General features: G+C 30.2%; 2 protein-coding genes across 2 annotated transcripts; both read right to left on the bottom strand.

The window, feature by feature from the left end:
* Positions 1–41,322: 41,322 nt before the first annotated feature.
* LOC132941510 (glucose dehydrogenase [FAD, quinone]) lies at positions 41,323–51,514 on the bottom strand. The gene is made up of 2 exons (XM_061009598.1): positions 50,703–51,514; positions 41,323–44,102 (listed from the first exon to the last, which is right to left on the bottom strand). Exons 1-2 carry the CDS (start codon positions 50,838–50,840, stop codon positions 42,381–42,383), a joined length of 1,860 nt encoding a protein of 619 aa, XP_060865581.1. The 5' UTR covers positions 50,841–51,514; the 3' UTR covers positions 41,323–42,380.
* Positions 51,515–55,632: 4,118 nt separating this feature from the next.
* On the bottom strand, positions 55,633–67,332 carry LOC132941474 (glucose dehydrogenase [FAD, quinone]). The gene is made up of 6 exons (XM_061009549.1): positions 66,898–67,332; positions 62,255–62,946; positions 60,145–60,477; positions 59,170–59,341; positions 57,381–57,907; positions 55,633–56,734 (listed from the first exon to the last, which is right to left on the bottom strand). The coding sequence occupies exons 2-6, from the start codon at positions 62,895–62,897 to the stop codon at positions 56,493–56,495; spliced, it is 1,917 nt and encodes a 638-aa protein (XP_060865532.1). The 5' UTR covers positions 62,898–62,946; positions 66,898–67,332; the 3' UTR covers positions 55,633–56,492.
* Between the last annotated feature and the right edge of the window lie 4,757 nt (positions 67,333–72,089).

The raw sequence follows: 72,089 nt of genomic DNA, 5'->3' as shown, positions 1-72,089 counted from the left end.
ATAAGCAAATGTTTGTTTGGTTAAAAAATTTGACCATTTAACACAAGGTTATTGACACCAAATGTTTATTTTATCATTTTAAGTTCAAATTTTGACAAAATATATTAAATTGAAAAAGGACAAATTATAAAAATTCATAAAATATACAATTTTTATGCCTAGTTAAGGATTGAAAATTTAAAACAAGGTACACATTTTGACGAAATTAGATATTTAAACGAAGAATAACGATTTTTGATAACTTGTTGTAATTTAAAAATAGTATTCGTTTATACTTGAAACCTTTAAAATAATATATTATTATATTTTATACATAATAGGACATTTTCAAATACAATTTTTTTCGGCAAAAATTAATTTAACCTACTGTAGTACAAATGAGTAATGCTTAATAGTAAAATATATTACTTTAATCACAATAAATAAAATATACTTTGTAATTTATAGATGATCGATATATTATAGGCTGGCATACCGTCTTCGCTCATGATCGTTTTTCCTATAAAATGATTTTATATTATTGAATTAAAATATTTAACACGTCCATTACAGTGCTATTTCCACACACTCAATATACATCAGAGCGTTAACCACTTGCCCGCTTTTAAACATTGTATTGCCGATAGTTATCGTGTTCGAGCTTTAATAAAATATTTTGTCAACAAAATGTTCGTGAATATAACCAAATGACTTATGAACGCGAAATCCACAATCCAAATCGGTAGGTACTGCAGTTATGTAGTAGACATCAGCTGCAGGTCATAATACTCGTACAGACTCATCTGAGCACGTGGCGTCCAGAAATTAAAAAAAAACCTACCTGCATGCATTACACGCTGTTACGCGAACAGTTTCCGTTTCCTACACTATAATATTATAATATACTTAACTCGTTGTTGTTGTTGTTGTTGTTGTTGTCGTCGTAGTCACAGTCGCAGTCGCCCCTGCACATATAATATTATTATCGCACAAGTTCGCCAGACCACATACCCCCGGGCTCGTCGTCGGGGCGCCGTCGTATTATACGTCTTTGCGATAGTCGCGTGTCAAACCCGACTGCGAACCCCGCGGCGCACGTGACGATAGTAATGATAATATATATTATAATAATACACACGTCATATTATTATGCGTATGATATAATGTAATCGCGTTGCGGTCGCAGAAACCGCTCGAATCATTCGTGTTTTTATTCGGACGTCTACGCCGCTGTGACGTCATAATAATATAACGAAACAGTCGTGATAAAGTGACCCCCCCCTTCCTTCCCCTCCTACCTCACGATGTCCCGGAAATCGGGTTCTCCGACCACGCCGCACCCACCTACCGAAATGAGAGCCCATTTCTGTATGTAATATACGCGCTACAAGTATATACGCCTCAATGTTATGTATATGATACGAACATGTACATCTTATGCGCACATTGAAACAGTTTAAGCTATCCATAGATCCCTGAAAACTACGTATTGCTTTCTTGTCCGGTCTTTATTAGAATTTTATGCGTCTGTGCTCTGGGACTCATTTGCGATGGTTGATTTTCATATCGTTTAGATCAAGTCCAAAGACGCTTTTTGGCGTCTGCAGCTTGTATGCTGAAAATAGACCATCCTCCGCATGGCTATCTACTGTCCAGTCTTGTGCATGCTCGGTCTTACCTCCTTAGCTGATAGGCGGGTCAGAGGTAATCTAGTATTTTTACAAAGGTTAATTGGCGGTTTAATTCATGCTCCTGCTCAAGTGCTCTGCTCTCACAAGTGCACTTTAAAATTCCTTATCGTTCTATAAGATCTCGAGTTCCCTTTGTTGTTCCTATATATGCATGCCATTAGGAATAGATTATTTTATTAATATTTGGTGAACCAAAAAATGTGTTACTGTCTCTTTCCTACAAACGTACCTATACAATATAGCAAACTTGCATTCAGTAGGACCAATTTTGTTTTGTTAGCTTTAATAAAACAGTGAATTTACCTATAATATCAAATATTTATGTGAAAATTGTGTTTAGATGTTGGTTTTTTACGATATTTTTAAATTTATTGTAAGTTATGAATGTGTAAAATATTACTGTTTATAAATTTGTATATTATTATTTCTCAAAAAACTAATTGTACAAACATAATTATATAGGTAGAGCTCTTCCTTTTAAATTGTATAGTAGATCAATTTACTCTAATATTAAAACTAACAACATATAATTTATTCTGGTGAACTCAAATTTGCTATTTTGTACCTACTTTATAAGACGAATCAACACAATATGTGGTTTCCAGGTGTAACGTCCTATCAATAACACATATGTGGATAGGTTGTATTTGTTTTTTTTTTGATATAGATATGTTTTTGGATAACTTTTTTTCCAATCGATTTTCGCGTAGCCGATTTTTGGATTTTCGTAACGCTTTGATTATTCCCATAGAAACGCAAATCTACTTATATATTATACAACATAATATAAGTTATAACTTGTCCTCAACAATAGAAAAAAATGTACTTAATTAAATTCCTAACAATATGTAGCATGCACATAATTTTCCTCTGCACTATACCCAAAAACATATATATGATTCATCAATTTTCCATGCAGGAAAACAATATCTAGTAGGTAATACTAGTACAATATTATATTTTAACGACATTTTTTAAACATAAACATAGTAGGTACTGTAATGGGTTATGGCAACGGATTAAGAGTAACATTTTTAAAATACTGCAAATAAGATTCTTATACGATTCTAAAATTACTAAAATAACCCAAATCAAATTTACTCAAAATCTTTATAGGTAATCGTTTGATCATGACTAACAAATATTACCAAATGTAATCACAAAATGAAAAGTTTAAATATTAATCTTCGATAGGACACAATTTCTATTCAATTAGAGAATAAATAAAAAATTGTTCTCCATAGAATATTTACTGTGATCGTATACTGTCTTAAAAATTCCTACCAAATAGGTACCAACAAGTTTTTAATAGAGCTTATATCAAATGCATATTTCAAACCTAAATATTAAACTATTTCATATTTTGATAGGATATTATTTGTATAAGTAAAAGTATATATTAAAATATTATTGAAAATTACTAAAATGTACACATTGTATAATATTATACTCAGATACTATACACCTAAGTAATTAAACTAATTTTTAAACATGTATTTTTGTGAGGTGGGTATAATAGAAAAGATTGTTTGTGCAGTAGTAAATTACATACATTTTAATCACTGACCTAATTTATACGCCAACGCTATTTACACGTTATATGATTATTTCTATACCATAACTATGTTATATATCTACGTACCAGCCGTGCGAATTTTGAGCATACGAATCGCACGTAAATAAATTGTTATACATTATAATATCATTACGATTTTTTGAAAATAAGGTTTCCTTTTTTTTCGCACGAAGTTGTAATATTGTTTGCATAGAGTTTTTAAAATGTTTAGTGTATACTGTATATAGCAATAGTCGGTACACTCAGAAGTTATAGTATATTATTAATAAACTCTCTTTGTGAACGTATATTCCGAAATCGAGGCGTAATTTTAATGTGGGTAGGTAGATTACTATGTAGGCAATTTTGTTGAACATCAACTACATAGTTATTAGCTTACATTAAATTATTTACATATTTTGATGAATTACATTGGAAATCTATACATTTAACTAAAAAATTTAAATTATTTACATTTGTAAAGGGTCCAATTATTTTAAACAGAATTTCTGCAGGTACCTACATAGAATGTCTTTCCGGCCCCTATGTTAAAAGTTGTATGCAACTTTTAACATAACTGCGTTGAAAAAAAAATAGGTTAACTGTTAACTTTAAACTTTTTAAAATGTTTTCCATCAACTTAACTTAACTCAGTTAAAAATTATCATTAACTTGCCCAGGCTTGCTTTTCAGTAATAATGTGGTAATCATGAGAGAACCGTATGTGACCAATATTCTGAGCCTGTATAATCGCATATTGTATACGCCGCGAATGAATAATTATATTATTACGTTTAAAGTTTTTTTAATAATATATTACTACTGTATTACCTATAATAGTTTTGATTTTTGAACTCGCAGTCGTTTTCACCATACTCCTTGAACCTACCTACAACCTGCACAATCAGTGTAAGAGTGCTAATCTGCACACAATTTCGTTAATTGGTTGCAGGCTTCAAAAACAAATTTCTGAAGCAGTGAAGCCTGCACTATTACATGCGTATACTTATTATTACACGACAGTATTGGGTTCTATCGTGCATCACGGATGGAAAAAAACATCATAATAATACAGAATTGTAATTATTCAAAAGTATCCTGCAGACAATGTAGTATTTCCGTACACAGTTTAGAAGGTACCTACAGTTTGTAAAAATCAATTACTCTTTAATGCCGTGTCTCGTTTCTTCAAATTATCTAAACATAATATCTTACATCGTCTCTATAATAATAGGTTTTCGTCAAACAACTGTTTGCAGGAATTTCAGGAAATTTCAGGAAATTCAACATACATAATACTATGATATTACATAACTTATATTTTTTACTGTCTTAGAACATTTATGAGAGTATCTTGTATCATGTGCTATTTTTGTTTTAATAATATCTCTTATCAACCAAAGTGTATAAATATTCAAAATCGAGTCATTCTTTGTGTATTTTTTATTTCATAAACACACATTAATTGAATACCAAATACCAATATATCACATTAAAAGTACAAGAGTCAACAGTAACTAGTAAGTAAAAATAAAATTAATTTTAATTTGTCTTATGAAGTGACAAAATTTACGTTTTTTTTTCAATTATAAACATCTAATATCGACAATAAAAAAATAACAAAACACACATGTGGTTATTTCTGAATCACACAGAAGTTTTAAAAACTATTACGGTATTAATCGAAATTATCGAATGTGCAACATTCAATTCTACGTGTAAATGAAAAAAATTAAATCATTCTTTTGTACACTAGGTATAACCCATTTCAATAAAAGAGTGAAAACTGAAAGTGTGTATTAAAATTGTAGTCAGTCGTATCATTGTTATATTATGAAATAAATACAAAATAATACTGCATTGATCATTATGGTTTTAAACTCTTCCTACTTCCTATATTCGCCGTGGGATATTATTGTACAATAGATGAACACTGATATAATTAGGTATCTATACTATCTATATATTATTGAATGGAAGTAGGACAGTTTTACAGGTTCTAAAAATGTACTATATTTGAGTGTTGGCATAATATTTCAATCTGTATCACTGTATCACATTACATAATAAATAGTGGAAACTCGTCAATAAAAGTGATTTTGCTTAACATTTTTAGAACCTTAATTTCAAACTACAAATATAAGTACTCAAAACCTAATGCATATGAATATTGAATAGGGTAGTATAGCCATTGATAGGTACTTTAAAACAAAACAACAAATGGTGTATCATTAATTTTTACAATAATAGTGCAATAATTCATATTACGTATACCTAGTCAAAAATCATAGTATTATCTTATACGAGAACATCAATTAATGGTATTATTATTTTCAATATTTTAAATTAAACAATTTTTCAACATCTGTATACCTATAATATGTATATTATAATATATAATTATCTGCATTGGTTTATTATCGAGAAAAATTTGCATTTAAGATGAATAATCATATTTGGACTATTTTTATTATGTAGGTTCCTACTTATTATACCGTCATTATATATGTAGTAATTTCTATTAAGCAAACTAGATTTGGGATTTTAAGTATAGAAAATTGTTATTAATTCAAGTAAATTTTAATTAAGATCCCACAATTAAAAGAAATCTTTAAACAATGTTACTCTGTAGATTAGCTTCGTTATCACAATAATTTCATATCATTCCTTCAGGAATGTGCGTCAAAAAAATCAATATAATTTATTAACAATACTTCTATATGACGTATACCTATGTGAATTTTGGATATAACGATATAATATGATGTAGAAGTTATATAATTTTCATACTACATTATGATTTTTTTCTTTTTTTTTAATCTGAAATATATATATTGGATGGTTAATTCTCGGAAACAAAATAATAATTAGTTTTTGTCTCTTCTGAACAATTTGCCATTTTGTAGTTACGTGGTATGCAGTGAATGTCAGTGACAGTCACGGTTATATGGTCCATGTACCTACATCATCGGCCATCACCGTTGTCTGTTTTATCTTTAGGTTTGTGTCGTCGCAACCGAACCATTCAAATTTACTGAATTTTCTCGTTTACAATTGGCAATCAACACGTATCGTCAAGATCGACAGATTACAGTGCACATTTGAAGCTAAGATTTTATATTTATTGATGCTGTTATTAAAACCTTATCATTTGTATTGTGCCTTAGACGGCAATAATTAGGTATAGTATATAATATGATTTCCATATGGGCTATGGCACCTTTATTCAGAAGAATTATGAATCTGTAGAACGTGTTTTAAGATTTTTTAATTTTATATATAATAATCAAGAATATTGAATACGTATATATATTATGTCTACCTATAAACGCATATTATATAATTAAAAAGTCTAAAACATCCTGGAAAACTATATGGAGTCTTACAAAACAATGTTCTCTTATTTCCCTGGTATTTAGAAAACATCAATACATTTTTAAATCTTAACCTAAAGTTACAGCTGTGAACTGAAACACCTTGTAAATAACCAGCTGAACCAGTTAAAAGTAAAGGCACAATGCAACAAACTTGTTTCATAATAATTTTGAAATAATTTATTATTTAGTAATTTAACAGTTGTCCGTAAAATCAGAAATTAATTTAATTATTTTATTAGGTAAGATATTATTAATTTAAGAGGTATATTCAATTTTCAAAACTGATTTTAACTCAGATATTATTTGTAATAATCATTAACGAGACTTCGCCAAAATGGCTCTCAACATTTGACACGTGACGACTGACAAATAATTGTTTTGATTTTGTAAAGTATTTGCATAAAAGTATTTTAATTTCAAATACAAAATATTACGTCCAATACAGTATTTAAAATACTTTCCAAATACTTTCCAAATACTTTATACAAAAATTATTTAAAAAGTATTTAAATACATATTTTACTCAAATGCTTTACAAGACTGATAGATCGTAACACGCCGCTGACCGCTGACAAGTCTTGGTTATAATTTGGAGGTTGGTCGTAACACGCCAGTCACCACTTAATATTCATTATATAATTAATAATATAAATTATAATTCATTTAATATTTTAATGTCTCTTGTTTTATTCCAGCAAGAGTAATTTTTCTGTTAGTTTTTTTTATGGGTTTTTCTTTAGTTTTTAATAATACTAAAGGAATTTTTTGATGTTAATTATGGCTTTTGATTGTTTTGACTTGTTACTTTTATAGTTACCTATATCTAACAATTTTTATTTTTTTTTTCCAATAATATTGTATATATATATTTTATAGCAACTAGTTAAAATCGATATCATCTAAACTACAGCCATTTTTATTCGGAGAAAAACCGGAACCAACGGTTTTGTTTATCGGGGAACCGAACTGTATCCGAAAAAATCACGAAGGTTCCAGATCCTGGCTCAAACATAATAATATAATAGTATTAGAACAATGTCTGGAAATGAAATTATTTAGAATAGATAGGTACTGTAAATATTTAATATACGTAATTACTAACTTAATGTAATATAATTGTTAAATAGATTTTTTAAACAATTCAATGTACCTACCTACCAAAACGAATATTTAAAATTGTAATTCAATTTTCTTCTCTGAAATTACACTTAATTATCATTTCAAACAAATGCATCGTGTACCTACATTTTTAATAAAGCAGTTGATCACTTAGTTCCTCTCGTTTATCATCGTTATAATATTTTCTATTGGATTTTCAATACCGCGAACGAATGATATCGACAGGTTAGGCGCAATCGTAGCATATTTCTAAGAAGTATAGGTATTTTACCTACGTGTTTCAAAAAAAAAAAATTGTCTTCACGTTATGCGTATAAACGATTTCTAACGGTATTTTAGGTGTGCAATGGGCATTCACTACCACTACTCATCAGTCATCATATTATTATAATATGAGTATATAACTCTGTGCATATAAATGTAAGTAGGTAGGTAGGTAATAAGTATACAACATAAATGCGTGTAGAGCCCATGTGAAGTATACATATTATATATTACGTAGTCACACTCGTCGCGTGTGTCTATATTACGTTTTTTTTTTTTTTTTTATAACAACAGTATCAATTATTATATTAATTCTCGTTATCAGCACGCCAAGGCATAGTCAGTGCGAGCACCTAAACCCACAAAATCACACACGTGACGCAAACCCATTTAACAATAACAATATGTATTTGCCGGCGTGGAAGTTATGGCTTATGAGAGAGCACACGCGGATGAGGAAGAACCTACATAATATTGTTGTGTATATATTGCACAGCTAGTGTACAATAACATTGTCTTGTTCACGCGCAAATATTTGACTATATAATGATATTATATGTATACATAATATTGCTACCGATCGTAAATGACCCAGTCGAGCTTGCATAACTCGAGTTTGGCCCGCTTGGGACCGGTTTATCGCGCGCTTGCAATAATAACATTATACGCACTCATATAATAATATAACATACATTATACATAGATATTATTATTATATTATTATGCACACTCGCACGCGTGTCTGCCGGCACGTTTAGGGTCACAATTATTATTATTATTATCATTTCCTCCCCGTCCCCTGCCCTGCCGCCTGCAGTTTTGCCGTAATTGTCGATGCCCCGAGAGCACGCCGCGGTAAAACGCGCGTCGTCGTAATAACCGATTCTCGCGCGTATAATGTTAATAACAATAATGCGTATGTACGATCCACCAGCTATCATAGTATAGTGTATTACACGGGTATCATAATATTATACATATACCGTGGTTACATCACACACTCACATGGTTAGGACACACACTCGTCATCGCGGAAGAACGGACGGTCTCGGTACATACACACTGCAGTTGTCTCCGTTTACCTATATTATGTTGTTATTACTTGTTTCGCTTCTATATGCGATAGCGATCGTGCCGAAAACCGAAATGCAAATCGTCGGTGATGCAACGACCGCAACATCGTCGTCGGTCGGGGAACTCCCGGAAAAAATATACGTATCGACCTCTTCGGCCCGGAAACGGTTGCAGATGAGCGAATCGTCGGTGTCCGCGCACCGGTACCCATGTACCTATATATATATATTATAGGATATCATATAATATGAATGCGCAGTACTTTAATAGCAGTGTAGCACATCGTACAATATATTATGCATATATAGGTATTATTACGCTTATATTATATGATATTATGTATATATATTATTGTACAGGCATATCGCATAATATTATAAGCACTATTGGCAGTAGGCGCGTACGACGATTGCGTCTGCAGTCGACGATTTTCGGAGTGTTTCGGTGGTATATTATTTATGTATATAATATAATATATATATAAGTATAATGTATATACCTATTATATATATTATATAAATTATACCTACGCACGCGCGACACCAGAATTATACCTGCTAGAAAGCGGAACACGAACGGACGACGAAGACAACCACAAGTGCATAATGAGAAAGAGTGAGTGAGAAGGCAGGGGTGAGAGGTAGGAAAACAAAACTTTGTATGGAAAAATAAATAAACACTTTGACGTCTTCCGCGTGGAACGCGTGCTGCAGATCCACCACCGTGCGGATAGTGCGGGGAAATTTGTATGCATAATAATTTGAATTAAATCTTTTTACTCAGTCCCTGCGTGAACTCCAGAGAAAGGTTAGGTTTTCGTTAATAAACTGCAGCGGAACTCACATCAGTTGTTTAGCAGTTTTCCACGTGTTGTCCAACTATATGGGGAACTTGATAAAAATTAATATAAATATCCCTTTTAAGTACATAAAAATAAACAATTGATAACAGAACGATAAATAGCGTATAAATAGCTTTAACTGTTAAAATGAGTTTTTGGTATTTCTAAAAAATAAAGAGTAAGTAGGTAAGTAATAAAGTAAAAATCAAAATTTAAAAAAGGTCTTATTTAAAAAATCAGTTTAAGTGTATCCACTGTATCTCTTAAATGTATATTATATTATATTATAAGATTCTCATGAGGTATTTTAATTTTTTTTTAATAATCAACATTGAATTTGTAAGAATAATAAGTGTTAGTACATAATATTGATAGATGTACAAAATGGTACAACAGAACTACGATTTTTTTTAACTAAAAATATAGTTTAAGGATTCATTTTATAGTATTACGATTTGCGGAAACAAAATTCCCAGTATAAAAATTAATCATATTGTATGCTTAGAATATAGCAGTGTCAAAAATAATAATCAAGCCTTTTGTAAATGTTTAATAATTCAATTTTAAAATAATATAATTTATAACAAATTCACAAAATTTAATAAAACAAATACAACAAACAGGTAAAAACTACCAACACAATATTATGTATATTGTCGATAAGACAGCCACCTGCCAGACAGGTATTAATGCGGCGGGCACGTTAAATTTAATTAAATACAAGAAATTTATCATAATATTATATAATACACTTATACAAGTTACAAGTAGTAATGGTACCTTGTACTTATTACATAGTTATGGTACCATTATACTTATTATGTATTTTACCTTAATATTTTATTGTATTATTACATTTATTAATTGTCATTCGGAAAGAATTAAAACTCATTTACTATTTACTGTTTTAATTATTTTATTATATTGGTGATTTTTTTTTCCTAAGACCCCTTAACGCAAATACGCAAGATTTCCATTAAATAACATTTCTTCATATCTTCAGTTGGAAATGTTATAAACATTTTAATTGAAACCTGCAACTGAAAAATTTGATTTTTGCACAATTTTATAAATTCACCTAGGTATTGAAAAATGTAGGTTTAATACTATATAATACGCCCTTTTAACAAAACGCCGAGCACAGTAATAATTATATACATTATAAAATGAATCACGCCAAGGCGTGTGGCCGCATCTGTGTATGTGGTTTAGTGCACATAGAATAAACATAATAATATACGCATACCTACATAGACGAAGATGGCTCGAAGTGAAAATACCACACGCAAATACACTCATCGTCTCCTGCGCAATCGTGACCTCAAGCTCGGAACGGTTGCAAGGTGGTTTTGTCCGCGGTTTACGCCGTCCATTGTGCGTATAATACACGCGGCCAGGTTTTATTATGGTTGTACGCCGTGGACCATTGTCCGAATATTAATAGTACAAACAATGATGACACGACGAAAACAATAATAATATCGTCACGCACAATGCGAAAATAGTTTTTATCCGGTCAAACGTATACCTAAATTAATGATGTACCTACGTATTGTAATAATTGATCTGTTTACAAAAAAAAAATCATTACCGGAGGTTGTGTCGCGCGTCGGTACCACGACTTCGTATAAGAGGTGCTAATTATTGCAGAGGATTACTTATCTATTGTTTTCTCTTTATCGGGTTTAAACGTCTTGAGTGAAATCCATTATCAGTCGTCGATGCATCTGCAATTGATTGAACTTTTTCCAACAGTAAATTATTTCTACCTAAGCCGCAGTAGCTTAGCTTAGTTACTATTAATACTTTCTCGCATTAAAAAAAAAAAAAACGCAATAAGTAATATCGAAATTGACATATTTTATTAGTGCCGATTTGAAGAAAAAAAGATTTCACTTTACTCACATTATTAGCCACACATACTGCATACTATATAGGTACCTAGGTATACCTAATATTATGTGTAATACATTTGATTGCTAACTATAATATAATATATTGTGCTCGACTTCAGTAATAATTCACGTTATGTGAGTGTATATATATATATAACATAATACATGAAATGTGGTTCTGAATTTCTGAATAATTATTTCGATTTCGCTTTGTTTCGTGAACTTCATGAGCGTGTAGCCGTGTAGGGCATAAACCGACATAAACCGCTGCCAACCCGCCGACTTCACACGCCTATATAGTAATACTCTGTGACTGCTGATGATGATAATTTGTATGTTTTATAATTATGTAATATGAATTGTACATTTTAGTGTCGTTGAATGAAAAAGCTGCGTACCACTATTCAACATTTTACCAAAGAATATTAAAATTTTTTTCATTAACAGTTACATAGATAAAACTAGTTTTTTCTTCAATTCCAATTCTTGACAAATATACAGTGTATTTTAAGACTTTAAGAATTAATATCTTAATATAATATATCTACTAATATATTATAATTAAAATATAACGGTAATAGTATCTGATATCATAATATATTTTTTTTTTTAACATATTATGTCATCTGAAACGCGAGAATTTATAATAATTGAAGACACAATGTTTTAATTTAAATTAACAATGGAATTGCATCATCATAATAATATGTCTATGAATGATAGAAGGTATTATAATAATAAAATTTAAAATGCAATTGGTCTTTCTCTAACAGATACACGGTCGAGCAAACTTTAACCTCACGTTTTAATAGATCATAATAATATATTATGTATATCGTTTGTATTGAAGAACATATCCATACATACCAACAGTAAATTAAGTTTTTTTTTACATATGGTTAAAGCTTGTCCGTCAATGTGTTAAATACTTAAATAACAATTATGGGAGATGAGATCGGGGATAAGTTGTGCTTTTTTAGACATATTATTATCTATTGTAACAAAATTTATTCCAGAGAAAACTGTGTGCGCTCGCTCGGTTTATACTTTATATAAATGCATTTTTTATACGTTTCAATTTTAGATTCACCATCGGATATCTGAATACCTATTTAAAACAATAACATCCTATAGCATGGAATTCGAATAATATTGTATTTTATTAAATACAGTTTGTTTAGCAGTAGATAACACTTTATGAAATAGATACTTAATACTTATATCTCATACAGAAATGTTAAAAAATATATTAAACTATAATAATATAATTATAAATTTATAAATTATAATCAAATTAATATTATTATTATCACGAACTGAATTGTACATCACACGTTTGTGGTATATGCGAATTGTAGCCCAAAAAGTTTATATCTGTCTATACAGTTTATATGTTTTGGTTAGAAATATGTTTGTTATCCAAGAGTTATAAAAAATATGTTAACGAAAATGTGTTTTGGATTATATATTTACCGATATTAACGAATCGTTTATAACAATATAACCTATCAATTTTAAATAATACAAATTTTTTACATTTTATTACAATCTCTCAGATAATACTAAAAATTAATTTTGTACGTACAAATTCACTTATTGCTAAGTTAAATGACTAATTTTTTTTTATAGATTACCTAGAAATGTGAAGACAAGACAAACTATTAAAATATTCATACACAATGTAAGTACAAAAGTTAGTCAGTAGCCAGGTGTAGGTAATATGTAACTGTATATAGACGAAAACAATATATTTGTGTTAATGTTTTTAGGAAATCATAATTCTACAGGATGAGTAAAATATTTTATTTTTCCCATGGTTTAAAAAGTAATAATTTCTTATGCTTATGTTTAAAACCCAGAAATTGAGAAATGTGATTATAGTACTTGATATACATTGGTGAACAATACACTTGACTTTTAGTGAAAACTATCTGAGAATCTCACAGAATAAAATATTACCCTCCTGTTAATATATATACCTACCTAATAATATGTTTTCGCTTTTGTTTTCTCATTGTTCATTAGATTTAATGCAATTTGTATGTAAATGATAGCTTACCTTGTAATGGGTACTGTTCAAGTACTAAATAGACCTTTGTTATTTTTATAATAAACAAAAATTGATTAAGAAATTAATGTTGAAGAAAATTGTAACTGTAAAAATATATAATATAATATATATTATATATATTTTTTTATTTTTAAAGAGTATTTACAATCTGTGTTAGAATAACACAATATAAGCAAAATGTATAATTTATGTGCAATATTTTTACTTTGAATAATATGAGGAGGGAGGCCCTAACCAGTGATGGACTCAACGTGATACATTATTTTAGGTTAGTAAATCTCTGCAATATTTTCTCTTCAGCCGATAGGTGGGATTTATGGGTTGAGTATTGGACTAGATTTGTGACACTAATGGGTTAGAATGGGAATAAAAAGATCTGTAATGTTTGGTGGCTAATTGGTCAACTGATTCGATTTTTAGGTCAGAGTGTAGTGTGGAGTTGGATACAAACCAAGGTGCGGAGGTTATCATACAGAGAGTAATCAACTGAAATACTTGGGTATAGTGCGAATTTGGGACAGCTTAGCACAACCCCAAATTTGGATTGAATATGCCCATATTGGTCACAAAAGAGATTTATACATAATAAGTTTGGTGCGCATTGGGAGTTTTGATTTTAAAATCGGACGAAGTAGATGTAGTCGATTGTTGAGGGTTTTTCTTTAAAGGGGGGAGGGGCTCAATTTAATCTTTTATCAAGCGTAATGCCGAGATATTTGACATTAAAAGATGATGGAATTTGAGTACCCTGAAAGTAAACAGATGGCGGTTCTGTTCTTTTTAAAGTAAATGGTACATAAGCAAATATTATATTTAGTTATTGAATAATAACATAATAAGGCTGACAGTGAAACACATAATAACCGAATGCCTCAAGTATGAACAAGACAGACAAAGGATTGGAATCGACGCGTCACTCGACTCCGCATTAGGACCAGAAACCGAAGACAATTTCAAGATGATAGACTTCCTAAAATCAACCAACTTATGCAACACAATTTAAAAATTATATATATATTTCCTTTATTTTTATTTTTTTTCTTTATTTCAGAAAATGATAACATAATCCATACCCATTGTAATTAACTTTTATGCCACCTTAACTGTAACTAATGGCCTTAGATGCCGGGTTGTAAGTAATTACTTAATCAATGAAAAAAAAAATAATAATAAATATCTGGCTAATAAAACCATTTTTATCTAAATCAGATTTCAAAATAAAATATAGTAAATATTTAAATATTTTGACACGAATTATTTAAGTATAAAATGTAGAACTTTTAAGATTTTTCAAATTTTAAATGATATACATTAATGGTTTATAAAACAACTATGATATTATATGAATGGTAATTCTATTTCCGTATTGTTATGTTTGGTAAAAAAAAAAACAATAGATTGGTTAACAGTTTATGAATATATATAGACACAAAATATATTTATTGAACCATAAACCGTATAAATTACATTATTAATTAACACAAGACTAATTTATTACCAATTGTATATCCTAGTTAAAATTATTTCCCATTTTGCATAAAACAATATGATTGATTATGGTGCCAAATAATGTTCAAAATTATACAAAATCAAATCGACATTATAAGAAAAAAATCGGCAATTAAACTGCACTGAAATCGCCGAAAAAATAGCCGTAATGATTATGGAATCCACTAGACATAAAAAACGTTTTTTTTCAACATGAGGGCATTGTCGAATAGATTTTTGAGTGAGAGCTCAATTATTCACAAGTCATATATAGGTGCCTATGGACCAAGCGGAAACCAATCCAACACTGCAGCGCAGCAATTTTGTTCATTATGCAGACATACGTGAACCAAGAGAAAATGACAAAATATATTATTATACACGGATATAGAAAATATATAAATCGCGACGATTTTCACCAGTGTCGTGTCAATCCGGTGTGACATTTTTTTATTCTGTTTATTTTTATAAATGACACAATAAATGTCATATTCCTTACAACAGTATGAATGTATAAATGTATGATCGTTTACTAACATTGCATACCTATTATATGCACTTATATACATGTCGACCGTAGTTACATTTATAATCAAATATTATTTATGGTAAAAATATGCTTCGGATAAGAATTCTCAAACAGCTAAATCATATAGTATTTATGAAATAATGCATATATTTTTTATTATGTTTTGTCGTTTTGATGAACCTATGTATTTTTTTTTATCTGGAGAAGAAGACGAAAGTTCTAGAAGTCGAGTGTGTTATTGATTAAACTTATTATACCCACTCAAGTCGATGTAAATCAAAGTTTGTTCACCAGGATATAAATAATGAACACTTTATTAAAACCATATTTTTTCAATAATACTGATACAAACTATAATATCAACACCATTTTAAAGTAAAATCAAATTGTGTTCAATTTTAGCCGTTCTTTTTTGCTCAAATATGGAGGTTTTTTTTAGATAACGTGGGATAATGTATTTATGTATATGTTTGTGTTGTGTTTGTTACATCATAAATATTACATTTGAATATATAAATTATTTAGTTTTAAAATATTATGTTGTTATGCAAATTACGTCATAATCCCATAAATACTAATAGATTAACTCGTAACTATAATAGGTCAAGCTGGTTACGATGGTTCACATTTCGATTTGCAACCGGTCGACGAATGTATGTTAGTGGATTCTTCAAAAGTGCATAGTTGTCGGAAGACTATTTTGTTGTTTACCTTCAACCTTGTATCATAAATAAATTTCTCTCGAGTATTACATATTATCTTATAGGTATACGTTATCTATGTTACAATTTAATATTACTAAAATCAAAACAAATAAATAAGGGCACAATATTTGTACGTATTTACTTATATAGTCATTTGTTTTAAAGAACTTCAGCAGGGATGCAGAAACTGTGCGTTACCAACTAGTCTTGGTTCACTTGACCTCTATTCATACAGTACCATATCTGTTCAATTTACAATCAATAGAAAGGCAATGTTATATAAAAGTTGTGCAGGTCTCCTACCCCAGCGATAAAAAATAATATATAACAAATGAAAAGGAAAACACATCAAAACAAAGACATAATATCTTACTTATCGTTGTTGTTATGGTTTAATTATTATAGATATCATATACACATTTATAAACGTCGCAACATATTCTTTGTTGTAACAATTTATTTAAGTTTTGTATTCACGCATAATATTCTTGATAAATATATTATGACGTAATGACATAATGGGTATGTGTACATTAGGATTAGTTGAAATGAATTATTGAGGTTAAATGAGTGAAAGCCAATAATATGATGTTTAAGTCGCGAATCACACAAATCGTTAACAAAAAAACAAAATAAATTATTTTAGTACCAATGTCTTAATTATAAAGTTATAAATAATAATCATAACTTTTGTAAAATTGAACTACAGGTAGGTACATTTTGACGGTTAGACAAGAAGAAATATGATACCTAGCAATTATTTTAAGATGATGTTTAGGTACCTATTTAGCGGGTTTATTTGTATAACACAAGTAAAACGATTTGTTATCAGAAATAATAATAAAGGTATACCTATATTGTATAATACATATAAATCTACACATTTTTAAATGAATATAACATTCCATTTAATATATAAACATTAAGCATAGTTTATATTAATGTTATACCTAGGCACCTAGCTTTGCGTTCATACCATTTTAAAAACGTTGTATAGGTCACGTTCTATTAACTAGGAAATGTATAGAAATTAAAAGTATTACCTATACTCATCGTTATGAATTTACGTAATCGCGTGTGCCTTCTAATAGTTTATGTAATGGGACGCGACTTACATATGGTGACATACTAGTAAGACAGTCAATTGTATGATTAAGTAGTCTTGTAAAATATTTAAAATATATTTTGTTTTATTTGAATAATATTCTAGATACTAAAAAAAATGTATTAAATACATATTTTAAATACGCTTTTACGTATTTTTATATTCGATTATTTGTTTTAGCAAACAAATATATTTACATATATTTTAGTTTATAAATGACCTATTAAAAACTTACTGATTAGTGATTAGTAGCCATCAAAATCTAATATAGATTTTATTGATAACTATAAAGTTTAGAAAATCCCCGTAAATTTAACATTTAGGTATTGGTAATTTATGGGCACTTATTATTTCCAAATTGTTTATTTTAATTTCAAAGATTTGTAGTAGTTTAACAAGCCAATGTACCCTAACATTAAAATTAATACCGAACTATACATTTTCAGTGTTAAGGTAAATTTTATTTTTAAATCTTAAGAAAACTAAAAAAATGAATATTTGAAAAGTATACAAATAATTTTTAAGTATTCCAAAATATTGAAATAATTCGAATACATATTCTTATAACCTTTTAACCGACGTATTCTGAAAACAATATAAATCTATTCTTGATAAGACTATATTTATAATAATAGTAAAAAAGTAGATACATTCCATAAATATCAATACGATATATTATGGAAGGTGTATATTTATAAATAATACATTTTAATATTATGTTATGATATTATGATAGTAAAATTTAATATCTTTACTGGCTTTATCTACAATATGTGATTGTATGGCCACATATTTATTTAAATACTTTATCTTGATTTGACATTATTTTAAATGTCGTGTTTAATTACTATTTGTATCAGTTTCTTTTGTATGCTAAATGTAAAAGAAAGCATTGTCTATTATATTGTGATTAGCTTGTCAAACAATAACCGATTAGTCAAAAGGACTGTACTTGTAAAAAAAAATATGTCTTTAAGTTTTAACTTTCAAAAATATCATGTTTAGTCTTATACAAATATAACACATATCGGTACTTTCGCGATTCCTATCATCTCTTTCGCACGAGTAGGAGGTATTTATACAAAATAAGAATACGAAAATGAAACGTTTTCGTTTGTGATAAAACCCATCATGTAAAATATTAAAGTTATACGCCTACTTATTAGTTATTACTTATTATTTAAAGCTTAAAATATAAGAGCTGTATCTATGTATTATTATTTTTTGTTACTGCATCTACTATACGCCTGAACAGTATACCTATATACGATATACCTATAGGTATAACTATTTCTTTTAAATGCATTTTTATATTACATCATACAACAATAATAAGTAATAACATTCGTGCGTTACATATTATATCCGTTAATTATGGCCTTATGGGTAACTTACCTATAGTTTCTACTATATATAGGCTACAACAGGAACAATATTAAAATCATTACACAATAAAGTTAATTTGAAGCAGTGCGTCATTTCGTTTTTTGCGTTACGGTAATAACAGTGCAATTGGTAGGTGCGTCGTCTTGGCACCCATAAATCGTCAAACCCTCCCTAACATACATACATTGTTTTGTACCCGATTTGCATCCATTTGTACCCTCCATAAAAAAATTTTACTCCTCTCCCTTTTACGCAAAACCAAATCCCCCGTCCGGGTGCCGTAACAATGTCGTATTGGCACACAGCATCTTTTTTGGATACGCAGTGCTTGGTGTTTTTCAAAATTTTTGTTTTTCGGTTTACCTAAATGTAATAACTCATCGATGGTAGTAACTAATTACATTATATTACTATTGTATACGAGTATATAAGTATATTGTTATAAGATACTTTATAGAAGTATAGAACTACTTTATTTAAAACCCGGTAGTCGAGTTTTGGACAAATCATAAATACCTACATAGCAGTAACTTATAAAAATTCATATTGCAATTTAATTAGGTACCAAAAAAATATAACTTCTCAAACACTGTGTCTAAAGGAACTGGCGGGATAATGCATTCGAATAATAGAATTTCTATAAAGATGTGGACCAGTTTTGCATAGTTACATTTGGCATGCGAACTATAACTGAAATAGAAAACCAGAATAGATACATTGCTGATCACAAAGATTTCTGTAAAAGTGCATACGATTTATCAACAGACCGTATAGGTCTATACTGAAGTTTATTATACTGAGTAAATATGTAAATTCTATGGATTGATATTAGTAAATAATATATTTTATAATAATATCTATGGCAATCGTTAATTGTCGACATTCGTCAGTGACGATTAATAATCCTAATAATTCCAGTGAACAAAAAAATTATAAACCATCAATATAGACGGACAGTTCGTTAAGCCGTATATATTATTATAATGTAAGTTTTCATATAAACTCGCACATTTCGTTATGATCAGGTTATTTTCATAAAATATTTCGATACTTTCAAGTTTCCGTTCGGAGCGAATTGAAGATGGATGAAGATAGCTGTTTCTTCGGCGACGGCGGTACTCTAGCCAGGCTCCACTGGAAGAGTCAATGTTTACGCGTAAGTTTGTTTTCATATTATTACTATTTTATATTTACTTTAAAACTTAAATTAAATAAATATTGCCACGGACAATCTGTTAACTTGGTGACGTAGAAGCGTTTATAAGTTTAATCCTATAAGCGCAATGTATAAAGTACGTCCAAAGGCCGTCTTCGTATGACCATGCCAAGTTTAATACGTACCTTTTTGCATATACTATACGCCAGATATTACCTTAGGTTTGTGCAAAGTTTTTAAAACAATATAATGTAATCAATCTTTATATTATATAATTTCATTTACATAAATACATTGTATACCTCATGTATTTTATTAGCATTAATTTAATTTTTTTTATTTTAGTATAAAGTTCCATAAATAGTTTTTATTAAAGTTGAGTTCTGGTCAAAATAAAGTTAAGTGCCAGTCAAAATAGAGTTAAGTTCCATAAAGAGTTTTTAAAAAAGCTAAGTTCCAGTCAAATTAAAGTTAAGTTCCTTAAACAGTTAAGTTCCATAAAATAGTTTTTATTAAAGTTGAGTTCCAGTCAAAATAAAGTTAAGTTCCATAAACAATTTTTATTAAAGTTGAGTTCCAGTCAAATTAAAGTTAAGTTCCAAAAAGAGTTTTTATTAAAGTTAAGTTCCAGACAAATTAAAGTTAAGTTCCTAAAAATTAAAGTTAAGTTCCTAAAAATAAGAAGTTGAGTTCCAGTCAAAATAAAGTTAAGTTCCAGTCAAAATAAAGTTAAGTTCCATAAACAGTTTTTATTAAAGTTGAGTTCCATAAAATAGTTTTTATTAAAGTTAAGTTCCAGTAAAAATAAAGTTAAGTTCAATAAACAGTTTTTATTAAAGTTGAGTTCCAGTCAAAATAAAGTTAAGTTCCAAAAAGAGTTTTTATTAAAGTTAAGTTCCAGACAAATTAAAGTTAAGTTCCAGACAAATTAAAGTTAAGTTCCTAAAAATAAGAAGTTGAGTTCCAGTCAAAATAAAGTTAAGTTCCATAAACAGTTTTTATTAAAGTTGAGTTCCATAAAATAGTTTTTATTAAAGTTAAGTTCCAGTAAAAATAAAGTTAAGTTCAATAAACAGTTTTTATTAAAGTTGAGTTCCAGTCAAAATAAAGTTAAGTTCCAAAAAGAGTTTTTATTAAAGTTAAGTTCTAGACAAATTAAAGTTAAGTTCCTAAAAATTAAAGTTAAGTTCCTAAAAATAAGAAGTTGAGTTCCAGTCAAAATAAAGTTAAGTTCCAGTCAAAATAAAGTTAAGTTCCATAAACAGTTTTTATTAAAGTTGAGTTCCATAAAATAGTTTTTATTAAAGTTAAGTTCCAGTCAAAATAAAGTTAAGTTCCATAAACAGTTTTTATTAAAGTTGAGTTCCATAAAATAGTTTTTATTAAAGTTAAGTTCCAGTAAAAATAAAGTTAAGTTTAATAAACAGTTTTTATTAAAGTTGAGTTCCAGTCAAAATAAAGTTAAGTTCCTTAAAAAGTTTTTATTAAAGTTAAGTTCAATAAAAAGTTTTTATTAAAGTTGAGTTCCATAAAATAGTTTTTATTAAAGTTGAGTTCCAGACAAATTAAAGTTAAGTTCCATAAACAGTTTTTATTTAAGTTGAGTTCCAGTCAAAATAAAGTTAAGTTTAATTAAAAGTTTTTATTAAAGTTAAGATTCAGTCAAATTAAAGTTAAGTTCCTAAAAAATTTTTTATTAAAGTTAAGTTCCATAAACAGTTTTTATTAAAGTTGAGTTCTGGTCAAAATAAAGTTAAGTTCCAGACAAAATAGAAGTTCCATAAAAGTTTTTATTAAAGTTGAGTTTATGTTCAATCAAAGTTAAGTTCCAATCAATTAAAATGTATTTATAAAACATATATGTAACTTAACTTTAATAAAACTAATATGGAACTTAACTTTAATCTGACTAGAACTTCACTTAAATAATACTTAAATGGAACTTGACTTTGATTTAACAGCAACTTCAGTGGAACTTCACTTAAATTTAACTTGAATGGAACTTAACTTATAACTTTACTGGACCTTAAGTTAATTTGTTGTAATTTAAAAATAGTAAGTATTCGTACCCACTAAAAAATGAACCAAAATAATAAATAAAAAAAAAACTAATTTTGTATTTTAAAAACAGTATCAGTTAAACAGCTTTTCAAATTATTATGAAACGGAAACATTGGTCTTTATAAGTGTATATTAACAATTAACATGATGTATTCGATTGAACTTACATAACCTCCTTATATATTTGAAGACGTTAATGTTAATTTTGTTGCTAACAAAACTATATCGTTTTAATTTGCTCTAGCTCATGACGGACAAAAAATAATAAAATAACTTAAACTTATGTTCATATTTGGTCAGCAGTTTTAGTTTAAGTAGTTCTATACTTCAATGGAGTAGATTGTTGCTATATCAAAAACGTCATTTTGTATTAAAAGTTGAGAATTATATAATAATTAATTAAAATATATCAAAGTAATTTTATCAATTAACAATATACTTATATACTCGTTTACAATAGTAATATAATGTAATTAGTTACTACCATCGATGAGTTATTACATTTAGGTAAACAGAAAAACAAAGATTTTAATAAACACCAAGCACTGCGTATCCAAAAAATACGCTGTGTGCCAATACGACAGCGCCCGGACGGGGAATTAGGTTTTGCGTAAAAGGGAGAGGGGTACAAACATTTTTAAGGAGGTTCAAATGTGTACAAATTGGGTACAAAAAATTGAGATCGGTGCGGAATTGATCGGTTGATTTCTGGTGGTTTTGGGTGCCAGGACGACGTCGTTACAGCACCTGGACGGGGGATTTGGTTTTGCGTTAAAGGGAGAGGGGTACAAATTGTTTTATGGAGGGTACAAATGGATGCAAATCGAGTACAAAACAATGAGATATGTTAGGGGGAAGGGTTTGTCGATTTATGGGTGCCAAGACGACGCACCAGCAATTGGTGCTAATGTATAATTATGGCATTCGGGTGTTTTAATTTTAATTCGTTGTGTTTTGAATCATTTTTATAATCGATCGTATTAATCTCTTTTGATATAATATGTATACCCAAACAATATTTTAAAGCGATGTACAAAAAGATATTATTTAAATTAGATTTCCAGACACGAAATGCTAATTTTTGGCAATGGATCAGATAACGTCATGTAATCACTATCGTATATTTCGTTACACATTTGTGTTCCTGTTCATGGAATTAACGTAGGTAGTTGTACCTTGTACGTTTCTAGATACAACAGATATCATAAATGCAAAAGTTTCATATATTTAAAGGAAACCGTTTGTTAAACTCAGTCACGAGTGGGTAAAAATATGATCATAATTCATAATAATAACATAATATAGTCAATTTAATCTTATACTTGTAGTTGAAAATAGTCGTAAAATATTTTAAATATTCTTATATTTATATCTGGATTTATAGAAAGTATGTTTTTACAATAGAATACTGAACAATAAATATGATTTGAATATCAAACCAGACTATAGACATTAAGTTTAATACTGTAAGACGTATTTACTTAATAATATATTAAGGTGTTCGCTGTTCAATGACTGTAAACGATATGATTATTATTTGATATTGCGTGTATTCCCAGGAATAATATTATATTATTATAGAAGTATTTAAATTAAAAATTCGTATAAAAGTATATTCATTTTTAATATTTTTGTAACGAATACGTTTTAGATTTTTAAATAATTTAGTATTATATTTGCAGGTACTTTGTAGAGTTTTTTCTTATATTATATAAACCTCAATTTTAAGCGAATACATTTACTATCCCTTAATACAGATACAGACTACAGTATAAATTTCTACTTATACAATATTATACATTCTTGATTAATATTGTAAAATTGGCAATTTACTAAAATCGTTTTTATTCATGTTCCTGCCCGAGAAAATTATAAATGATCGACATCTTAAATTTAAATTCACAACACGTTTATCGTGAACTGCCGATTATCCACCGAGCGTATCTACAACAAGTACCCAAGTTTCAGTCAACAACCATAAGTCGTGCAGCTAATAAACGTCGTAGGCAGTTGGTATAATAATAATAATAATAATAATAATATCATTCAAATTAAAATTCCAGATTCGGTTATCCAACGCATCGGCCCCCACTCACACATTTATTTTATTCTGTAACACATAAAACGTGACGTACTGACGTGACAAAAAAACACACCGTATGAGGTCTGTCATACACACAATCATATGCATTTATATTATATGAGATAATGACAGATAGCCTATTATTATAATAGTATAATACTGCGTTATATTATACATATACTCACACACACACGCACACAGTCGTAAAATGTATATAGCTCATTCGGTTGCCGTAATGAGAGAAATAAATTGTTTTATATTTTATTACAGTGTTATATAACATGGACTGGTTACAAACGAAACGTCAAAATATCCAACTGTGTTCAATAAAATAATATACCATATATACCTAATAGTTGATGCCTAATTAGGTATATTACAAGCACGTCCGTTCGTATATGTTATAATAGATCTTCATAGACGAAACGGTGTATATTTCGATACACGCATAGCAAAGGTAAAAAGAACAAATAATAACATTATAATGCTAGTAAATAGTAAGACGCCACTATATATTATTATGCCGTTGGTCAAAGTCGTAATATTTGAAGATAGAGCAGGGCAAATATATCGTTTTATCACACCTGTTTCAAGTTCTAAACTGTATATTACAACTAATTTTATTTTTATTTTAGTATTTTAGTTGAATATTCTAATATTTTTTCTGTGTACTTGTTTATAGGTGCGCTTAGTTATAGTAATTATAGTATGGATATTTCTAAGATTATATAACATGTATTTACATTCAGTGCCACCGAAGTACAAAATTAAATGTATGGCAAGGATCTCCGACAACCACCCACCCCACCTCACATAACCCACTAAGAAAATTTGAAACCCTCTCACAGTCTCACAACCAATTTGCCATCCACTTTTGTTTTATTTTTGATCAGATTTCTCTTCTTTTTTTCAACCAATACGTATGTAATAATATTAAAATAATAATTAATTACCTGCAACGGCTGCAACGATAGTACAAAATACAAAAATATAAACAAAATTCAACCTTTTATATTATATTATAATAGTATACAATATTAATATTGTAATTACTCTCAATGGGAAATATTACTTAATAATTTGTGATCCTATTCCTATAAATGTTCATAATTTTATTCTCCTATGATACACGTGATGTCGACGATCGGTGGCGTCCTTGGTCCGTGTTTATATACAAAATGTATACAAACAGTAGCGGTGTCATGCAGTCGGTATCGAAAATTGTGGTTAGAAGAAAATGTTTGTATACTTTTATTATTATTATTATTATTAATATTATATTTTGTTACACTCGGATAACGTTTCCGCGGCAAAACGCTAGAACTCTGGCAACCCGTGGCCACGGTTCGGTGCACCAATATATTATTATTATTATTATTATCTACGTGCTGATAATAATAAAATAAAATATCTGTTTCCGATATAATATTTTATAGCCTATAACGTTTCGGTGATATATATTATTAAATCGCAATTATTGGAATTCCACGCTTATATATAATACTAATATGTATCGACAGTATACTTGCTTTTTGTCTTTTGCTCAATGCGTCACGCGTGCATGCTCATTGCTCACTACATAATCTACTCAGTGGTCAATGGTTAAACATCCATAACATATTAATACATAAAAAATACCCAAATAACAATAATATGTATCTAGGTCTATTATATATAATTCTACGCTGACCTAATGACGTGTGAGGCCTGCAGTATCATTTTTTATGGGTTGGATGCAGAGTCGGACGGTAAATCAATTTATATATTTTGATATTGTATAGTAATGTACACTGTCAATTATTGAAAAATAAAGACACATACATAATAAACAACGAACTCTTATAACTTTTAACTTTAAAAAGATATTGGTAATTGGTATAGTAATATTGTAACATATTAACATATATAGTCAACATTAATTACTGAACCCTATTTTTAAAAACCGTTCGCACCAAAGTCACGCGGTTAATATCTTACGCAAGCAAAAATAATTTCAATCACCCAAACGGTATAATAATTGATGATAGTCGCCCAAACGGACTATGAATTTTTTGTTCAAAATTATTATAACCTTCGCCGAAACGACCACCGCCCTAATTAGCAATACGTTTGGTCCACATGTATATTAATTCATTATTTTTCGTAATTTATTGAGCATAATTTGAATGGTAAGAAAATATTATAAGGTTTGTAAATTAATTCAATATTTATTTCTTGGAAAAGTTAGTTTGTAAAAATAAATGTTTAATTATTTCATTTATTCACCTAAGTACAAATAATTATTTAAAATACCGAAAGATCAAATTTTCTATGGCTAATAACTCCCTGAGACGAAATGTCAACTGTAATACTATTGCTATGGTGAACCAAACTTTCTTAAACTTAGTTTTTTTACGAGGGTGAAACGGTGGGGATGAACTCTCTTAAATTCACATAAAAGTTTAATATTTAATATATAAATTGTTTTACTATTTGGTATATAATAATAACATAACAATTAGAAATTGCAAGTAAAGAAAAAAACGAATTCATCATGAAAAATAAACTCTTATGAAATATCTACAATAATATTATCTGCCATTTGTAGCTAGACCCTGAATATTAACGGGAAGTGTATTTTGATTGGGGAGGTGCTCTAAATAATTCTAGTTAGACAATTTTTGAAACGTATTTACATATATTATATATATATTCAAGTTCTTAGTATAAATAATTAAGTAATTCAAAATATTATCAATGATGCAATGCTTAACAGGTATAAAAAAGTTGAAAGTAGAATTTAAATATAATCTTAGTTTTAAATTGTTGTATGACGTTCCAAATGAATACTGACAAGATTATGCGTACCAGTCACCGATAAAAAAACATCACTGATGAACCATTTCAAATATTTTATCAAGATTTTATTTTTGATATCTTGGAATTATTATATATTCTTAAATATTAAAATATGTATTAGATTGATTTTCTAAAGTAAAATTAAATACATTTTCAGAAAATATTTTAAGGGCGACCATTTATTGTGGTTGAAAGTCATTTGTATAACCTCAAATTCGGGACTTATTAATACAATTTAGAAAAACCATAGCGTATATAATACACACCCATATTCATATTAATAATAAATTACAAGTATCATTCACAGTAGGTCAGTATTGAATTGATATCAGCACGAAGAAGTTATGTATCTTATTGATTATTTCTATATAACATCAACCTTAATACAAACTTAACGGTGAGATATTTATTATAATACAAATATAATTGCTAAATTTGAATATTGGTGTAATTGGTTTAATATGTATTTTGAGTAATTAAGTATGTAAATTTACCAAAGGATAATCATGACGTATGTGGCATGTAGTTGAACTAGTATGATGCATATTATTGTAATTCTGCATAGCTTTCGTGCGTTATAGGTATTGTTAAATAATCAAATACTCCTCAGGGTAAACAAAAAATGAGCAATTATTAAAAAAAGTGTATTGTATTTATTTTTACAAGTCCAAATATGAAAAATTATAACATTTTAAATCGCTAAAACAACCGTAAGAAATCGCAAAATAGTACATGAATATTCCACTATTATACGGGAGATGTGTTTTGTAACTAACAACCTGTAGCTGTATACCATGATATACACTATTTAGAACATAATAATACGAGTACTGATTCCAAATCCTGTTAAGATCATATTATATATACTACACAGGTGATAATGCATTGTTGTTTTGTTTTTTCTATTTTCTTATATTTTATACAATATACATTGTTAAAAACTTTAAAAGAAATGTTCCTTAAGTTTTATGCGTGTCACGTTCTTATAGTTGTCATGGTATAATGATAGTACGCAGTCCATGTATGGGTTTGGCAGTCTTCTGCAGTCAAATACTCGTATCAGAACTATTTATCTAGTAAAAAAAAAATCTCATCATAAATGCCCGTCAAACTTACCTAATCTACCATTTATATCAGCACATAATATTGTATATGTAGCCCGATTAAATTTTTCATTAATCAATCTCTAAAATTTAGGTATTCTGACCTAGTAATAGTTTAAAATTTGTTTCATGATTATCTAATTCTTCTGGCTCGTAATTGCATTTCTATCATATAAACAAAATATGAAAACGTTCGTTTCATAAATGATTAAGCAACAAAGACAAATGAGTCACTATGCTATAGAGTAAAGGTACTTTACCAACGAGTGTTAGTTGTTACTTGTTGAGGTTTGTAATACAACGAAAACACTCGAAACTCTTTGAAAAAATAAACAAATGGCAATCCACAATATTAGATGGAACCAGATATAAAGCATTAAAAAATTATTTAAAAGATATTAACCAACAACATGTTTGATTATGAATTATGATTTATGAATAAAAGTCAATTAATTTTTTTTGTGTTTTACTTGACGTTCACTTCTTTACGTACTCATGTGTTGTCTGGGTTGTATTTCTTGCAAAGTAGTTGATAAATGTAAACATACAATATCTGATGATCCTGAATCACGGAATTTAGTTTTATATTATTAAAAATAATTAGCTATTGCATATTATATTATTAAAATAATGTATTAATTGAATACAAAATAAGTGTATTGATAGTATTTTTTTCTTATAAATTAAACTTATCTATATAGGTAGTCATTATTGTCAATATTAAAATAATATTAACTATTGGTAATTCATTTAGTTAATCGAGCAATTCACCAATTTAGAAATACGATTGTCAAATTTTGGTTGCTAGTTTTGATGAACAATAACTAATAAATGAATAAATTAATGTAATTAGATACGGACGTTATCTTGAATTATAATAATAATCTAATTTTAAAAACCACAAAATAACATGATTAATAATTCATACAATAAATAATTGTATATGCAACTAATAATTATATTTCAAAATATTTGTTACCTACTCACGATCTATACCTGTATGACTATATAGTGTATATAACTATAGGACATACGTTGTTATAATTTGATTTTGTAATTTCATGGTATGGTTTATTTTCATGTTGATCAAATTATAAATATTATGTATATGATATTAATGTATTATAATTTATAACGTACATGTAATTACATTAAGCCTATTAACTTTATTATTTTACATAACTTTAAATGAAAACATTATTTAATTGTGTTCAATATTTGTTGAATTCAAGGTTTATTTCTTCGTCATGGTAATAAACTACGTTATTTAGGTTATTATTTTAATTCATATAGACAAAATATGTTTGAGTACCAAATTGTTTTTCACATATTTTTTTTATGTAGACCAAGGACAATTATTTAGAAAACCATTTGAAGTTTAAACACTAATATTTTAAATTTTCATATTATGTTTAAAAAAACTAGTGAGTGGATGTCGCTCTACTGTACAGTAGACTACAAGTGGGTCAATGTATAATTTATATTGTTATTATTTACTGTAACCTGTAAACAAACCCCAATCAGCTGATCGAGATAAGTTGAATTATTTTAATATTATTTTTTTTTATTTGTTTCTATGGTGATAAACAAAGCGTAAGAAATTAAAATTCAATTTTTAGTGGTTTTTCGTAATTTGTCGGTGGTTTCGCCTCTCTAAAATACCATCTTGATCCAATTTGATAAAAGATAAGGTGCTATATGTGGAAATCAAAGCACTTCTTCTGGTAGAAATTTCGTATACAGAATAAAAAAAAAATAAAACAATAATAAACACCATTGTAGAACCAATAGCTTCCTCGCTTCGCTCAGAATATAAAAATAACTACGCACTTAATACCAAAATTTATTAAATCAAACCGAGTTTAAAAAGGATTTACCCATAAAATGTAACGATTTATTGTAATTATTTAATTTTAAGTTTTCAAAATTATGACGCAATTTAAAAAAGAACGATCTCTTTAAATCGCCATATTAATATAAATTTATCTATTTAAAATATTGACGAGGCTGTTTATGATATGCAGAAAAAAATTTTGTATTGCAATTTGAATAAAAATTCAAAAGTACTTATTGTTTACAGACATATACTAATAAAGAATCATAATTTTAAGTCCATCATTTATAGTATACATATAATCTATATCGTTTAAAAATGTATATAAATGACATGTGTGTACAATTGTTTATAATACAAATAATAGCTAGTCTTATATCTAAAATATAAGAAATTTTTTACTCAGAATATTATTTTCAGGCGTAGTGCGTGTTATGTATTTATTTTTATGTAATTTAAATTGTAGATTACACGGCGTTATTGTTCACCATACATAATATTTTTATGCCAATATTATATAACAAATAACAATAATTTAAATTAATATCTTCTTCGGAATTTTCTAGTTGTAATTATTATTAAGTTTGCCGACTTCCTTGATATTAATATATAAAATACTTATTATTTCATATAATATTACTTATTAGCTGTTATTTATTTTAAGTCTATATCGACGTACCAAAGAACGATGTGAATAGGTTTGAAATATAAATATGTAGCTAACAACATATTAATCTAAATTAAATATTTTGATATTACATTATGTTTAGTATATAATGATTTACGTAGTCACTAAAGGTGTTAAGTCCCAACGAATAATATTATTTGTATAACAAAATAACTAAATTCGATATTTTTTGTTAATACAATTTCGTCAACATATGAACTTAAAATATCTATAAAAAATGTGACTTAAGAATCTTAGATATTTGTTGATTGTGGTAAGAAAAACATTATAAAGAACCTTATATTACGTTTCAAGATTTTTTTTATCCATAAACAAAATTTTATCATACTTACAAAAATCGCAAAAAAAGTTGAAAATGTATGTCTATAAATAACAAATAAAGAGCTCTAATATTTTAAAAATCAAAACATGAATATAACTAGTTGTTAAAAATACAATTTAGACTTAAGTATCTATAATTAATAATTTTTGAACTACGACAAAAAGACAACAGTCAATTTCACAAAATTTAGTTTAGCAAGAATTAAAAATTCATGGGTAAAAATACTCATTTTTTTTTTCAAATTTAGGTACTTTTTTCGTATATATTTTAAACTAATTATTGAAATTATTGCTAGGAAATCCATTACCTGGTCATAAATCACAATTCACAATACACTAAAATATTAAGCTATCATAAATCATAATATCTATATTTTACTGCTAATGATATTGTATACTATTTTATAATATTATTTCTACATAATAATATATTACATATTCCTTACAATTTTACGTAATGGATTACTTAGATGTGCTGACCTCAAACTATAGACAGGTATAACAATCCTATAGGTACAAGCTATACCTACCTATTTAAATCTACAAGCGTCTTCGATGGACCTGTATTTTAATTCCTAGGTACGCAGCGTTATTTGTTGGTAAATATTTGTTGATACAGTGATGCCGCAGTATTGTTTAAAGAGAAAACACGGTAATGATTGGTATTTACTATTTACCTAATATTTATTACCAGAGTTGAGTCTAGGAACGCGCGCACGTTGGTGAGCAGCCCAAGCCCCAAGGGCCTGCACATGTGTTCCACGATACCGAACCCAAGTGCCGACTGGTTTGTAAATTATTATACGTATTCGATTTAACGTACTTTTGCCGTATTATCGGAGACATCGTCACGTTTGTTAGACGTTTCTTTGAAACGATACCGGCAAGTGGTTGGTGAATCGACTAATCATAATAATATTATTTTGTAGGTAATCTATCGCCAAAATCACAGGATAGATAGATCGATCGGTTATTAGTTGATTGCCTGTTTGGATACAAGCATTGAATATTTATATATTATATTATTATATAATATAGTTTCATGAGGTATAGGTACCGCGATTCTATTGCAACACGATATAGGCAGTAGCAACCGACGCACGTAAGACCTGCAGTGATGGCTCTCCTGACTTCCGTCACGTAGACTTAGTCGTGCGAAATTCAAGTCAAATAACAATTGTCTGTACGTACAATAATTATGCATTCAATTTATACGGACTCTGAACGAAATAAAATGTTTTAGTTTGGTATTCAGCTACCCGAATTCGTGATTTTTTCTCTACAGCATATATAGCTTGTCAGGTCTGAATAGTTGTATACATTGTCCGATTCTAGACTTATGATGAAATGAATTACAACTTAAGTTGGTACAATATGTATACGTTGTTTTTATTAGCGTCAATCAACATGACATACGCTCAATGCTTATGAGTTATAGTTGTGCACAGTGATTGAAATAATTAAAAAAATAGTATAAGTAGAGAAGATCGTGCATATTTTTAATTTATACATAAATTGTTTTGTCTTATATTGTGTGAAACACGTAACAGTCTTAAACATAGCCACATATAGATAGTTGGTTTTAGACTTTTAGACAGTGAAAAAGCGAGTAACTAAATTAACCAACATTATTTTAAATTTCTTAAGTCTACAATAATTTCGTAAGTAATAGTTTTAAATTATTTTTAAAGATACTAACGTTTATTTTTTTTAACATAATATACTATATACCTATTATGTATTACATTAGAGTTTCTATAGATATACTAAAGTGTTAAACTCGTCGTAAAATACATATTGGCAGTAGAATTAAATTAACATGTTATATTCTTATTTGTGGAGTGGACTGTTTGATATCGAGTGAAATTATATATTTATTAATTGAAATAATATACGTAGGACCCAATTAAAAATATACATACAACGGACAGAATATAAATTGTTATAATATATTGATAACCACAGTTTGTTAAATAGATGATAATTTTGAAATTGTTGATGCATATAAATCAAAAAAAATTTGAACGTGCAGTTTCTTAGTTATTAAATTGTATTCACTCTAACAATACCTAATCGCCTATGATAATATCCCAGACAGCAATTTTTTGTTTAAAAATATTGTCATAAGTCATAACATTATAATCACGAATAATATTAGTATAAACTATAAAGTTATTATAATAATATTATCATTACAAAATGCTGTCTGGGATGTTTATAGATATGGTTATAGTTAGATTATGTAATGATTTTACATTAAACATAAAATAGTTGTTATATTTAGTGGAAGACTTAACTACTAAGCTCAGATAATTTTTAAAATTATAAAATGCTAATATATTATTATTATTTAGGTACTTACTAGAATTAATTCTAAGATTTGAAGAGAATTCCTAGATTGCATCAACCACATCTTTAAATGTATTATCATAGATTATAATTTTATTATCCTAATTACATGAAAATTATTCATTCAAATTTAAATTTGTATACATCAACATTAAAAAAAAATCATCTACAGCTTATAAAACAAAAAGTGGATTTATTTGGAAGAAACATGTTGAATATTTCCTCCTTTTGTTATGAAACATGTTTATATACATCACCCACATTGTTCTGCGATCATATAGAAAAATATTAAAATGCCAGCCCTAATAATGACCAACGGAAAAATAGCTGTTATTATATGAACGGCGGTTGTCTCTGCCACTTCACCTAGGTTATACGTTATACCGCGGTTTGGCGTACGGAAGACCACAGGTTTTGCGGAAGGACGCGTTTGGAAAGTTGTCAGTTTGTCGCCAAAAACGGTTACCGGAAAAATCTGTTGAGCCCATTGAGGTTTACCATATTATATACTATTGTTTATGGTACTCGTGGCCAACGGATAACAGTGATGTTGACCGCCAGTTAGTTTTATTAAATAGTCTGTTTTATCCGCGTCCGTCTTCCAATTATTGATAGCACTCCTGTAATATAATTCACTGATTATATTATATATTACACCTACTCGATTTGGGGAATTCATGAATTGGATAGCAATAGCCAATAATTCAGTTTATAATAAGCATTTTTAAATGACAAAACATGATTATTCGATTGTAGCACTAATATTTGACAACGTTCGAAACATATTCGAAGGAGTCAAGTGTAGATATACAAACTATCAAACACGTATTTTAAGTTACATATAATTTTTATCTTAATTTTTTTAAATATTTTAGTTTAAATTAGCTTAAATATATTATATATTTATATTTTATATATATAGTATAGATGTATAGTACTTTTGTATAAATCATTTTTACTGTAGAAGCAGTAGTTGGAAATTAGAATATTTAAAATGTGAGGTAGTTGATAAAACGATTAGAGTTTTAACTAATATTGTAATATTACCACTAATTATTAATAAAAAATTGTAAATAGAAATGAACTTAAATTAATAATTAGCTGAAAATCAACTAATCGAAAAAATATTGTTATCATCCATAGTAAATCAGTCATCACTATAGTCACGTGTTCAGACGTTTATCAATCATGATCACCACTTCAGGAAGGTCCAGTGCAGTGGCGTTATCAGGAATATTGTCAATGGGGAGGGGTGGTTGTGGATAATTTCTAGTAACATAATATGTAGGGGGGCTATAGGAGCACAAACAAACGAGCGCGTATAAATACGGCCAATGGTGGGGGGGCCAACCCTATGATACCCACCCCCCCCCCCTATGAGCATATAAAAAAGAGTGATAATAGCCGAAAAATCTAATAATATTTTTTCTATAAGTTTTAACAAAATAATATCACCTCTCAATAGGAAGTAAAGGTAAAAAAGCTTCTCATAGCTCATGGACCACACCACTAATAATAATAATAATAATAAATATTATTAGGTATTACAATATACGCTGTGCGTTTTAACATTAAATTATTTAATCTCTGCAGATATTTTTACCATACACATTCCATCAATATCCAATAAGGACATAATAGGTATATATTGAGTATAATAAAATTAAGTCACGCATGATTCAATTTAATTTTATTATATTACTGTCACAGCAGCTGACTTTACCGTCTTTACCAGGTAACTTTTAAGCATTATATAATTTGTATCACTAGGAGTAAGTATCCTCTTTCATTTTACGTATTTAACAATCGTTTTTCGTCTTCAGGTGTTCGCTCCATCATTTGCAGTTCATACATAATATGCACGCACCGATCACAAGTTCAATTATAACGAAGGAAATGTCGTCCAATATTATTTGGCATAATTAAGTCTCTCCTCTCCGTGAGTTTGGCATATAGGCTAGTGCCATTTTTTTATGAATCAGAATTCAGCGCACTGCAGTATGGGCACAGCCGTGTTATTAGGTCGAAAGCGATCGTATACACCGTTATAAACTATAATTTACATAATCGATCATAACTACGCCACATGAAGGCTGACAAATATCGACCGGGTGTTATTCAGCATTAAAGACACTTGATATTATTACAATATTACCCCATAAGTGATGGGGCGGTTCCATTTTCCTCCAAAAACGAGATACCGTTTTCCTCCACTGTCCATTTTCTTCCACAAAAAAAAGGTTGGTTTCCATTTTCTCCAAATTATTTTTGACTAAATTTATATCTATTTTCCTCCAATATTTTAGCAAATATTTTTGTTGTAGTATTACGTTCCGTTTTATAAAGATAGACTAAAGCTAGGACACATTTTGCGCTTATCGGTTGATGATTACATTCTGGTATCGGCTATCTATATCAGCCACCGATTAAGCCTAATAAATATACGTACTTACAACATACATTTCTTTAAATAGGTATTCACTTGTTGTTGAAATGTCCAATAATTATAAAAAAATATTATAATATTATAATCAATTTTTTTTTTTTTTTGTTATGTATAAATTATTTATAGGTATTAACTATTTTATTATTTTATTTATTATTTATTGGAGGAAAATGGACAGTGGAGGAAAACGGTATCTTGTTTTTGGAGGAAAATGGCTACGGCCAAGTGATGTGCTTCTATACCAGTGGAAAACGCTGCAAAAGCGTCTGTCACGCTACGAACTTTCCTACTTTCTAAAGCCCGATGGCAAAATAATATAATAATAATAATAATTTAATGGTATGTGGCCGTTTCGTTTGGTAACATAACGCAATAATATATACCACGCATAAAAATGTATATGGTGTCGGGCGTGGGCCATGTATGTATGATATACGTCACCGTATACTGATCCTGGTCATGCATACCTACGTGCGTAAACACAACCTAGTTGCCCTGTATCATATACTTGTAATATAATAATAGTTAAACAAAAGTAAATGAACGATCTTACAACTCACAGCAGATAATAAAAAATGTAAAGAATTGAGTGTTAAGTATATAAAAAGGTAAAAATCGGTATAAATAGTAGTTTAGTTCATGCATAAAAGTTATAAAAGTTATAAAAGTATATTATATTATAGAAGTTTACTAGAGAATCGATTTTACTTGTTGACTTGAGTTCGTATGGCTACTTGACGTCTTGACGTACTTGTAAGGGTATTACCTAGATTGGCAGTGGCTCACTGCTCGACAGCTTGATAATTATATATGTATCAAAATATATTAGTAAAACTGCAGAATTAAGTACCTATTCCAATAGAAACAATTAACTTAGATTTATTAACTATTACTTATTTGGTAGTTATGATGTGACTATAACTTTTTTATGTGATACGCCGATATCAATGTGTTCACGAATATAAAATATAATATAATATAATATAAAATAATTATTAAAATTTTTATTTTAACGGATTAATTGATCACTAAGTTATGTATTATTATGAATTTGAATACTCGCATGAGAACAAACAGTACTTATTTTACAATTCAGAAAATCATAATTATTCATAATTGGGATATATGTATTATCCCACATATAATGATTGTAAAGAGGGACGGAGTGGCCGAGCGGACTAAGGCGTCGGTTGCGACTCACACCGTCGCCGGTTCGAACTCCGCAACAGGTGGCATTTTTTTCGGGCAGTCACGGACCACGGTGTACGGAGAGAGAGGCCGCTATCCCCCACCCGGGCATGGCAAATATCTACGGGTGCCCACTTAAAAATTCTGGCAAAACAAACACACACTACGTGTTCAAAACCTGCAGTACCCTCCCCACAGTTCCCCAGGCTAATGACTTCAGCTGTCAAAGCGTCAACGCCAAAAAAAAAAGTATATTATAATAAGTTTTGATAAATATTCCTGTATATGTAAAAATATTTGAAATAATTATAGGTACCAACTGTAAATTGTATTAATTTAGCACAAATATAATATATTTTCGTTAAATAATTCAATTAGTTTCTTTTTTATGTATTATTAGTAAATGCCAAAATGTAAAATTAATTTATAGCGTGTGAAAATATTGTGACTAGTTATATTGGTTTTTTTGTAATTGCTTTAAAACAATTTATAAGAGTGATTTATTTTCGTAAATTTTATGAATTTTGTAAAAATTTGAAATTTAAACGTTTTTTCAAGAAAATTGATTAAGTATTTTAAATATTTTGTAATTTCTGTAGGAACAACTTATGAGGTACTTTGTATTTCACTAAAAATGTTATTATGCTTAAAACGAATAAAAATATCATTATGATAACCTAACTGTCTTAACTATTTAATTTAAAACGGGAGACTCAGTTTAAAACTGACTTGTTATTTATACTCATAAAAAAAAATAGTACCTAAGTAAATAAAAACCACAAGTAAGTTACTAAGTTAGAAAGTTAAAATCGATTTTTCTTTGACTTAATAATTTGTTAATGACTAGATCTTGGGTTGTTGGATTATAATTATAATTTATTATAGTATAGTTATCACGCCGAGGACTTCAAACATTACTACAGTACATCTATTACGAGTACCTTTATCGATTAAATTACGAGTGCACCTTTTATTATTTAGGTAATTACTATCGCATCGAGATATTTCGAAGACAAAAAGATTAATAGGTATACCATCAGTTCGGTTGTGGTTACATAACATATTATAGCAATGAATAGTGATGTCGGTCATTCAACCACAGACAATAAGTCGAGTGGACGCCAAATCATTTTCAACCTAATATTAAATGATTCAATTTCCTTTACTCCCCTCCCTTATTAGTGTAATTACTAAACCATATATTTTCTTTATCAAAATCGAGTTCTTTTAAAAATCTCTCCTTGTACTTTGTAAACGTCATTGCACGTAGGTACTATCATAGAATATCCAGAAGGTACCTACATGTTTATCGTAATAGGACAATTATTATTGTCACCTCTTATTATTATTATTGTCGATTAGTGTATCATGTCGACGACACGTGGTGTACGAGCGTACGCGTAAGGCGAAGGCGGTAGCAGTTAATTTTTTCTTTAGAAAGTCGATGACGGACGATGCACCGCACACACGCCGGTCTAAAAGTAAAAACCAACTAGTCTTATATACATCAGTAAAGGTGAAAAACAATAACAACAACAACGACGATGGCACCGATATTTCAAGTCACATACGAAACTTTAGGCCGTTAGGGTGTACGAATTCGGAATTTCGACAAAATGCGAGTGCGTACGCATTCTATTATATATTATTAAGACCTTGATAGTTGTAATATACCTAATACAAAATGCACAATGCACATTGAATTTAAATGTTATGTTTATATGCTATATACTAATATACATAGGTACCTGGCTTGCTAGTTTGTTACATAACGACAATGCACTCATTGCACTCTCTCTATACGTGATGCACTATAAATTTTTTTATTATTGTTATTTGTTAGGCTTAGGATGTACAAGGTCGTCGTTTGTTTTGGCACTTGTGTTCTCAACAATGCAATTCTTTAAATTTCTAGTGACACACGGTTTTTAAACACACGATATTTATTATAATAATTATTATTTGTACAGACAAGATGATAATATAGAAAGATCTGCGTGTACCGTACAAAATCTTTGACAATTTAAAAACCCAATTTTTTCCACTAAGTATTTATGTTATATTACATAAAATTATCATAAAACAATGGGCAATTTTTAAATGTGATAAAAAAATTATAAGATTAAATAAAATAATCGATAACTTATGAATAACCTTATGTAGATTTCCAATAACGAATAAAACATGATTATTTTTTAAATATTATATTTCATAAAAATTAAATATATATTAATTATTAATTAATAATTAATGTCAAATACATATGTCGTTAACCACCGTATGAAAATATTAATTTTCAATTCTGAGCTGAGCAATGGATGTATTGGTTCTACAATGATGTGTGTGTGTGTTTTCTTTTAAAATGGAGTTGTGTCGGTCATCGCTTATTGGAGCAACTGAAATAATTTCTAATTTGTGAAAAATGTCCAGTACTTTTCAAAATATTCAGAAAAACCAACATTTTTTAAAAAAATCAATTTTTTGTGTAACTTAAAAATGAATACCTAACTGCAACAGTAAAAACTTGAAATGTTCACAGAAATATATTGATTTTCAAAATAATATCTAGATCTTGGCTCTTTATATGCTATTAAGTTCAATTTTTTTTTTATAGACACTTGAAATTCAAATTTGAATACATTTTTTTTATTTAAGCAAATAAACGATTTAAGTTATTTTCTTGTATGTAGTTCAAAAATATTATTCGTGGGAACTTGAATAATTTACGTATATGATTATATTTAATAAACACAATAATATTTTAAAAACATTGATTAGATTAATTTTAAGGTATTGCATATCTATACCACGCACATATTCACACGTGACATTGGTAAGTCTATATTGATTAGCCAATAACAATGATGCATGATATATAAATATTTTATTTTAATTTTATAATATAATTAACGCAATGCTTTCGGCAAAGTTGATTAAATTGATGGTATTACTTACAGTAAAATAAATAAACTACTATAATAGCAATATAAATATATCATAAAATATATATAATATACTAATCTAGAACCTAATTTGACAGAAGGTGCGTTACCCCAGCACCCGTATTATGTACTGTATTTTGTACAATTTTGTACAACAAAAATTAAATTTTGTACAACCCTCGAACCTCCTCCTCCCCCCTCCCCCCGAAATCAAGTTTCATCTTACGGGTGCTGCGGTAACGTTACCCCAGCACCCGGATCAGTTATCTTAGAGTCCGTAGATACCACATACTTACCGCAACCGGTGGTCGACCACCACGTCCGGGACTATCTTGCTCGTTTAACGTATTTTAAGAAGTTATAGTCGTGAAGTGATTGACCAGTACAGCTCTAACCTCTTCCTCTCTAGCATGGATGTTTGACGTCTGCAGTGTCCTAGAGGTGTACTTGCGAAAGGCGGATGTGCTGGACACGTTGATGTGAGAGTAACCTTGATTTGACGCACCCCCTCATGGTCTACCCACCCCATCATTCAAAAAAATGTCCTCCCACCACATTTTTTATTCACAGCCACGCAAAACAGTTTTAGTCCGATTACTGAATGCAGTGGCAATTTTGTGTTCTCAATAATGCTATTCACAAAACAATTACTTACGACATGATTTATATCACAATATAGGTATATGTACATATTTTTATGGGCAAACGCTAAATCTGTGTACCGTACACAATTTCTGAAAGTTTAAAAACATAATTTTATCGTGTAGGTCAGGCTTGTTTGGCGTACAGTTGTAGGTGGGGCACAAATATTTTACCCAATTATCATAACTATATAATCATAAAATAATGTTTTTTTTGCAGTATTACGGATGACATCGACGATGATAAGATGCAGAAAAAAAGAACTCAGACACAATTCGTTTGTGTCCTGAGTCACCGTGTGACAGTACGGAAATATTGTAAACAATTTATGTAGTTGATCGGTGGAATTGTGTCTGGCGTGCACAATCGTATTTACGAGTTATTCATAGGCGTAGATAGTCCAAATTTTTTTATACTCCTAACTTTACATTTCATTCTGACGGGTTAATTAATAGTTTCTTAAAACTCAGTAGGTACTTCCAGTTTGGAGAGACGAAGATGATACACAATAGTTCCGGCGTTGCATGGGTACTGGCACGTGTTTCACTAGAAGATGTTTATGTAGGTTAAAAAAAATCTTTAATTTAAAAAAATTAAATTCAAAAATAATTTACTATTCAAAACAAAATGATTTTTCCATATTTATAAAACAATTTTTGGTTAAATATTTAACAGCCATTAAAACAAATATTTGATCTAAATTTATCAAATTAAAATGTAATATAAATCTAAAATTAATATTATAAAACATTTCAATTACAGTACAATACAATAATAATATATTACTTACTATACAATTTTGTACAAAAAATAAGTACACGATATTATCGTTCCATAATTGGGCCAACTTCTTATGCACTTCTATACTAGTTTACATAATAAATTACTATTGCTACGCATTTATATCACTATTTTTTAAACACATTATTATTAACTAATGTACAATATTAATTACATGATTAAATATAATATTATAATTATTATAAACATTTCATACAATTAATAAAATAAAGAGAAAAAGTATATAAATTACCTACTACCTAATACAATTCACATTTTATAATAAATCTACATATTATTTTCTCACTAGGTATTGATGTTTAAAAAATACCTCCTTACATTTTAATAATCAAATAAATAATAAATAGATACATTAAAAACGATTAAATTGTTTATTGAAAATGTATTTCTTCGTTTGAGAGGTTTGCACATAAATCACTATCATAATATTAATAATATTATGAATAATGCATTATAATAGTGCATTCTTGTTTAATAGAACGTGACAAAAAAACTATAGTGAAGTAACTTGTCGGTTTGAATCTTCTGACATAACGAAAGTTTTCTCTAAACACACGTTATTTGATATAATATTATGTACAGCGTATTATATAATATATGTACTTGCATAATAAATAATATTATAAATATAAATTTAAACCATTCAGATATCTAGTCCAAATATCTAATGCAAATTATAAATACAAAAATACAACAATTGAACAACATCGATAACAACAAAAACAACAAAAACAATAACAATAATAAAATACATTAGAAATCACATTTCAAAATCGTAGGAAGATGAAGAAAACACGTGAGGACGGTCAACACGCCATCACACATCAGATGACAGCCGGTTGTTGGACGACTATGACGACCAATCTTTCTTGATCATGTCGGCGCCTTTTTCGCCGATCATGATGACGGGCGCGTTGGGGTTGCCACTGATTATGTTGGGCATGATAGAGGCGTCTATCACCCGGAGACCATCGATGCCGCGCACTCGCAACCGGTGGTCGACCACCGCATCGGGGTCCGTGTCCGGGCCCATCTTGCACGTGCCGGCCGGATGGTAAATGGTGAACGTGAAGTGCCTGAGCGCGCATTCCCAGTACTCGTCGCTGAACAACTCGAACTTCTTGCACCCCGGCATGGGTGTCAGTAGCGGTCTGGAGTTGAATTTGCGAAACGCGGCTGTATTGGACACGTTGAACGCGATCCGGATGCCGTCAACCAGTACCTGTACGTCTTCCCGGTGCGCGAAATAGTTGGGCTCGATGATCGGATGCGCCAGCGGGTTCTTGGATTTCAGCCGCACCCATCCGGAGCTTTTGGGACGCAATAGCAGTGGCAGCAGCATCCACGTCTCGGCGTTCACCAGCGGCTTGTACACGGTGTTGTACACGGCGTCCCGGAGCCCGGTGATCTTCCGTATCTGATCACCGTCCGAGTTGACGGAACTGGGCGCGAAATGGAACTGTATGTCCGGGAACTCACCCGATGGGTCAGCGTACTTGGTGTTTACGAACGCCAGGCCCTCGACCCCGCTGGATGTCAGCGGACCACGCTCGTTCATTATGTAGTCGAGGGCCACGGACGCGGAGGTGAACCGGGACTTTTTGAACGTGATTGGATCGTCGATGAGAAACGTCAACCCACCCAGGCCCACGTGGTCCTGCAGATTGTGGCCCACTTTCAAATCAGCGACTGGCTTGATGCCCAGTTCGGTCAGGTGGTCGGCCGGCCCGACGCCCGACACCATGAGCAGCTGCGGTGATCCGATGGCACCCGCCGAAAGTATCACTTCCTTCCGGGCGGTAACCGTGCGCCTCTTGCCGTCCCGGAGGTACGTGACACCGGTCGCCCGGAGCTTGCCACTGCCACCACTACCACCGGAAAAATGTATCCGGGTCACTTGGCTGTGCATCGACACATGAATGTTGGGCCGTAGTCGGATCGGCCGCAGGAACGCTTTGGCAGTACTACACCGGCTGCCTCGGCGCGTGGTGGTCTGCGTGAGCATGAACCCGTTTTGATACTGACCATTGATGTCACGGTTTTGATAGCCCAGCTCTTCGCCAGCGGCAACGAACGCTGTAGCCAGAGGCGTCCGCCACGGCGCCTCCGACACGGTTAGGTAACCACCGCGTGCGTGATACTTGGTCCTGGCCAGGTATGGGTTCCGGTTATCTTCGGATTTGAGGAAGTACGGTAGTACGTCCGCGTAGGCCCAGCCAGGATTGCCAGCCGCGGCCCACAGATCGTAGTCCCGTCGATTTCCCCGCACGTACACCATGGCGTTGAGCACGCTGGAACCACCCAGCACTTTTCCGCGGGGCCAGTTGCACCGATCGTGTACCATGGCCAAGCAGTATGGGTTGTCACTGGAAGGCGGCGCCGTTTTGTACTGCCAGTCGATATCGGATAGCTGCAGGTAGCCGACGAACGAAGGAACGTCCGATATCTCCGTCTCGTCACCACCGGCCTCCAGCACCAGCACCGTCCAGTTTTGCATTTCCGACAACCTGTTGGCTATTACAGCCCCAGCTGAGCCCGCGCCCACCACTATGAAATCATATTCATCTCGTACCTGAAATAACATTTCACATTAGAGTTTAATTACAATTTACACGCCCATTGATATATATTTTTTTTTTAGTCGTGCATCGACTACTATAAATTCTTGCCCATAAAATCCTACTTGAAAATAAAAATTGACCTCAACACGGACAACTATTCTCATGAAATAGAAAACATACATGATTAAAATGTATAACATAAGTACCCAAGTATTTGAATGTATTATTTCAATTTTTTTTAAATTGTGCATTATTTTAATGATTATAAGACATATTTATATTTTTTTAAGATGAGTTCATAACATCATTGATTTGTAAATTATAAGTTAGATACTTGCCTACCATTGTTATTTTTGCATCCATATTTGGAGATAGGTACGCGTTTTTTGTTTTTATTAGTATCATTATAGGATTATAAAATGGTTTATGGTTCCACGAATTTGTTTATTTCAATCTAATATTTTTTTTCAATGTCCATGTAAGTTTAGTTTGAAATGTAGCGTAAAAAACAAGTCCTGTGTTCATATTCAAAGTAGTCCTAATTAAATAGTCCAATATAATATATTCCAATGAACCAGTTGTTTGCTGTGTGCAGACAGCAGACGTATTGTCGGCACACAGAGGATAAGCCATCATAAGTGCTGGTCGGCACACCTGGTACGTTTTTCGATAGCCACCGTCATCACTGCAGCTACTAGTATCCCGGTCTTTATTACCTATTATTTTCTTCGTAATTTTTACTTTTTACCAACCTCTATAGTATTGTAGTATTGTTGTTTGAAATCCATTTTATAAACAATTATCCACATTATAAACATGTCATTGTATGGATACTTAAAATGCAATACACTATAGTCTATAATGTATAGGTAATGGCTGGCGGAAAATTTACAAAGAGTTATTACTGTTATATGTTCGATGTATGAATACATCGTAATAGTATAACATAATGTATCTACTACCTACTGGCTTCATTTTTTTTTATCAATTATTATATCGAACAGTTGGTAATTTTGTCGATAATCGTTTAGTTACATATCAATACTGGAACAATGATTCAATAGCAGGATAATAGCAAACTGTACCTCCTAGATTTTTCATTCATCAATTAAAACGTTAACGATTAACCTATACCACCTGGGGCGAATTTTATATTTGTATATACAAAACACAGCTACGAGTACAATAGCGATCTATCGTAGAGAGTTTAAGTTTGAGAGGCAAGGGAATCTGAAATTTATATAGTCACTGGAGACAATCGAAATATACCATACATTAAAATCAACTGAAATCAAATTACAAAGAAAGTAGATATTTTTACATATTATAAAATACGTATAAATAAGTAATAAGTACCTTTTGAACAAAATATTTTTTTTGAACATTTTGGCTTGGTACATATGCCATATGCGGTTAGAATATAAAATTAGAAATGTTTTGTATATTTGCAGCATAGAATGACTACAACAACAAAATCGTGTTGATTTTTTGAACTCATTTATTCAATAATTATCAAAATAATATTTTTTGATTTCAGATAATATTTAAAAAAATTAACATTAATATTGCTTCATGATTTTTGTTTTGTTTTAAGTTTAAAACTTTCTAAATACGTACTAAAGCTGATGAATTTGTAATGTGATGTTACCTGTTTGCCAATATAAAATTTGTCGTAACGGTATTATAACATTATGTATGATCATAATTCATAATTCATAATAAGTAATGGAATTTTCAACTACATCTGCCAATAGAATATTATTATTCAAAGATTCGTGTATGTTAATATATTATAAACTATTTACAATTACATCATAATATCTACTGTTATTTAATTTATATGTAAATATTCTAGCTTAAAAATGAAATTCATGGCCGAAATAAATTATTTAAATAGATTGGAATGATAAATACTTAATAATATAATTCCAATTTTAATAACCTGATTCAAAAAATAGTATTATAAAGTGTTGTTGTTGAATACATATTCAAATCAAATCAAAAAAAAAAATATACATTTAAATAAGATAAAAAAAATATTAAAATAAAAAGCGGTAAAGCAATGACTCTCTATTTAAATATAATATAATGGTATTATGTTTTCTTCTATTTAAAATCTATAATACAATTTTCTCACACTTAATACATATGGGTACAACAATACTGAGCTGTATTTACGATATCAATTTAATATTAGAATACTTGCGTTTGGTAAGAATAATTTTCCCACATTTAATTACCCTATTTTCTTTTTTTTTTTGTTACCAAGAAGCTAATTGCATTATTAATCGTAATTTAACGTATAAATTACCTTCATGTGAAATTTTTGTAGTAGACGCATTAAGGTATTATAGTCTTCAGTAAAGTATCACTCGTCGTGGAGAGTTGTATTTTACAACTATTCGAACAGACTATAATATAAATTATAAACGTAAATTATGCGCCATAATAGGTTAGGTATACATTATGCAGAGTACTATTATAATAGTATGTAGGTAGTATGAACATAATTTATTAAGCCAAACCTAATCGTGTTAAGATTTACACACATCATCAAGTATACGTGTTTAGCTCAATAACCAGTATTTTATTACCCGAATGTTGTACTAATCAAATTCCTTACAGTTTTATAATATACCTAGTGATAGTGAATAGTGCCATATTATTGTCGTGACAATAATGAATAATGACGATTTAACCACATTTTGATTTGAATTGATACGCACATAAAATCAACATAATATTATAGTCTCCAACTTAAAATGATTTTAGTTTATTGATATTATGTAAGTTTTCTTCTTTATTTTTAAAAATATTGCTAGGTACATATAAATGTTATCAAACCAAAATTGTTGACTTTATACATTTGTAATAAAACAATTAATATTGAAGTATTAATTAAATATATGGAATATGAACTGTTTGAATGAAAAATGAAAGTTATTTGTACAATTGTACAAACATAATATTATTAATCGACGATTTCATGAATGGCATGTCAACAACAATGACTAGAGTATGGACGATATCTATTATCTATACTTAGTATATTATAAATTACAACAATGGTAAGATTAACGATATGTGTTATGTATCTAAATATTTACTAAATTACAAAAGTAGGAATCAACTAGTTGAAATGTAAAAACTAAGTTAAAAAAATTTGTTTAACTTTTTAACTTTTCTATTTAGTTAATTTTATAATTAATCAGATAATTTACCTAATTTAAGAGTCCATTCTAAAATTCTAACAATTTAAACTTTACCCAGTTAATTAAAAAACAATACATTAAGTTAACATCATGTTTATGCATAGATATGAGTATAATATGATTATAGTAATAACTATACCAATACATAAATTATTTTGTGTTTTTTTTTTTTATCACTCTGTAAATAAATATATACAAATATTTAATATTCTTTGATTTAATAATCAATAGTGGACACCGGACATTTTGTAATTGTTAAATCGGCTAAGCCTAGACTATACGCATTGTTAGTGTGTAAAACTAAAGAATTGTATAGTATGCATTTTTAACAAAATATTAAATTATCATTTAAAAAAATGTAAAGTTATACAATCCTTAATACCACAGGTGGTACATAAAAAATAATAATTTCCTTGGATTAAGCAATATGAACAGCTTTATAACGACACGGGATAACCTTACTTATCAGCATGGATAACAAATGAACTGTAAAATTTACGTGACAGACTAAATAAGATCGAAGAAGCTATCCCCACGTCAAAATCAGCTAAAAATCCAGATTAAAATCACGTGTACCTCGAGATATATTTTTAAGACCACAAATACTAACACGATAACTAATAAATCTGATATTACCAAGTAATATTTCTCATTAGTAATATCTATATAAGTAGGTACCTAATAAAGTAATAACATTGTAAAAAAAAAAGTATATTGACAAAATTCATTAAATTAAAGAAAAAAAAAATTGAGTAACTTCTTCTTACTGTGTTCAATTAATTTTTTTCTCCATATTGTTTTAAACTTTTGGAGTTAAATAGATTCATTTTTCATTTTAAACTTATAGCTTGAAGTTCTAATCGTTAACTTCACTTCACTTACTCGAGTTGTCTTATTTTATTATCCGGCCCATTTTTACTAATTTTATAGGCAAATATTTTTATTTATAAATTTGCAAATTTTATATTATATCATAAAGAGGGTTAAGTCTACAATTTTTTAGTAGGTACATTAAAATTGTATAATTTTTTGTGAGCCTTGATTTAACTATATGGTATGACGTTTATTCTAACTTGGGCAATTGCATATTAATATGTATCAATTGGTAACGCCATATTGTAAATATGATTTATGATTGTGGTAGGTATACCGCAAACAGCATATTTTATGACATTCAAAAAAATAGTGGTCAACAAATATTTAAGCATATATTACAATGGGTATTATTTAGTTATCTATACTATTTAAAGTCCAAAAAATAATAAAACACACAATTAACAAATTAATTATAAATTTATAAATTTATTTTTCATTCGATATTTGTATCATACTTATTACCTACCGTACCGTAAATCGTGTCTATGGTCTAATCAAAATAACTTTTCGTGATGCTCAACATTTTTTTTATTGAAGTTAGATGTTCAATATTACTGTATTAATTACTAATACTTATAGTAATAATACACTTACAATAAGTATTCAAATAAATTATGGATCAATATTGTACATATTTTGTACACGCATCGAAGATATTTAAAAAACTAAAATCATAATATTTATTGGTATTCCCATTATAATATTAACTAAGTATCTTTTTTTGACTGAATTAGTAAAATTAGTTCACCTGTTAGCTGTCAATATTTTCCTATAATTATTAATTATTATAATATAATATTTTATATTATCACGTTAAACCGAATGTAAACAAGAAAATCAATTGCACATCATAATAACGTAATTAAATGTATAACCAACAAATAATAATAATATCTAGGTATGTATAATGTGTAGGCGTATGTGTAGTTCAATATAAACAAAACTAGTTTGTAGCTGTCTACATTTTCATTAGTATTGTAAATGACCAAAAAAATTCTAATAAAAAAAGTTCCTTTCTTTTTTTGGAGTTACCTACATTGTTTTATAATTTTTCGTACACTTTTTGAAATAAAAATAAATCTTATATAATCAAGAATTGTATTGAAGTATCATAAAATTATGATGGGTAACCGGTTGACGGTTTCTACTAAAGTGGAAAATATTAAAGATCTTGGCTATATTAGCTTAAGCAACTACATAAATATATAATAAAGTACATAATATGCGTATTATTATGTACCTTCATAATTATGTAATAATAACAACTTTCGTGTGTATTGCGGAACTAACTATAAAATCTGATTTCTAGACGATTGATTATGCGCATTATTGGTAACAAATAAATTAGGAAATTAATAATATATTAACCAAAAATAAAATTTTCCGAAAACATAATCCCTCGAGAAGAAGTTTAAAGCGGGTTTAATTTTTATGACACTAAAAATGCCATCAATGTTTTTTTTTCTGAATCATACATTTAGGTGCACAAGCATTATGTTTACTACCTATTAAAGAATAGTATAGAAGAAGTTTTGGAGCATTACGTTTTATGGTTATTGGTGACGAATCATATTATACAGTCATTGATATACCACCGCTATCTTATACATTATACGAGTGACCCTATACCTGTAAATTGAAAGGGTTTACGGCAGTGAAAGGAATCTGATTCGGTTATATTGTTATCCGTATAATATGTTATTAAGCGATCACAAAAAAGGATGATGATAACAATAATAGTAGTGTCAACCTCATTTCCAAATACCAAATAAAGACTTTTTTAAAAAAAAAAAACATTATTATTTTTGTGTACAACAAGAATGGAAAAAATATATTGTAATCCGAAAAAATAGGTATGGGAACACAACGAATAACAACAACGATACTACAGGTAATCTATTGTAGTCGATATTCCAGCGTGTTACCGTACATTATCTGAATGAGGTGCCCTCAAATCGACCATCATCGAGCAAAATTATTTGATTTTTGGACGTAGATCGTATATACTTGAGGTTAATTCGTCTTGGTTTACACAAATTAGCATGTTATTGTGGGAACTAGACGGTGACAATAATAAAGAATAATTACAGATTATGATGAAAAATTACCCGAAAGAAAAAAAGAACGGTGAAATTTAAAGTGACGGATGAGTCAATCAGACCATTTATAAACCATAATATTATAATTTATCTGCGGTCGAGTGAAAATAAAATTAATGTTAAATTCCCCCGTTGATCGAACGCATCGGTAAAAAAAATATATAATACTACCCCTCAAGTGTTAAAAGTATATCGAAGGGACAATGCAGTTGCTGTACGTTTGCAGACGTAGAAACACACCCTAAAAGCTATTGGTGGCGGAAAACGGTGTACAGGGAATCCGTGCATCCCGTGTACATGTTTCTGCTATACCCTGCAGCACAAATCCAGATGACCTACGAAAGTTATCGTCGAACGCATAAAACGCGAAGTCACGGGGTAAGGGCCTAAGTGTATAAGGACTATAGCCGAATGTAGTATTTACCTCTTGGACGTCTACCACACGTGACTCGGGGTCGTACATTGAGTACCGGAGGTATGCCAACCCGACGACGAACACGGGAATCATGCCGGCTCCGGTCCACGCGGCGCTGTTCATGGCACCGGATATCAACGACGCCATTGCTGCTGTTTTGGATTTTTATTTTTCGGAAAAATTTGTATACGACCTCCGATTGATCTTCGGCACCGGCGTGAACTACGCGTTGAACAACGGCACTAATAATAATTACGTGTGAAACAGAGTATAGCACTCGCGTGTTATCGGAACGGTACCGCGGTCGCAGTCGCACCGTAGTCTTGTCGTGGACAATATCCGTTCGGGGCACAATGACCGACCCGGGCGGTCTTCATGTTTTTACGACGATTTTCCGGTCCGCTATGGGCACGGACACCGACGACTGTACCTGCACTCGTCCCAGTACCCGGCTTCCACCATCACGACGACTACGACTATTGCTTTCTAAAACCGTAAACGCCAACTAAAAATAATAAAATAATAACGATAATACTACTACTACTATTCTTCTACTACTACACTCTACTACTACTACTACTACTACTACTACTACTACTAATAATAATAATAATAATAATAAAAATAATAATAATAATAGCAAGACGACTATATGGGGACGCGACGCGCTCGAGGACGAGTGAGAGTTCTTCCGAGACGAGACTAGACGACTGCGGCAGTTTCGCCGGGGCCCGAGTCCCACCACCGCGGGAATGCATTTCTATAATGATGTGATATATATATCTATATATATAAATTACACATTATATTATATTATACGCGCGGAATTGAACGTAGACCGCCACCGCCACCGCCGCGTACGATATTAACGTGCCCGTCGCGTATTACCGTAAGATTTGTGCGTTCAAATTTTTTTTTTATATTTCACTTCCCGGCCGACGCGAGTAAATAAATATACGCGTATACCTACGTGAAAGTGGTCACGACCCGGCGGGTTCGGGTTTCGTGTGTACCTATATAATATACCTACGTATAATATTATTATATACATGTGCATATACAAGTTTAAAACACTTTTCGTTTCACTTTATAACGGTCCTTGAAAACTGTGCACGTAATCGCAATCTCCTCTCGCAAATTTTATCAACTACTCGTTTATTAAAATGTACGTTTAAAACGAAAATTAAACATATACTAATTATCTCTGATTGGTATGACTATACCTTCGACGAGTCGTCTTTGAAAAAGAATACGTACCTATACCTCCGACTCGTAAGATATAGGTACTTACGACATTTTACAGATGTGTAAAATGACAATGCGTTTGAAATATTGAAAACTTCTGGGCTAATTTGCATTATGGTTTTTATTTTTAAGTAATGATTCTAATACAAACATTATTGTTTAATTTTTAATTTTAGCATTTTTAAATGTATTTATTTGTATTTAATTGGTTACATCATAAATTGTCAAGCAGGTTTGTATTATTTAAAATCATTAATAGGTATCTATAAAATGTATTATTCTTCGTACACATTGTCTATGATTGTTGGTGGTGCTTTCAATTAAGTACGTTGCGTCAGTTACGTAAGGTACTCTACAGTAATGTGTTTTAGAACGAAACATATGACGCATATTGGTTGCGGTACTTAGATATAAAAGTGAAGATGGATGTATTACAGTTGAATTCCACGGACCCTAATATTGAGTTAAACAATTTTTTTTTTATATAAAACATTTTTGGATTTTCCTTCACATTTTACAAACTTACAGTTGTTGTCAGTACACAATATGTCGAAGAAATTAAAGTTATACTATTTTTTGAAGTATTCAACCTAGCCCCCCAGGCATATTATTTATCCAATTTTTTTTTTAATTCTATAGATCCTGATATTACTATAATCAATCACAGATATGTATGATACAATAATATATAATAGGTACATATTATCTGTGGACTGTGAATCCAACGAATTATTAACGAACAGAATTCAGTCATAGCCCATAGGTATAAATTACAATTACAAATCGGAATCTGAACTATATATAAGTAATAAGTAGTAAGTAATAAGTTCTATATTCTGGAAACTATTACTTGAATCCGCCGGGAGAGTCCTTGGGAAGGTCAGCGCTGAATAGGCAATATAGCATATTATAGGAAATTTCCTCTTGTGTCAAATTGTTCAATGGTGCCAAATATCATCAACTTAATATTGGTAATATAATATGTAATTATATATAAATGTATAATGCATGTTATTCATAATTATAATAATTAATAAATAAAAGTATAAAACAATATAATTAATTTATATTTTTATATTTTTTATTGCTTACTTATTTTTAATGTGACAACTATTGTAATACATTCGAACTTCTATAGGATACCTATATAATCAGCCAACTGATATGTTATATGTATCATAGGTGGGCATTGATGTAGGGGGGTTCCGAGACTTGGACATGGAGGAGTCATCAACCACCGCTCATATATTTTTTAAATTTCGCGCTACTGAGACAACAGCTGAATCATAACGTGCATTATCACTCCATAAACTTACTTATGTGGCAACACAACATTTGAAAATTTCGTTTGATATTTTATCAAGGAAAATATGTTTTGATATTATCAAAGTAAAAAAGCAGGTAAGTGGATGTCACTCTGCTGTACAGTAGGTTACAAGTAGTGGGTCAATGTATGATTTATTGTATTTATTTATTTCAGTGTAATTCAATTATAATACAACAATAACTATAATAATATTAAGAACTGATACGTATACCAACTGAGCTAAGCTCGTAATAGCTGGTATACGGAAATTATTATTAATAACTAATGGGTTAAACTTGAATTGAATGATTTTTTATATTGTTATTATTTATTATAGCCTGTAAGTTTAATTATTTTTAATATTATTATTTTTTATTCATTGCTATGGTGATAAACAAAGCGTTAGAAATTAAAATCCCATTTTTAACGGTTTTTCGTAATTTGTCGGTAGTTTTTCCCGTGGCTATCAATAACTATTGAGAAAATAAATAAAGTACCATCTTGATCAAATTTGCTAAAATATAAGGTACTATAATATGTCGAAATCGAAGCACTCCTTCTGGTAGAAATTTTGTATACAGGATAAAAAAAAATAATAAACACCATTGTAAAACCACTAGCTTCCTCCCTCCGCTCTGAATTCAAAAAAAATTGTTATGCTCGTAATTTACTCCTATTTTAAAATATCTATATTCCATATACTGTATTCATCAATAATTTTGAAATTTTATGTAGTTCCATGCAATTATATTAACTAGTTTCATCAATGGTATTTTACTTTTATTCATAATTTGATGAGGTAGTGGATGGGAAATTTGAACCATGGTCTGGAGGGAGGGTGAACTACGGTTATAATATATTATAAGTAATAAGAAAGTTTCTTTTGTCATTATTATTTATTAAAAGTATTTGTAAAAAATTCAGTCTAAAAAATTGTTGTTATTAATAAATCCAAATTTTTTTTAGTTATTGTTATCAATTTATAAAAAGTGTTTATAAAAATGTTACATAAATAATAAATTGTAGTTATTGTTCCTAGAATTACAATTTCTGTGACTTTACAAACATAACAATTTATGTTCACGACATTCTTTGATATGTTCATATCTCCCGGTTCTTTGGTTCAAGTCCACACCCAGCAGGGAGATTTGAGCCACTTTCCAAATTTAAGACACATCACCGTATAGCACTCATGGTTATAAATATAGAATAATATGGAATTTATTATAGGTCACTATGTAGCCATGCTTTCTTTAGATATAAATTCCATTTCTCTATGTTGATTACGAAAGAATAAATCATAATTTCTAAAAAGTGGTTCAATTGTCCCGGATACGCCCTATGTTGTTTATGTGAACATATTTAAAAAAAAGTGACATAGGAATGATGTGATTTTTATTTGAGTATCGGAGCGCAAACAAAACTATTGTCAATACCTAAGTACATTTTTTCAAAACTGGAAAAAATGTCCATTTTGACAAATTAAATCATTTTATCATAGATATTATATGAGCAGTTGAAATCAATTAAGTTTGTCGCATTAAGTTTTATACTTCGCAAAAAAATTTACGTAATTTTTAACTTTAGGTACAACTAATTGGTTACTAATTTAAAGTAATTTTTGACTATATTAGAAATTTTAAATTTTGAGTTCGTGGTGTCAAACCGAATCGATAACGTTCTTTATTATTATTTTTAAAATGATAATATTATCATGTTTACCTACGTGTGATAATATTGATATCTATTAGTAACGTTAGTGATGTTTTTAAAAATATTTTAATTTTAAAAAAGTTGAGTAAAATACATAATATGTATTTAGTTGATTTTAAATTTAACTTGATATGAATAAAATATAACTTATAAGGACAACAGTTTGAAATTATTAATAATATTAAATTATACATATGTATACTTAAATTGCCTATTTGTAACGCCTTGAAAACGAACCGTCCGAGTTCGTCCCATAAAAGTTAGTTTTCATATATTATTAACAATAACAAATATACAAGTTTTAATATTTATTTATGCAAATAATAAATAGTTGAATTTGTTTATTATAAGCTCATTAGTTTTATTTGTATTCATAACTTTACGGATTATTTGATTTATTTTAATAACCGATACGTACCAATGTACCATGATAGGTAGGTATTCAATGTTCACTATCAAATTGTAATTATTATGAGCTATCACATACCATTATTGTATAACATAATTTGTATAAAGTGCATATAACTTATACTAAAAAGATATAAGGTAACTGGAAAGATCTATGATAACATGTTATTATGTTTTCATTAGAAAGCTTAATTATTATAAAATATGACAATTAAATAAGGAATAAAATATATTGTGTTTAAAGTTAAAATTTAAGTTTCTGTATTTAATTATATTTTTCATCATAATTATTATAATACGTCGATATTTAACTCCCAGTCAAATCTGATATTAAAAATATAACCATTGAGTATAAATAAAAATCTATTCTCAATGCCTAGCGATAAAGATGGAATATTGTGCATTATGAATAACTTTAACGCAATTACTACATTTAAAAACATTTTTATCTAGGTACCTATTAAAACAAATGTGATGTAACAATGTATCATTATAAATAAATTCAATCTTAATAATTCATAATACCCAATAATTATATGAATACATCAAATACTTCAAATAATTATATAAATACATTTTTCTGTTATAAGTAGATAGGTACATCTAATGGTCTTATAATGTAATTTACTCAAAAGTCATGTTCATAATATTTTGATTTACAGTGTTAGTTAACAAATACTACTAGTTATACATACAACAAATACAAAGAAAGTATAATATAAAATATGATTCAATACATTCTAATACAATGTGTAAGTATACAACAGAAATATCAAAGTGGTTCACAATTAGGTATAGTAAACAATAAGAAATATAATAGAAATAATAATAATACTAATATTTATATCCAGACTAGAGTGAATGATAACATACAATTAGTTTTGATAAGTTTGTCAAGTAATTCAACATTTTGTTACAAATGTTTTTAAAAAAAGGTTTAAACCATAAATGTAATTTTAAAGATGTAAAGAAGAAGTTATCCATAAAAAATAGTATAATCATAATAGTCGTTTGATCTTATAATTACATACCTATACGTTTTTATAAAAATTGAGCAACACAACTTTACATAAGTATTGAGATGATCGAGGGCTTAACCTAATATAGGCTTAAGATGGTAATATTGGCTAACTAATGGTAATATTCGCACTCCTTCGTCTTCTCCTTCTCGTGTCAACGCCATGCCAATAATTGATTATCATGTCAGAACCTTTCTCACCAATCATTATTGTCGGGGCATTTATGTTACCATTGGTGATCTGAGGCATAATGCTGGCGTCAATCACTCGCAAGCCCTGAATTCCATACACTCTAAGCTTGGGATCGACTACGGCTAATGGATCGGTAGGCGGTCCCATTTTACATGTGCCTGAAAAACGCATATAGTATTATGATGAGAAACGTGAATATATAATATGATATTGAATCGATTAGATTAGATAATTTTTAACTAATTCTTTGCCCGCCGTTGCCCGTAACAAATTAAATAATGTCAGTGGATTTACACTGTCTTAAACTCTATTAGATGTAAACAACTCATATTTTGAACAAATTCATTTTGTTGGTGGTTTTGATAAAATATAATATTATTTAGGTAGGTCTAAGATTATATTTCATTGTAATAATTGTTTTATTTTCTGTAACCAATGGCAACCCTAAACATACAAAATAGTATTCGTGTTTGGTCAGCAGCATTCCATGTGTCATGTGTGCGCTTTTTTAAAAATCTAAATTTAAACATTTGTCTTTGAGGTCCACAGCTTCGAGTATAGAATTATCTATATGTACCAAATGTCAGAACCATGAGTGCGTTTTTTTTTGCACAATACTGCAACGCATAAAATGATAATAAGCTGTCAATATTATATAACGCGTAAGTATATATAAAGAAATATATCGTCTATATTCGAAAACTTATTGCGTATTGTTTAAAAATCATTTTCCGTTTGGCAACGTTTGACGTGTTAAAAAAAAAAATAAATAGATTGTGGCAACGATCGACGGGCCGTACTTACCAGACATGTGGTATATGGTCATGGTGTACTGACGTATCACGCACTCCCAATACTCGTCGGTGAACAGCTCGAGGGTCTTGCAACCGGGCACCGGCCTGGAGTGGAATCGGGCACCGAATCGTTTCATGGCAGTCGTTTCGCCCACCGCCACCGCTGCCTTGACACCCTCGCGCAGCACCCGCAGGTCGTCCGGGTGCGAGAAATAGTTGTGGTACAAAAGCGGGTACTGGTGTGGGTTGTTGCTCCGGAGCAGTATGCGACCCCTGCTCTTGGGCCGCAACAGCATCGGAAACACGCCGAACACGTCCTTGTTGCTGAGGTCGCCCAGCAGCTCGTTGTAGAATTCGTCACGCAGACAGTGCGCCTTTCGGGCTGCCGTCCCGCCGTCAGAGTTGGTCGACGTGGACGTCAGCATGAACTCGATGTCCGGCCAGTCGTCCGACTGGTTACCGTATTTGGTCGTGATAAATGCCACCGTCTCCAATCCTATGGACGACGTCAGTGGTCCTTCGCCCAGCACGGCATACCTATATAGCGGACGTTGTAATATTAATATAAGAACATACATAATCGTGCGAAATACTGAGTTTTTGATAACTGTAAATTATGATTAGATTGCCAATTAGCCATTTAGCTCAAAACTGATAAAATTTTAATATTAATATTTAATACCAATGTCATACGTGTCAGAACTCGGAAGACAGATTGTAATTTAAAAACTTGTCACAGTCGTATATTATAATGATATAGTATGCGTCGTACCGCTATTTTTGTAATATATTCTGCCATTCAAGTCTAAATAATTTTATTCAATGAATAAAAGGTCTGTATAGATATCGCACCTATAGTAATATTATTGTTTTTTCGACGATATATTGCAACATGAAATAGCGCGTATAGCGATTGCGATATTTCGAATATTTTATGTTTCGTGTTTGAGCACACCACTGATTTTATATTCTGATCGAAAGGATTTAACGAACAACCGATAAATTGGTGTTACAAGGACGGCTTAAAAGATATTATAGTAAAACATCATAATATGATATAAAAAAGTGTTGTTAAGCTCTGCTGCTGCAGATCAAAATTCTTACATCACATTGTGATACATTTTAAATTTTACTAGAAAATTACGAAAAGTCGTAAGCTAAGTAGAAGGTTTGGGTAAGTAACATAAAGAGTCTAGGAGTCCCAATGATACTTTATGTGTAATTTAATTATATTTAATCATTTGTATACATACCGAATACCGATACATTTTGACAGTATAGTGATGTTTCAGTATTTTGAAAATATTTTAAGTTTTAACATATTTAGGCATAAGCCATAAACAGTTTTTTAATTTAGAAAATTTGCAGTTTTCAAGTTTTTTAATATTCGTTTAAAAAATCTATACCTTAATACACCTATGACGAATCATTAGTATATAATTTGGTGATGCGAGGGAACGACTGCTCTCAACACCCACCCGAATTTTATAGCCACTGTGTAGTGTTAGCTGTTATGTAGGTACCTACTTATCGTTTTATATTATATACATTTATATAACATAATAGTTACCTTAAGTGTCTTATAAATTACGTCATCATTAGATGTGTCTATCGTTAATGTTATTACACTATAGACTATACAGTTTAGTCTGTAAAATTGTTTTTCAAAGTTAGATTAATTTTTAAAATGGTATAATGAGGCGTTTCGAGGGACTAACCTTACCTAACCACGTACTTAATAGCAGTGCCTTATTATCATACGGTTTCCTTTTAGATTTAAAAAAATGTTTTCATTTTACCTCAATGCTGCCGGTATATTGACTACACGGTTCATGACCAAGCTGACTGGATAGTCAATGGGGAAGACCAGACCGCCAACGGCCACATGGTCCATAAGGTTTTCACCGACACCCGGTGAATGATGGATTACCGGTACATTGATACTTCTCAGGTGTTCTTCCGGTCCGATGCCTGGAATGTTAAAAAAAAAACTAGTGGCATAATCATTTTAATTGTACATACGGTCTATACGGTCTGCGAGCAAATCGTCATCAGGAGCCGGATTACCAAACGGTTGCTTTCACCGCATGGTAAAGTCTCCATACGCGGATCCCCTTGTGTATACGCGTATCTACTCACGTAGACACGGAAAAAAACCGACCACATATTATCTTGTATTATTATGCATGCATCTTGCAAACGCACACGCAAAGTTGCGCAACTTCAAATATGAGTAAAGTCAGTTTAAAAAAAAATTTTAAAAAGTTTAATGTTAATATAAGAATTTAAATGTTTTCATCATATTACGTTCAACGTATATGGTTATTTACATTTTTCGTTTAACATTTTAATAATATATATTTTTAATTCTATTTAATATATTTATATATTATAAAATCAGTGGTATCATATTATATTATATTAACGTAGACGAAATTTCACATTACTTTTTCATTGAATATTCTTAATACAAAACAATAAGTAAAGAAGTATATTACAAATATGTGTTTTAAGCAAAAATATACATATTTTATAGTATAATAATAATTAATATGTAACCAATTAAAATATGTTTTTCTGTTCGATTTGTTTCATATTAGATAGTTAAATATTTTTATAATAATTTTAATTCTTCTTTTATAGTTATTTAGTCCAGTTATTTGCTTACCGTTTTAAATGTCAATAGTTTTTCCAAATAAGTATTACGTTATGATTATAATATGGCAGATGATATTATAATATGATGAAATTATTATATAACCACGAATCCTCACCCGAGAGCATAAGCAATTGAGGACTGTTGATGGCGCCCGCGGACAGCACGACCTCTCTCTTGGCCAACGCAACCCGCTTTCGGCCGTCCCGTTCAAACTCCACGCCATAAGCCCGTTTGCTGTCCTGGTCGATGAGAACTTTGGTCACGTGTGACCATAAGGCCACATGCAGGTTCCTCCGCAACCTCACTGGTTGCAAAAACGCCTTCGACGAACTGCACCGGTAACCCCGGCGCATCGTGAACTGGTACAGTCCGTACCCGGTCTGGATGTCGCTGTTGGTGTCGCGAATCTCGTAACCCATTTCTTCGCCGGCTTGCAAGAAGGCGATGCCTGCATTGGAATGCAAAACCAATTGTTAGACTCAGAAATCAGTTAAAACGTAAGCGGGTAAGCAATGACATCGGCATTAAGATAATTATATAATTAGCGACCACTTGTTAACAGCACGGATAACAATTTGATACGATTTCTATGAAAGCTATAACATTTTACAATATGCGACTGCATTCAAACTTTTCTACCAAAGCCATCATAGAAAACTCAATTATACATTTGTGGAGCCCCTCCCCCCCTATAATCTTAGCACGGCAAAATTCGTATGCATTGCTATGTGCGTATTATACATATTAGCAGTACTGAAATTTCGACAATATTATCTACGGTTGCAAGTCATTTATGCCATTTGCGGAGTGCGGACAACAGTCTCGCGACGATCAAAATGAATCCGATACATAATAATTGTATCAGACTACTATTATAGGCAGACACGATAAACGGGTTTGAGCTGCAAGTCATCTGATTAAATCACTCATGGCAATAGCATTTTAATATCGATCTCTTTTTATTTTATTTTTTTATATTAACGCACAACGGTACCTATTACGTGTCAAATGTTACAATCCTAATAATAATTTGATTTTTATGTGCATATATTACTATTATTACTATTATTTTTTGTTATTTTTAATATCGATACCCCATACCAGTTAATGTATTTTAATCTCTTCAACACCGAACTATTATATTTTATAGATATCGATCAATAAAATAAAATACTGTTAATAGCGTGTTTAAAAAAAAAAATTCATCCAATCAGTAAAATCATTGTAATGATATTATATTTATTATGAGACTAAAAACAATTTCGATTTCAAGTAGAAAAGATTGTAGGTGATTTATTCATATACGAGGGGTAATCTATTTTGATAAAAAATAAATACTAAATTATAACCGTTTTTAAATTTAGAAATAAAGTAACGTTGATGAGTTAGTTACTTACAATCTAAGGGCTTATTTCTCAACGAAATTATTCAATAATCAATTCTATAACAGTTACTTTTTTGTTTGTAGTAAAAAATAGTTAGTTATGATGATAATATAAACGATAGTTACATCTAACATAGGTACTATGTTGAAATATTACTTTATTATGCATGTCTTTTATTGTTCTTAATACCAATATAACAAGCTGAATTGTATCATCAGTTATTAATTATCTTGTTTAATTAATTAATTGTATTTAACACAATATAAAAATGAATCGTTAATGCTTCACACGTGTCGTTGCACTATTAGGTCTTTCATTGGCCGTGTAACCAATATTACCGATACAATAATAATATGACATATTTACGCTGTATTCGGTTATAAAAGCGTCTCGTTTAATAAGGCGATGCATCCGATCCAAGGACGAGTATTGTGGTATGGAATATGTATTATTAAGACGAAAAAAAACCCGCCCACTTTTCACATTTCTTAACCGTTCACATAAATATCAAATTGCCATCAACTCGTCTGCCTGCCTGTCAGACGAATACCAAAATTATTGTTTCACCAAGTAACTGGCGCGTATGCTTCAACACACGTAACAATGGTATATTATTTGTATGTACCGCGAGTAACGTCAAAACGTATTATTCGTATCTATACTCTTTCTAACGAAGGAACACGCAGATTCTGCGCATATCCATCTCTTGACACCCTACAACCTGTTGCACTACAGCCGGCGGGTATCGCGTGGGAATTCTCAGAAAAACGTTTTCATCGGGCCACGGTGTGTTCTATCGCTGGACAAAGTATAACATTATAGTCTGAGATTCGGATTTACCCAAAGGCGTGTTCCACGGCGAGTCTTGGACGGTCAGATATCCTCCTGTAGCGTGATATCTGGTATTCTTGGCCAGGTATGGATTCCGTTGGTCCTGTGATTTTTTGAAGTACGGGAGCACGTCCTCAAATCCCCAGCCGGGGTTGCCCATGTTCTCCCAGTTGTCATAGTCCCGCTTGTTGCCCCGCACGTACAGCATGGTGTTCAGCACGCTGGAGCCGCCGATCACCTTACCCCGAGTCCAACAGCACCGATTGCCCTTCATCGCCTGGCACGCCGAGCTATCCGGCTGTGTTTTGTACTTCCAGTCGTACTTGCTTCCATGTAAGTACAACGATATGGCGGGCACGTCCGTTATCTCGGACTCGTGTCCGCCAGCCTCCAGCAACAGTACGTTCCATTCCGGGTTGGCGGATAGACGGTTGGCGACCACGGCGCCTGCCGAACCACCGCCCACCACTATGAAATCATACTCGGATCTCAGGTTCTTCTCATTCACCAGACGGTTCTCTGGGTCGTACAGGTCATAATTGTAATAGGCCAAAGCGGCCAAGAACGTAGGCAAAAACAGTAGCTTTCCACCTCCAGCCACCTTGGTTGCCAACTTTATGGCACTTATGAGCACTGTGCCTGCGTGCACCATTTTGAGTCTAGGTGTCACATTCTATTCGTAACTAATATGACAAGTGAACCTACAAACAAACATGTATATGAATTAATAATTTTAAATATTATTGTGTACCTAAATCTAAACTGTTTAAAGTGATGTTTATTGTTAACAGTCAAAACTAAATTTGTCACTAAAGTGAGTAATCGTTTACACAATTATAAACTTGATCTGTAATCGAATTATAATAACATAATTTAATTCGTCAAATTACTTAAAAAGACCCGATGTTAATACGTATTGCTTTTATTTTCGAGTACATAATTATATTTTGAAAAATTTTTGTGTTGTAAATTAATATTAATTAAAATAATTTAACCATCTATAGAACATTTTAATATAACACTTTCTGGAGTAATTATGCATCTATTAATATTGTCTATAATTTATAGTTTATAATTCAATCGGAAGATGTTAATTCAAAGCCAGTAGGTATATTACAATTTAAATATCTATATAAAAATAGGAAAGTTTTAAAATCCTACTTCATCTTCTTTTCAGTTGCGTAATAAGCTAATGTAATATTTAATCTAAAATATACTATCTTAAATTTATGGTGTGTACATTTATATGTTCCGGATCGGAAAGCGAGTTAACAATAACTGATGTTGCTTATCTTAAACTTTTAGTTATATCCAAAAGTATCTACTATTTGTATTAAACTAATTATTATGTTTTTAAGCTGAATTATATAACTTTAATGAACGGCCATAAATATAAAATAATAATGACATTTATTTTATAAGTTATAGTTTGAAAAAATATGATTTATTAAAACAAAACGTTTGCTTTGCTATCAATAGTCTTACTTTAATATGACTATTGCTAATAATTCAATTAAATAATAAACATCAGTATACGACGAAAGAACGAGGATTGAAAATTCACTCAGCAGTGGTACTCAAATGTTTGTATTTTCTTTATTGCATGCCATGTATAAACAATACGAATACATATATAGAAGAAAATATTTCTACAACATTGATGTTACGATATGTGGGTCTAGATTATCAAAAAAAAAGTGTTGGAATGTAGGAATTCAACTATAGAAGATTCTACAGTGTAGTTCCGGTGCGTGATGCGATAGAATAATTTTAAGTGGAGTCTGGTTTTTACAAAACGTTTTGGTTGGGTTAAAAAAAAACAGGTTGATTATTCGGATTTTTTGATTATACTACTATTGGTAGCCTACCTCTCGGCAAGTGAACATTATTAATAACCACCCAAGACATTGGCACGACTAAATTGTCATAATATTGGATGATAATAATGACTGCGCCCAAAGACAAATCAAATTGGATATTGAAAACCTTTGTAACGATATGTAATTAATTATTAACACTTTTATCTAGATGCATTATAATATACTATTATAGTGAAAGAGAAATTTACTGAATGACACTATTCGTGAAACAATATTTACTTAAAGTGGTAGCTTATACAGAGTTCATGGTCAATACTTTCAGTTTTTATTAATATTTACTAAATGTAATGAATAATTATAATACTATACAATTGAACTTGAACTGATATATATATTGCTATACTATATATATGCATAATTGTACGAACAGTGACAGTCACGAAATCAATCGGCACGGCGACACTATGAAATTCATTATTTTATTATTTTAAATAATATATATATATATATTACAATGCATGCTCAGTTTTCGTGAATGACGGATGTATTTATTCAACAAAAATCATATCGTTTTCATTATGCATGACGTGTTCAATAATGGTGTAACATACACAACCTTTTATCATAGTGCCATAGGTATCCACTATCAAGTTGTAATTATTGTTATGAGCTATAACCTGTCGTCTATAATATGGTTTTTATAATATGTACCTACGTAATCACATGTTTTAAGCCCTGAAATAGGCGGTTATATTTATGTATACCCACTTATTTTTTTTCAATATTTATTTTACGTAAATTATTATATTTTCATTTTTTTTTCTTAGAAAGCTTGTACATTATAAAATATGAAAACATAATATGGATGGTTATTTTGTTCAAATTATACTCTATGGCGTTCAGATTTATTTCATAACAACAATTAAGTTTATGCAGGAACCTAGTATTTTTAATTGTCTATACGAATATACAAGTCCGTCAGGCATAACTAGAATGTTTTTTAGTACATTTTAAAAATGTTATTATTTGTTAAATAATAATGCAAAAAATAATTAACCACATGCACGTGACTGTTTTATTTTTACACTATTTTGCAATGATCGTGGACACAAAATGGTGTCATTTTATGACATAAACGTTCCCTCTCTTTAAGTAAGGCCAAGGCCACTCTCTCATTTCCCCCAAAGCACAAAGCATACATAACACTTTTCAATTAACTATAAAAAAAAATGTGACATAATATTCGCATTAATTTATCGTAGTCCGCATTATCATAGGGTATAATTACGTACCAGACACTTGTTTTAGTAGTTTAGTAGAAAGATAAGTATTTAATTTTTTTTTTATTATTATTATTACTTATGAACCGTGAATAATGTAATAAAATTACAGTGTACTAGAATTAGTAAATACCTATTTACCAATTGGAAAACGATTGAACTTGCTTATATTTTACGTACTGTTGACGCTTCTGAATAATTGTGTACTAGAGCATTATAATATAATGAAGTTCTTATGATGGTGTATACATTTCATGGTCACAAGTTCAAATGGTTGGCACCATTAAAGTCAATTTATTGGCGTACGTGACAATACGACATGACTGGAGTTACGTACGAACGGCAAATATTTAATGATAACCCGATTATTATTGGTGAAAGCCTTATTACAACTTGGTATTTTGTCTTTACTAGGTAGGTAGGTACAACGTTTAGATACATATATACAAACTGACGACATAACTGTAGCTATTATTGCTACACCACGATGTCTTTGCGGCCGTCTTGTTGCGTTGTCTCAGTGACGTACACGCGATATTGTTTTAACAATGATAATATAATAATTAGTTATCGAAACGAAAATATGTATTTTATAATAATTCTTGTTTTACCGGATCAAATGAAATGACGTGTCTAAATGACATTTCGTCGTTGTTGCCAGACGACTGAATGCTTATTCGCAAACAATGTTCAATGCACGAGGATAATTCGATTACGCAACTTTAATACACGTTTCAGCACAACTATCGAAAACGCCTTATCTAAAAGAAGAAAACTGCGATGGTAACCGGAAGTCAGTAATTCCTATAACGCCAAAACCTACGTTATTTGAAATTACCGTGATATCGCACGAACACGTGCAGCACCATGTAAACCGGTTGCGGTCGTTAATATTCCACTTTCGTTCTTATATTTCTATATGATTATGATACACCTATAATATTATATGTATCTTATATCGCCTAACGTTGCATTAAACCTATTGAGTATATAGTAACACTACGACCGGAAGGTAAAGTATATTACATATTATACTCGTAGTATCACAATTTTGATGTTATAATACTGTAGCCTATAGGCTACTGCAGGTATGCGTTGTTGCAAGTGGTGGTGGTGGGTGGGCACAATATTACTTTATTTTTTCATCGACCATCCCGATGCGGTGTATCTAATCGTCATCGTATACGAAACGCACGAGATGGATAAGATAAATCGATCGATAGATGTCTCACATGGGCCGACAAACACGTACTAGGTCCAAACGGTCGTAAATAAAAATCACATAGGCAGTTAGTGTACAATAAAGACACTCGATATCTATGTAGGTATATACATATATATATTGATATATTATACTATATTTATTTATATATATATATATATATATGAATATTGATATATTATATTATATATATATGTACACACACGCACACACTCATACGCACACACACATCATATATAGTACAATGCATATGAAGGGAATGCGAGTGTAAAGCATATGAATTGAGATGATATATAATAACTTATAACATATGTTATATTGATGATTTACCTGCTGCGGACGTCCCGTTGCGGTAGCGAACAGCTACCTATATACAGGCACTGTTGCACACTTGGTATGTCGTCGGTCGGTTTATTATATTACGACGATGTTGTGTTATATTGTTATATTTTGCCGACTGCGGGGCGCACTGGCAGTCAGAGGAAACGGACGAGAAAAAAAAAATTTAAAACTGCTGAAAACCAATAATATTATATGGATTTCGAATATTGCCACTGTTGACGGAGATCTCGATAGACCCGTCCGAGATCGAAGAGTGGAGTGGTCGTGCAGAGTAGTGTTGAAAAATTTAAATTCAAAATACGAAAAATACCGAGTCCGGGATTTACGGCAAACGACAAACCCGAACAAGAGCCGACAAGGACCGGCCGACCGTTTTTGAGTGGACGCACGCCGACGTTTGAACGTGAGTTTATCGGTCGGCTGCGGCGATGCGGTGTCCGTCCGCGATCATTTCCTCTTCCCTTTGGCTGTCGCAGCGCCGTAGATCCCCCTCCCCACTCCCGGCCCAGTCTTGTACGTCATGTGCAGTGAAAGTAACCACCGCGCGCGACCAACGACCACGTCGTCGTCATAATATTGTTATAGGCGCGTACGCACATTACGCATCGATGATGTATTTATTATTGTACGACTACATAATAGATGTGTTTGAATTTAATCGCAGAATATATTATTATTATTGTAATATATTGCAGAATTGAAAAAAAAAACCGAAAGTAAACCTTAATTAGTATTGCAAGTATTAGGTACACATATTATGTATAATATTATTATCATATACTAGTCATTACCGCAAATTGAGATAAAATATTATGTTGTATATAGGTACTTTTATATCTTATAATAAATCGTTGCAATTACTATTTACTACTGATATTATTAGAATATAATGTGCATTGATGTGTTGCAAATAATTGTATTTTTCACACAATAGATTCGACGCCTCGACACCTATTTTAATAATATTATTATTTATTACCCATAGCGTTAATTTGCGCCATGTGTCATACTGTTATCCAACGAGACCGTTTGTAATTGTAAACAGACGGCTGCGACGTACCTACTATAGGTACACTATATAATAATGCACCTTTTTAACTGAGCGTGACGAATCGATGGCAAATCGAAATACCAAACAGTGTCTGTAAATTAATTAGGCCCATGATACGTGCATCATTGTTTGATAAGGCGGCTTATGGCGTAGCTTCTATGGGCGTGCTGCAGAGGAGGAGGGTTAGTTGCCGCGGGCGCGTTAAAATATTTGAGGAACAACATTTTTAGTCATTTAATTACTTGAATATTGAATATTTCATGTTATGCAGCACTCGAACGGGCACGAACATTTCGGTTGCACAAAGTGTGCTGTAATAATATCTTGGTTAAGAAATATTTTTGAAGAAAATAATCGTTAAACAATTTTAAACACTTTGCACCTATAATCATACAAAAATAATATGAAGAAAAATACATGGCTAAAATAATTTGTGATTTACAGACAACTTTAGAGAAACGTATTACCATTATTATAAATGCTATATATAGTACAATACTCAGTATTCATAATCAATGGTGTTACTTATAAATATTCATAAAAATTCCATGGTTTTTTAATTAAAATGGCCAATATGTCGTACTAAATTAAATAAGTATATTTAAAAACAAGCTAGAAAAATCACACTTTATATGCGAATTTCTGGAACATTTACATAAATTATTACAAGTTAAAGAAACTGAATTATAGAAATCAATATTTCATTGCTCCTTCCAATTATATTGAATTTGCTTGTAATGTTTGAGTTGATATTACTGAAAGTTGAAATAACTAGTAAACACATTTTAAATAACTGTAACATTATAATAATATAATGCTTTCGTTACATTGGAAATTAAACACTAATTAATTGTTTTACCTGAAGATTTAGTCGTTTTTTATTTAATTATCATTTAACTCAACATTCAAACCTCTACTAAACATTTCATTGCTTCTACTTGCAAAACAATCATTTTAGACCCTATAAACAAATCGGCGACAACAATACTCATATTATGTAATATGAACATTGAACAAAATGCTGCAAGACAATATGGTTCATGTGATTTTACAAACACTATTATATACGATAGGAATAATCGAAACGACATAGTCTTAATAAACAAAAAAGCAAAATCATAAAGCCTCCGGCCACGTGTAGGTACCTATAATACGGTATAATGGTTCGACATTTAATACTGTAAAACAATGAGTAATTAGCTTGTCTTTGTGAGGTGAGGGCTTTAATACGTAAATTATTCGATAACACGACCGAGTAGGTACAGCACGTTTCAGATATTATATTATATATGACTAAAATATAATTATATTTGTGTCTTGTATATGAAAGATCCGTAGAGTGTCACGACGATGTTTCGAAAACCCAATCTATAAGCGTCGAATTTCCGATCCATCGTGGCCATCGATGATGCAATTTTGATCGATATCGCTCAGGCAATCTACATATTATTCTAACGCCACAATTCGCCTTCAATAAAAATGAATAGTTTTATATTAATAGTTCATAGACTCATAGTTTTCCTACCTAATTAGAGTAGGTACCTATCCAATTTGAATTCTCGTGAATTTAAATTCAACATTAACAACTACCGAAATAGTTTAGCTATAATATAATATAATATTACATTTTCAATATATTAAACTTTTCTATTCGTTTAATTAATATATTACGTATATTGTAATATATACATATATAATATGTATATTCAATAATTCAATAATAATATACATAATAGCTGCAGGTAGCATTGAGAATGTTGTAAGTTGTAACATAATGGATACATTTAAAACTAACGAAAATTGTATCCATCTTAAAGAACTAGGTACCTACATAATATAATTATATAACATATAGATAACTATTATAATATTATTATTACTATTTTTTTTTAAAGCAAAGTCCGTGGGTTTCAAAGGCCATTTTACGACACAATTTATTGAAAATAAAATGGTTTACATTTGTAACAGTAGATTATGTCTTAGAATTAGTATTGTATATTTTCTTGAGAAGGTTTGCTGTTAATGAGAAATCAAGAGTTGATCGGACGTTGCAGGGGTCTAGGTTGCTGGGTCGAGAGATTCTGACACATGCCAGGGCATAGACATAATATTGTATTACAATTTGATATTTATAGGTACATAATAATTATAAAGAACAGTTTAGAATGTTTGGATTTTACCTGAATTTACCTCTTTCATAGATTAAATACGTCCATTCCTCATATATTATTGTCAGAAAATGATTAGGTAGGTATCTTGCATATTTTAATATTTAGGATTTTTCAATTTTATTTATACTTACGTGCATATTTGTTGATATATTTTTATTTATTTTTAAAAATAGTGTACACATATTTTAAGTTATAAATAATAGATAAAATAAATATTTCATTGGTTTTGATTTTTGAATGTTATTACTTATTGGTAAAAATAAAGGATTTCATAAATTCTGATTTGTATATAAAATATTATATCTCTTTTGATTATATTTATAAATATAATATATTGAATATTATGTATCATATTATTATGATATAAACTATAATAAATAAGTAAATAGTTATCCATATTTAAATGTAATTATTCTCAATAAAATTGATTTGTTCCCCGCTTATATTTTATTTATTTTTAAAAGATATATTAACCTAAATCTTTGAAGTATGGTGTGGACCAAATGATAAAAAATACTAATAATAACAGTCATATATACTTAGTACCTAGGTATAGTTATAGTAACAAAAGAAAACATAAAATGTTTGATTTAATCCAGAAACTTCATTAACGTTAGTCCGAAATATACAATTTGCCAAGTTTATTGTGATGTACCTACCTATTACTGACTACACTGACTACTAATATTTTATTATGTAATATTTAGTAAATCAAAATAAAACAGTAGTTACAAAACATAAACAGTTACATGAATAATTACGAGTTATTATTTTTAAAACAAAAGGCGTTGAGAAGAACATCCTTATAAGTAGGTACCGCCATAATTGCGTGACCAATAACGTTCGAGTCAATTATCTTTAATAAATTTAGAACTCCTGCAGTTTATACAAAATATGATCTATGGATCTGCTTTCTTTTATACCTAATTAGTAAAATTGTACGAGAAGGTTTTTTCGGCTTTTAGTAGTTTAATATTGATATTATTTAACTTATTACTATAAACTATTAACAGTTAACACATTTTGGAAACAATACTTTGATTGTACATAGTTGGTTATACCTACAGGTAAAACTACAGGTATTGCTAAGCAGGTAACTTGTTAGGGAGTTCTCTCGTCATTAACGCAGTACCTACCTACCAATATTGTTGCATATTATATGACGTGTTGTCCGTGCACACTAAGAGCTGGTTACTATGATACCTACTATGTAAGGTTTTACCTAAATATGAAACAACTAATTATTGTACACCATAGAAGTATGTATAACTTTCTCATTTTTATAAAACTGTATCAATATTGTCGAATCATTTTTAGTTTTAATTTATACAACATAAAATAAACGAACCTTGATGATGGTTTCCAAAGATTTTGATTTGAAAATCATTTAACTATTTCCATTTATTATCCAAATGGTTAAAACGCAGGAAGTTTATACTTAAAAGTTGAAGAGGACATCATACCACAAATGTCGTGTCGTAGTGTTAAAACTTCCATACGAGAATTAGTAATAATACTCGTTCTATATAGTTGTTTTAGTCGTTGGCACTCGTTGCGAGATTTCGTTTTTAGTGAGACGTCCTCTTAATGACTTAAAAATATTATAACGGCTTATTCAAATACGTAATAATAATGATGACGAGTCAGTATCCACTACCATCAAAATCATCATTGCCGCTAATCTGCTAAAAAATTTTAATATAATATGTAAATTCATCCCAATGCTCACTAAGGGTGATGTTAAATCAAAATAATTAAAAAATGATGAATGACGTGTTTATATTAATAATCATGATAGAAATGTAAAAATATGTTAATAAGTATAGAGTTAAAATATGTACAGTATAACTTCGATTATCCGAACCTCCGTTATACGAACCATCTATTATCCGAACTACAGTTAGCGTATCCGAACGCTCTGTTAATCCGAACGTTTTCGAGACTTAGCTTTAGAAAAA

Source organism: Metopolophium dirhodum, chromosome 3 (assembly GCF_019925205.1).
Source record: "Metopolophium dirhodum isolate CAU chromosome 3, ASM1992520v1, whole genome shotgun sequence".
NCBI classification, from domain to species: Eukaryota; Metazoa; Arthropoda; class Insecta; order Hemiptera; family Aphididae; genus Metopolophium; species Metopolophium dirhodum.
The sequence above is the reverse complement of the archived record's forward strand: the minus strand, read 5'-3'. Positions and strand labels throughout refer to the sequence as shown.

Excerpts from the sequence above, each read along its gene's own strand:
- LOC132941474 (XM_061009549.1), bottom strand. The coding sequence starts at position 62,897 with ATGGTGCACGCAGGCACAGTGCTCATAAGTGCCATAAAGTTGGCAACC. Across the intron at positions 59,342-60,144 it reads TCAATTGCTTATGCTCTCGG|GCATCGGACCGGAAGAACAC; the intron begins GTGAGGATTCGT and ends TTAACATTCCAG. Across the intron at positions 57,908-59,169 it reads AATATACCGGCAGCATTGAG|GTATGCCGTGCTGGGCGAAG; the intron begins GTAAAATGAAAA and ends TCCGCTATATAG.
- LOC132941510 (XM_061009598.1), bottom strand. The coding sequence starts at position 50,840 with ATGGCGTCGTTGATATCCGGTGCCATGAACAGCGCCGCGTGGACCGGA. Across the intron at positions 44,103-50,702 it reads GTGTGGTAGACGTCCAAGAG|GTACGAGATGAATATGATTT; the intron begins GTAAATACTACA and ends ATGTTATTTCAG.